Below are 70,204 nucleotides of genomic sequence, written 5' to 3' on the forward strand. Positions count from 1 at the left end.
CAGACCCTCCTCCTCTTCCTCCACCCCCTGTAGCCTGACAGAAGCTGCACCCTCCGCAGACGGTCCTCTACAGACAGAGGGTCTCGGGGGCCCTGCTCACTGCCTCAGTGTCCTCATCTGGGAAGAGGTAAGACTAATGGGAATGAACGGCCCGTGAGGGGTTACTGTGCTTGTCCCCTTCCACAGACAGGGAAACTGAGGCTCAGAGGCGACTTTGAGCTGCAGCTTCTGTTCCCTCCTCTGTAAAATGGGGATACCAAATCCTCCCTTCGAAGGTTACCTGGAGGATTCAATGAGTTAAATAAAGCCTTTAAACACTAAGTGGTGTCTGGCACATATTAGGTGCTCAACAAATGTTGGCTACTATTGTTGTTGTTCAGAGAGGTCACTCACAGCTAGTAAGTGGCTCAAACCAACTCAAACCCAGGTCTGTATGACTCTAAAGCGACTCTCCTCTCACAACCACAACGTAATAATGATATTAATAACAAAAGCAACAAGAGTAACACCACCACCGCCATTGATAGTATTTCACTCTGCAAGCGATGTCTCTAAGGGTTGAGCCGAAGGTTACCAGGTGGCGGCCCCTGCCCAGCGCCCAGGCCCCAAGCGCCGGCGCTGATCGCCCCCGGCCCTCTCCGTCCTCGGCAGGGACAGGTGGGCAGCCGGCAGAGCCTCCCGCTGGGGGCGCCCCCCAATCCGGTCGCCTGGGGGGCCGAGCGGGGACGGGGCGCCCTGGGCGGCCCAGGGAGCCCCTCGGAGGAGGCGAGTGCGGCTCTGGGGCTCTGGCAGGAGCCGCGCGGCCTGGAAGACATTACACGGCTGTCGGAGGGGGGCGTCAGGGGGGCGTCGCCCGCAGTTCCGGAGGGGGTCCCGGCGGCGGACGAGCCGGGCGAGGGGACGGCCCCGCCACAAAGCGCGCTTTGTTCTGCGCTCCCCCCCCCGGGAGCTGGAACCAATGGATTGGCGGCAGCTGAGGTCATCTGTCAGGCAGAGCTGGGGGTCAGGCCCGGGGAAGGGGCCTCGAGGCAGCGCGGGGCGGGTGGGCCCGCGGGGGTGCACGTAGGGGGCCGACTGTAGGCGCGAGCTTGGCAGGTCGCTGCTCCGCTTCGGGCCTGTTAACCCGTCTGTCCAACCAGAAAGATCATTTCTGTCCTGAGAATCAAAGTATGGAAACCATGATGATGATGATGATGATAATGATGATGATGATGATGGCCGCATTCTTGTAATGAGCAACCCCTATTCCCGCTCTGTGCAAGTGCTAAAGCCAGGGGCTGGGGAGGAAACTGGAAGCAAATGTGGTTTGTAACCTACAGTAGGTGTGTGCATGGGAGGTGGGAATGGATGTCGCAGCCAAGGAGAGTCAGGGCCTCTCCTGGTTCCCTGCTTTGAGCCTGGCCGACAGGTGGAGCTGCCCAGAGCCAAGTCCCGGAACCCACTGAGCCTGTCCTTGGTGCCCTCTGGTCCAGGATAGGGCAGGGCTGGAGCGACCCACATAGGTGTTTTTTCTGACTGGGGGGTAGGTCAGGGTCTGAACACTTTACCCCCAACAAAACTAGAGCCCATTCATTCATTCACATGCCCCATCTGCACGTGCCTCAGTGTTCCTATCCATGACAATTGGGCTTCAAAATTTTTGATACAGTGTCCCCTGGGGGAGGAGGCCATCAAGTACAAGGAGCCCCAGAAATTGCCCAAAATATGTGTGTGTTACTGGGGAAAGGGCTCATGGCTTTCTCTGGTTCTCAACCATGTTCATGACCCTAAAAAAGATTAAGAAGCACTGGTTGGAGTGCAGGGAAGGGAAACGGGCCCCCAAACTCTGCTGGAGGGTGTGGCACTTGGAAGTTGCCAGTATCTTATAAGTGGGAAATGGGCGTCTGTATGAGGCAGGCAGTTCCACTCCTAGATGTGCAGTGGAGGGCGCAGAGTGATGGTGCTGGGTGTTCACAGCAGCAAACAACTGCAAACCCCAAGTGTCCATTAACAGGAATGTGACCAGTAAATGGCTACCTTCATGCGCTGGAACACCACGCAGCAATGAAAAGGAATGCTCCAGACCTACATGGAATTTACTCGTTCAACAGATACCTACTGAACACCTAGTAAGTACCAGGCACTGTTCTTAGCACTGGACCTACAGTGATAAACAAGACAGATGAAGTCCTGCCTCAAGAATGTACATTCCAGTGGGCAGGACAGACGTGAACAGACACAGAGGATACTTTCAGACAGTGTGATAAATGCCATGAAGAAAATAAAACTGGGTAAGGGGATAGAAGGATGGAGGAGGGGGCTGTCTTAGGCAGTATGGTTGGGGAAGGCCCCTTGGAAGAAGTGACATTTCAACAGAGACCAGAATGAGGGAGCTCTAGGAAGAGCACTAATGGGGCAGGTGGCTAGGGCACGTTGCCAAGGGAGGAAAGCAATATGCAAAATAATGTCAAAAAGAAAAACAATCTTTACTTAAACACACACACACTACTACCAAGTTAGATAAGGTTCTGGAAGGGTATATGCCAGATGTACGAAGGTAACTGTCCCAGGAGGGCAAAGGGACAACCAGGGCTGGACTCACGGTGGGCTTCAGCTTGCTTCTAACACTTTAATATTTAATTATTTAACATTTTAATATCTTAATGTTTAAAAGGTAAATATATTCACAAAAAACTTGTGAAATGAAAAAAATTGTAAAAATCTACCATGGTGAAGGGAGTCGGTTCCAGGGCATTGAGGGGCCTAAGGGGTCCCTATGTGCTGCCTTTCACCAGATCCAAGTTCCTGGGGGCAGGGGACACACTGGATCATGGGAGCCCAGAAGAGGTACATGGCTCTGCTAGGAGGGGCCTGGAAGCTTCTTGGAGGACGTGCCTTCTTTGCTGAGCCTGAGATTCTCTGTCCCGGTGCCCCCATGTAGACAGGGAGATGGGCCCGGCGAGGCTGTGATGTGTGCAAGGTCACACAGCAAGGGCAGATAAGCAGAACCTGAAACCTCAGACTCCCAGCCAGGTCCCCTTATGCCTGAACCCCCAGCTGCCCGGGTTAGCTGATGGGCCTTTCTCAGCCAGGCCCTTCCCTCCTGCCCCGTCCTACAGCAGCAGGCCCGAGACCCAGCCCTGCCCCGGGGGCAGGAGAGCAGCACCACCTGCTGGCGGAAGAGGGAAACGCAGCGCTCTGACCCCATCCCGCGCCACGTGCGGGTTACACACCCTTCAAAACCCAGCTCCTCTTCCTTAGATGACCAGTCCCTCCCACTGCGAGTCTGTTCTGCAGTTCCTTCCCAGTGCCTAGCGCTGCCTGGTTGGCTCTTCTCTGCAAGCAGGAAAAGTTTCAAGAGGGGGCGACCACCAGCTCTTACTCCAGGCCAGTGGGCGCAGGAGATGTTTACTCACAGCAGACAGTGGCACCTCACAAAAGCACAGCTCGCAAAGCGTGTCCTCAGCTTCCCTGACCCTTGATACAAACCTTAGGGGTACACAAGCCAGCTGACAGCTTGGAAAAAGTCCCCAGGGGAGGGAAAGACTTGCCCAGTGTCACACAATGAGTACACAAGCTGGTCCCAGAACACAGATCTCCTGGGGCCCAGCCTAAGGGGCCTTCCTCTCCACTGGGGGTGGGAGTAGGGGGCGGTCACCTTATCTGAAATTGATGCAGTCTAAATAAGTAGTTCTCGGCTTGTGGTCCCTGAACAGCTGCATTGCCATCACCTGGGAACTTGCTAGAAAAGCAAAATCTCAGGCTTTGCTCCAGATCTACCGAATCAGAAACTCCAGGGTGAAGCCCGAAATCTGGGATTCAGCAACCAAGCTTGAGAACCCAAACCATTGGTCTAAAGCAATTGCACCCCTCCTTTTTTATTAAATAAACTTTTATTTTGTAATGATTTTAGATTTACAGGAAAGTTGCAGAGATAGTACAGAGGTCTTGTATACACTTCACCCACCTACCCCAACGTCGCATCTTACATACCCATGGTACAACTGTCAAAACAAAGAGAATGACATTGCTGTATTATGTTTAACTGAAATTCAGACTTTATTCAGATTTCCAGTTTCCCCACTAATGTCCTGTTTCTGTTCTATGATCCAAGCCAGGATAACACATCACATTTGGGACTATGTCCCTTTTCAGTTCTACTATTGGTCACCTCAGTCATCTTTCCCTGGGACAGAGAATGGGTGAGAAAGCTGCTGTCCTTGTTATCGAGCTGGGGAAACTGAGGCTTGAAAATGACACGTGACCAAGTTCTCTTGGAGGGCAGTGAGAACAAGGCCCGCCGCAGTCTGTACCCTCCCTCTGCCTCTCCCTTTCTCCCAGGACTACTGGTTTTCAGAATCCTCTCTGGAATATTCCCCCAGCTTACCCCCATTTCACCAAGGCAGAAAATGAGATACCTCCACTACGGTGGGTCCAGCCCTTGCAGAGACCCCCTTCCTGCCCTATCGCCTCTTCCCCTAGACCCTGCGGGCCAGGACAATGTCTCAGTGCCTTCAGACTGGGCAGAGTGAGGCCCTACGAGACAGAGGGAAAAATACTGTTATTTGCCCAACCAAAATTATTTGTGACAGATGAGAAACGGCCACAAGTTCTTCATGGCTCCTCCCATCAGGAGGTGTAAAGAGGTACAGTCTGTTTCCATCCCTTGACTCCGGGCAGAGCCTTGTGATTTGCTGTGACCAAAGAACTCAGCAGAAGTGACACAGTCCCAGGGCCAGGCCCACAACTCCAGAAGTCTTGCAGCTTCCACTCTCAGTCTTTTGTAACCCTGCGGCCATGACGCGGATGAGCCTGAGCTGGACTGCTAGAGAGGCCACACGGAAGAGAACCAAGTGACCCCAGTCTGCAGCCTGTTACCTGCCGGACAAATGAGTAAGGCTATCCTGGACCATCGAGGCCCAGCTGGGGTGGCAGCTGACTGTAGCCCAACGAAGGACCCCAGGGCAAGACCAGCAGAACTGCCCAGATGAGCCCAGCCCAAATCGCCAGCCCACAGAATCGTGGGCAAATAAATGATTGGTTTTTAACTCCTACGTTTTGGGATGGTTTGTTACACCGCAAAGGCTACCTGATACACAACTCCTCATTTCTCTCTTGGTGATGGGATCCTGGTTTTATTTTAGGAGGCAGCGTGCCAGTCTCAGTAGATGGAACATGACTGGTCTACTCAACTGTGACAGTTCTGTTTGTCTTAGCTCTCTTTACAGCTAGGGGTGGCAATGGCAGCTGGCTCAGGCCAAGGAGACCTCAGTGAAAGTGTGCAGGGGGAGACAGCAGGAAACAGGCCTTTAACAGAGGTTTTACTTTCTGATAGAAGTTGACAGGTCCAGCTAGCTTGGCCCTACCTCTTCCCCTACTCCTTTCTTCCTTGAACACAGATCAAGGAAGATATAGCAGCTACCTCGTGACCATGAAGTAACAACCAATGAGGGCAAGACAAAAGAATTAGAGATGTGAACCCTACCTTTGCTCAGTTGTTGAACCAACACCATTAGCCACCTGTCTCCAGAATTCATGCTAGGTGGAAAAACCAACATGTTTAAGCCACTGCAACTGAGATTTTCCTTTCCTTGCAGCTGCAGATAGTCCATACAATAGAGTACAGAGAAACAAAAATGCAGAAGGATCCTTGTCCTTGGGAATTTGGAACCAGCAGCACGTGGCTCTGCAAATCCTTTCTCATTTCATCCTCTCAATAATCCATCAAGGGTAAGGCCATGACCCTGTTTTCACAGAGGTGGGAACTGGGGCTCCCACACTGTTCAGCATGAGTCCCAGGCCTTACAGCTAGCCAAGGGGGGTGAGAGTCAGACCCTTTCCCCAGGTGCAAAAAGAATGCACCCCCGAGACCCCTTCTGCATGTCCAGCCTGCTGGAGGCCAGGTGTTTCTTCTGGGCTCCTGGAGGTGGCAGCAGGTGCCAAGGAGGCTGCTACTGCAAGTCTGGCGTGGATGCCCCCAGGTACACCCTTAGGTCCGAGAGCGTGGACTGGACAAGCTTGGCAGGGATGGTCTCTCGCTATAGCTGCTGGTAGGCCGCGTAGCGGTGGCAGCCCCCAAAGGAGTAGAAGTAGTCACCACCCTGGGCCCCTTTGATCCAGAGGACATCAATGGGGGGCACGCTGTCTGGGTCCTCCTGGAAGGAAGGGGCACAGAGTAAGTGGGCGTGGTACGATGCTTGACAGCTGGCAAAGCAGACTTCGTCAGCCTGCATTGGGCTCATGGGTGCTCATGCTGGAAATGTTAAATAGCCAGGAATTCTGTGAGCTGGTTGACATCATGCTGGTAGCTTGAAGGTCAGCCATGGAAAGAGTATTTACACCAGGGAAATGGGCAAATGCTACAAATCAGGGATTCCCCCCCCCTCCCCCCAGGGACCAGGTTGGTAACCATTTCTCAACACACCACATGCACACGGTACATCTGGCCCTGCTCCCCACTCTGGGAAAAAGGTACAAGCAGAATGAGACAGACACAGCCCCTGCCTTCATAGGGCTTCAGTCTAGTGGGGCAGATGGAACAGAGAAGTGAATATTACAGTGATAAATGCTACGAAGACAATAAGACAGGTGGCATGACAGGGATTGGGGTCCACAAGGCCACTCTGAGGTGACACTAAAGCAGAGTACTTGGGAAGATAGAGAAGCAGAATAGATTAAGCGCCCAAGTGCCTGGGTTCAAATTCCAGTTCTGCTATTTAGCAGCTATGTGACCTTAGGCAATTAACCTTTTTGTGCCTTAGTTTCCCCATATATTAAATGGGAATGAAGATAATAGACACACCTCATACTACAGAATATATGTATATTAAATGAGTTACTATATGTAAAGCGTTTCAAACAATGCTTGGCACATGCAAAGCGCTCAATAATGTACGCTATGCATTACCTGAGGGAACAGCATTCTAGTCAGAGGGAACAGCAGATGCCAAGGGCCTGAGGCCAGTACAAGTTCACTGTGTTGGAGGCACAGCAAGGAGGCCAGTGTGACCAGAGCGGACTCAAGGGTCAAGCAGAAAGGTCAGAGGGCAGCAGGAGCCAGGTGATGTGGGGCCGTTTCTAAGAGCAGTGGGTAGGCTCTGAATTGTTTTAAATGGGCAGGGGTGTTGTGATCCGATGCACATTCTAGAAAGTTGTCACTGTTGAAAAGAGGCTTCACGGGGTGGCAAGGGCACAGCAGACAGGACAGAGGCGAGGTCTCTGCAGGTGTTCAGCGAAGATGCTGTCTTGGATGATGGTGTGATGGGGACAGAGAGAAGTAGACAGGTTTGGGACATGTTTAGGGGGCAGATCCGAGGGGGGTTGTGGAGGGGTGGATGTGAGGGCAAGAGAGGAGAATCTACAGCGATTTCCTGTTAGGGCCCAAGCAGCCAGGGGGAGAGCGGGTCATCCTTTCAGTAGGGAAAGCCAGAGGCAGGAGGGGTAGGGGGTAGAGCATGCTGGGGAGACCCCATTAAGTATGAGCTGCCTAAAGACTTCCTGCCCCTGGCCCCGGTCCTCTCTCATGCTGCTTGGATGGAGTCATTGATCCATAAATTCCACAAATGATTTTTAAGAAGTAGGGCTGGAGCTCTAGAACCTGACAAACCTGAATTTGAATCTCAGCTCCTTTACAGAGCAGCTAGGGGACGCTGAATGAGTGGCCTCACCGCTCTGAACATTGTCCTTCATCTGTAAAATGGGCATGAGACTTCCTATGGGGCTGTTTTTGAAGAGTGAGTGAGCTCACGCATGGGAGGCATTGCTGGGGCACCAGCGAGGGGCAGCTGTGCCAGGCAGGTCTCGTGCTGGGGACTGGGGGCACGATGGCCGGTGGGCAGAATAGTGGCTCCCAAAGATGTCCGTGTCCTAATCCTTGGAGCCTGTGAATGTGTCACCTTATATGGCAGAAGAGACTTTGCAGATGGAATTAAGGTAAGGATTTTGAGAGGGGAAGATTATCCTGGGTTATCCAGGTGGGTTAACTGTAATCACCACGGTCCTTAAAAGTGGAAGAGGGAGGCAGCAGAGGCGGTCAGAGCGATGCGATGTGAGAAGGAGTCGACCTGCCATTGCCGGCTTTGCAGATGGAGGAAGAGGCCATGAGTGTGGGTGGCTTCTAGAAGCTGGGAAAGGCAGGAAACGGATTCTCCCCTGGAGCATCCAGAAAACAACACAGCCCTGCTGACACCTTGATTTTAGCCATGAAGACCCATTTTGGGCCTCTGAACCATAGAACTGTAAAATAATAAGTGGGTGCTGTTTTAAGCCACTGCGTTTGTGATAATTTACTACAGTGGTCAATGAAAACTAATGCAGATGGTAAGTAAGCAAAGCAGATCCGGTTCTTGTCCTCCCAGAGCGCATGGTTCTAGCACGAAAGACAGGTGTCTAAACAGGCCACTGAAATCCAGTGGGATCAGAGCTATGCTGGTGAGCACACAGGTGGCTGCGAGGCCACAGGAGCTCCTGACCCAGTAGGGGTGGTCGGGGAAGATGCTGACACTGAGACAGGAAGATGGAGAAGTTAGAAACAATGAGACAGAGGTGGGAGAGTTTCCTGACAGGAGGAAGAGCCTGTGCAAAGGCCCAGTGGTGGGAGAGAGCATGCATGGCTAGGTCCCTTCCCCCACAAACAGCCAGGCACTGTGCCAGTGTTGAAGCCAAGATGTGACAAAGTCCCTGCTCTTGTGGAGTTCACATGAGGTGGAGAAGATGGACAACAAAACACAAATGAACAATATAATTTCTGGTGGACGTAAGTGGTACACAGAGGAACACCTCAGGCTAAGGGGAGAGCTACCAAGGCCAGGGGCCCATTAGCAAGGTGGTCAGGGAGGCAGAGCCCTGCATCTGGCAGGGGAGCAGGCCCTGTGGACATCTGGGGAAGTGGCTCCAGACGGTGAGGACAGGAGTGCAAATCCCAGGGCTGAAAGATACCTGGGTTGTCCAGGGGTTGCTGGGGCTTAGAGATCTCATGTGCTCACCTTCCAAGGGTCCAGGGGAAGGGGACACAATGCCATATAGGCCCAGCATGACACACATGTTCCTGCAGCAGCCCCCTCCTCAGGTTCCTGCCAGGATCACTCCGGCATTCCTGGACACCCTCCCTCAGTGATGGGGCTGACCCCTGTCCTCGCCCACTTCCTGTTCAGACAAGGCCCTCCCAGCAGACATGACGTGCCCAGTCCCATTGCCACTGTCACAGCCATAAGCGACTGCAGATTATCTCTGGAGAGAGTGATGACCATGCAGCTGGGCGCTGCTGCCTGGCCGCCTAAGTGTGAATTCCGGCTGTGCCACTTTCTGAGTGCCTGACCTTGGACAAGTTGCTAAAAAACGCTCTGGTGCTTCAGTTTCTCGTTGGAAAAGAGAGACAGTATCTACCTCGCAGCGTAGGCATAGAACAATAAGGGGCTTAAAACAGCTCCTGGGCCGCTGCAAGCGCTGCGAGTTAGGGATCATTACTTAAATTATGTCGCCCAATCCCGTCCTTGCTGACGTGATGTAACGGGCCCAGAGAGCCCCAGCCACTTGCTCAAGGTCACACAGCAAAGGCTGAACTCCGGCAGAGGCTGGAACCAGTCTGTCTGGCGTCCACCGCGACCTCCCTCCTCCCGATCCCTCCCCCCAGCTGGCCGGCCTCCCTAGGGCCTCACCCGGATCGTGTCCACGAGGCTCTGCACCTTGGCCGGGTCCAGCACAGACGGCAGCGGCCGGATGAGCACGCTCAGCGGCACGTTGTGCACCGCGGCGATGCAGCCCGAGTGGATGCTGCTGTTGTGCGCGCCGCCGCTGGGCCCGGGACCCTCGGACGCCCCCGGGCCAGCGCCCGCCCTGCCCAGCGCTCCGCCCGCGCGCAGCCCCATCGCGCCACCGCCGCCGCCGCGGGACGTACAGCCTCCCCCGGCTTTAACTCGGGCCGGGCCGTACCATTCCGCGCCGCCGGGCGGGGGGGCCGGACCCGGGCAGCGCGCGTTTCTCCCCCAGCCCCGCGGTGGTCCGGCCCCGGCCCGCTGTCCCCAGCGGGACACCCGTCGTGCTCGCTGGGCGTGGCCTGACCGGCGCGGGGCTCCCGCTCTCCGCCTGGGGGCGCCCCGCTGCCTCCCCTCCGCCGCGCCGCGGCCGGGGAATGGAAGCGCCCGGGCGGGCTGACTCAGGGTGAGTTTGCAGGTCGTGGGGCGGGAGGGGCGCTGGTGACGCACGGTCTGGATGACTCAAGGCCGCGGAGGCGGGGGACGCAGGGGGCGGCGGCCGGACCTGCCTAGCAAGGATGAGTCTGCAAAGCAGCGCTTGGCTGCCGTGTTCATCGGAGCCCTGGGGATGACAGCCACAGGAGTGATAGTGCCCACGATGTAGTAATACTCGTAATACTACGAGTCTGCTGCTGCGTCAGGCTCTGATCTAGCACTTTGCACTTAGAGTAACTATTTAAACCTCAAAACAAACCTGCAAGGTAGGTATGATTATTATTCCCATTTTACAGAAGAGGAGACTGAGACACAAAGAGGTGTAAGTGATTTCCCCAAGGTCGTGGAGTCGTAAATGGCTGAATCAGGGATCAAAGTCAGTCTGGCTCCAGAGTTCTCTCTCTACCCCACTGCTGGCTTCCTGGGTTCCTCAACAGTGACTGTCACGAAGAGCCTTCTGGAATCGTGCTGACTGCGTGGACACAGCCCTAAAGTTCCACACTGTCTCATTGTTTCATTGCAGCACCACTAGGAAGTAGGTGTGGTTATCAAACCACTTATCCAAGGTGGGTTGGCTGAAAATGAAAGTCAGGTCATCAGAGTCCAAAGCCTGGGGCCACTTAAGCCCCAGCTCCAATTAGGGAGGTGGACAGCCAGACTCTGTTCTTGTCTGGTCTGGTTATTTTCTCTCTCACCCTGGTTGGCACATGCATGGGCAATGCATACTCGCCCTGTCAGATGGAGAAAACCAAAAGTGGGGGCCTACATGGCCTTCGGCCAGTTGCTGACACTTTCGAACCCTGTCTGTAAAATGAGGTCGTGCTGCCCATCACTCAAAGTTGTGTGACCGAGAGGATGTGTGTAAGTGCTCTGTGAATTGCATAACATCCCATTTTGCTGTTGAAGATCATTCATTTTGGGTTTAGCCTCTCACAAAGCCTTAGAGCCCTGAGGCCACTGTAAATTTGACTTGGGCCTTTCGCTTTCTCTTCTGCAGTTCCAGAATATCATCCCTGTGAGCAACTGAATCTGACTTTGTTTCAGGAAGTAGATCTGACACACATACTCCGGCCCCAGAACGATTGAGAATTAGACAATTTCACCAAGAGAGAAGTTGTCCATTCTAGAACTACTTCCTCCTTATAGGAAGTAAGGATGGCAGAATAACAGTTTCTGGAGTGGAAAAATGGAGATTTGACCTGAATCTCTCAACACGGTTTCCCCGGTGAGGCCCCACACCTGGCATCAAATTCTGTATGTTAAGATACCTATGGCCCAATTCAAAATGGCTTAAACATTAAGAAGATTTTTTCTCACATAATAAGATGTTTGGAGGTAGGTGTATGCAAGGTTGGTAAAGAGGCAGTTAAACAATGTTATCAAAGACCCATGTCTGTCCATCTTTTTGTGCCATCATCTCCAGCATTCTGGCCTTTATCCTCAGGTTTGCCCCTCGTGGTCTTGAGATGGCTATGGTAGCTCAGCCATCACATCACATCACTACATAAGGATGCTCAAAGGTGGCAGTTAGGACATCTCTATCTCTTTGTGGTGGTTTTTTTTTTTTTTTTTTTTTGAGACAGGGTCTCTGTTGCCCCCAAGTGCAGTGGTCTGATCATAGCTCACTGTAACCTCAAACTCCTGAGCTCAAGCCATCCTCCTGCCTCAGCCTCCTGAGTAGCTGGGACTACAGGCATGCACCACCACATCCAGCTTATTTTCTGACTTTTTTAGTGACAGGGTCTTACTGTATTGCCCAGGCTGGTCTCGAACTCCTGGACTCAATTGATCCTCTTGCCTTGGCTTCGCAAAGTGCTGGGATTATAGGTGTGAGCCATGGTGCCCAGCCTGTGCCTCTTTTTAAGAGTGAAGAAACCTTTCTAACCCTCCCCCTCTGACCCTGCCCTGCTAGGGTCCAGACCTCAACCAGCCTCTGACAAGGGGAGTGGAATTACAGTGACTAGTTTGGTTTGGTTGGCACTCATCTCTAGGTTCAAGAGGGTTTACCCTCCCTGAGGTGCATGGCTCCTGATCCCTGAACAGAACTGGGAAGGCGTGATAGCAGCAGCTAGCTTTCCTGTAGGGATCCTCCCCTCCCCACTCTTGGGACTGTGTGCTTGCTGGGGCAGACCCCGTCCCTCAGGGATGGGGGACTGGGAGGACCTGTCCAGCCTGTCCAGTCAGCAGTTCCATTAGACTGGCCCACCTAGCCCCAAACCAGTGAGACCCAGATTTAACCTCCTGTTAGGATGCAGGTGAGCCACCTCCCACCAAGGCTCAGGTAAGCCTGGTACTAGAAGCTGGTGAAATTCTGGGATCTATCCAATATCTTTGTGTCTTAGTTTGGATTCTCTCAAAAGTAGAACCTCAGATAAGGATTTGTGTGCATATCGTTTATTTGGGAGATGTTCTAGTTAGTATTGAATCACTTCAAAATTTAGTGGCACAAAACAATAATGCTATTATCCTCACAGATTCTGTGGGTCAGGAATTCAGACAGGATGCAGTGGGGACTGTTTGTTTCTTCTTTATGATGTCTGGGCCATCAGCTGGGAGGTGACTGGATGGCTAGGGCTGGGATCATCTAGAAGTGTCTTCACTTACATGTCTAGTGGATGATACTGCCTGCTGGCTGGAACCTCATCTTGGACTGTCAGCCAGAACAACCACACATGGCCTCTCCATATGGCTTGGGCTTCCTCACAGCATGGCGGCTGGTTTCCAAGAGCAAGTGTCCCGAGAGAACCTGGCAGAAGCTTCATGACCTTTTGCAATCTAGTCTTGGAAGTCATGCAGCAGGATTTCTGCAACATTTTATTTGCTGGAGCTGTCACAAGCCCTCCCAGGCTCAAGGGAAGGGGACATAGACACCATCTCCTGATGGGGGGGTAGTAAGTTTCTAAGAAAGCCTGTGGGATGAGACAGACTAGTGTGACTATCTGCTAAAGGAGGTGACCCCAGGATGTACTGGGGAAGGGAGAAATGCCAATTAAAGAGTGTATTAATGAGAAGGTTAACTTGGTGGGCAGCTGGGCCTAATTCCTGCTGGGGACTTTCTGAAGAACCATCATGCATCATGCGTCCAAATTGTCCCTCTGAGGAACAAGGGGGCTGGCTCCTGTCCCTCACTGGTTGAGGGTGGTCTGAAGCTGTAAAATTTCTGACATTTCTGAGCTGTCCTGCACTTGAACTGAGCAAGCATTTGTGGACCCAGAATCCTGAAGCTTTCTACTTATGGAGACCTGAGAGGTGGCCCAGGGGGATAAAGAGCAGGACACCAATAAATTCCTTTTCTGTCCAAGCCAGCCAGAGTCCATGTTTGTTGTATGCACCCAAAGGCCCTGCTTGCCTCCCCACCCATCCCACCCCTGGGCTCTCTGCTCTTCCCTCAGCAGGTTGGCCTAGATGCAGTGTTCACCCCTTCACATTCATCTTTGACAAAGCATCTTGCACACGAGTCGTTCAGGTATGCGGAGGACTCTCCTGAGTGTGTGGGAAGACGAAAGGATTTCTGTGCCACAAAAGTAACATTCAATTTTAAATTCCCTTCCTCCTTAAACTGCTCTTGTCCATTTCAACGGTTTGGATTACAGGCTTCCGCCTTGTTGCTTGGTCCCCCTGTCCCTTGCTGTTTTCTTCTCCATCTCCTCTTAGTCCCCTGTACTGACCCTTATGTTCCTGTTCTTATTTCGTGTAGAAAGTTCACCTCTTGCTTCTGCAGCTTTGGTACCTGCTGAACATCTGCATGGGGTCTTGAGACAGTGTCATACTTAAACTGTCTCTCCTCATAGTCACAAGATGACTTCCAGTGCCAACTGGGAGCATCCTCCTTCTATGTTCACATCCAGAAGAAGAGCGAGAGAACCTCTCCCCCAGTGATGATGGAATTAAAGCCTTTAAAGACTGGGTTTTCATTCTCAGGGTCACCTCCTGGTTCAAGATTGCTGCTGAAGTGCCAGCCATCTCATCCAAGTTTCAGCCTAGAAGGCGGTGGAGAAATGGAAATGCAAAAGCATATGACCCTCTCCTTTTTTAGAATGCTGTCTCAACAGTTTCATATAAAACTTCCCCTTGGATGTCATTGACCAGAACTTGGTCACATGGCCACCCCTGGCTGCAAAGACAGCGAGGATATGTAGTCTTCATTCATAGTGGCAGTGTGCTCAGTTAAAATTGGAGTTCTCTTACTAAGGAAGGCGAGAATAGACAGTAATACGTAGATAGCAAACTGAGCCACAGCTCCCAAGTTACAGGTGTTATGGTTCAGAGAAAAGGAAAGAGAGAAAATGTTCAAGTTCTAGTTGGATACTCACATCTGAAAAAATGGGCCATGGCTGTGAGGCATAGAGATTTAAAAAAGCGTAAGCCACCATTATTGATGATGACTTGAATGTATGGAGTTCATTTAAAAATAATTACTGTCACCTGCTCTTGGTTAGGCATTGTGTTAGACTCGGAGCATTTAATGATGGGAAATCCAAGATCCAGGTACATTTGTTCCCCCCCACCCCCACCCCCCACCACAAATTCATATATTGAAATCCTAGCCCCCAATGTAATAGTATTAGGAGGTGGGCCTTTGGGAGGTGATTATATCATGGGGGCAGAGCTCTCATGAATGGGATTAGAGACCCTCGAGGGACCCCTCACCCCTTCCGCCATGTGAGGACACAGAGAGAAGACGGCCATCTATGAACCAAGTAGGCCCTCACCAGGCACGCAATCTGCTGAGCCAGGACTTCCAGGCCTCCAGAACTGTGAGAAATAAATTTCTGTTGTTTATAAGCCACCTCGTCTGTGGTTTGTTGTAGCAGCCCAAGCAGACTAAGAAACTGGCACTGAGGAGCCAGGGTGCTGCTGTAACAAATATCTAAAACTGTAGAAGTGGCTTTGGAACTGGGTAATGCGTTGGACTGGAAGAGTATGGAAGCCCATGCCGGAAAGGCCTCCATGGCTGTGGATGGACTTCTGGTGAGGGCCCAGAAGGAAATGAGAAGAGCTGCAGAGAAAGCCTCCATCTTACAGAATGCCTAAGTGATCCTGAGCAGAATGTTGGCAGAAACGTGGACAAAAAAAGGCCATTCTGATGAGGAAACGAGGAACATGTTATTGGACAGTGGGGAAAAGGCCATGGTTGTTATCAAGTGGCAAAGAATTTGGCTGAATTGTGTTCATGTTAAGCAAAAAGGAAACAAAACTTAAAGGTTTGAAAACTTCTCAGCCTAACTATATTGCAAAAAATGATAAAGGGTGTTTGGGAGAGAACACTAAGGGTGTGGCCAAGCGTCCCTTTGATAAGGAGATTATTGTGGGTGTGAACCATAGACTTAATCAGCCACCCCAGCAGGAAAACTGCCAGGTATGAACCTAAGGGGAAGGAGGTGGGAAGGGATGAAGCAGGCTGTTAGACTTCTTGGATTTTACAGGACAGGACCAGAATGCAAGCTATTCTTCAAGACAAGGGAAGAATGACCCTGAAGGCAATTCAGAGATCATCAGCGCTGCCTCCTAAGTTTCAAAAATAGCCTTGCTTCCAACAGGCTGGACAACTCTGCCCAAAGCCATGGGGGCAGGGCTGCCCAGAACTGTTGGGGTGGGGCCACCTAGAGCCCTGGGCATCCACCCTGCTGGACAGAGCTGTGGGGGCAGGATGACCACCCCAGTGGCTTCAGAGGGTGGGGTCACTGCCCCAGTGGGTCTGGAAGGCCACCCCAGCAGGCCTAGAGGGCAGAACATTGAGCCAAAGAGGATTATTCTTGAGCTTTAAGATCTCATGGAGTTTGCCTCATAGTTTGGACTTAATTGAGATCTGCCACCCCTTTCTTCTTTCGTATTTCTCCCTTGTGGAATGGTTTATCCTATACCTGTCCCACCAGTGTGTTCTGGAAGTATTATAATACATAATTTGTTTGATTTCACAGGCTCACAGCTGGAGAGCAATTTGCCCCAGGATGAATCGTACCTTGAGTCTCACCAACATCTGAATTAGATGATATTTAGAAAAGACTCTGGACTGTAGACTTCAGAGTTGATGCTGGAATGTGTTAAGACTTTTGGGGCTGGTGGGATGTAATGAATGAATGTATTTTGCATGTGAGAAGGACATGAATTTGCGAGGGGCCCACTGGCAGAATGTTATAGGTTGAATATTTGTATCCCTCCAAAATTCATATGTTGAAATCCTACCCCCAATGTGATGGTATTAAGAGGTGGACCTTTGGGAGGTGATTAGGTCATGAATGGAATTAGTGTCCTTATAAAAGAGACCCTGGAGAGTTCCCTCACCCCTTCCCCCACGTGAGGACACAGTGAGAGGAAGGCCGTCTATGAACCAGGAAGCAGGTCTTCACCAGACACTGAATCTGCTGGCTCTTTGATCTAGGACTCCACGCCTCCAGAACTGTGAGAAATAAACTTTAGTTGTTTATAAGCCACCTAGTCTATGGCAGTGTGTTATATTAATAGCGGCCCAAATGGACGAAGACAGACGTGAACAGATCTGCGTTTTGTAAAAGATCCTTGTGGCTGCTGTGGATAGAGGAAGGGGACTGGGGGAGGCAGGATGGACCCAGGGAGACTGGAGAGAAGTCTGGTCCAGTTGTCCAGGTAAGAGATGATGGTGGCTATAGACCAAGGTGGAGACTGGGAAGATGGAGAGGAAAAATCAACAGGAGCTGATGATGGATTGGATGGTCAGGTGGGAAGACAGAGATGCAAGAGATGAGCTCTGGGTTTTATGACTGCAGGACTGGAGGGATGCTGGTGCCATTCATGGAGGTGGAAAACTCTGGAGAGTCATGGCTCCAGACTTGGGCTGGTCTCTTGTGCTTTGGGGATATCCAAGTGGAGGTGGACTGCATGCAAATACGCACTTTCAGTTGAGAGAGGGGATCTCAATTGAAAATGTAAATTTGTTGAGTCATCTGCATGTGAGTAGACATTGAAGCCATGGACATAGTGAACTTGCTTCAGGAGAGTATACAGGAATAGAAAGTGGGTTACTTCCTTGGGTATAGGAAGGTGAATCTGCAAAGTCGCTAGGTGGAGCAGCCAGATAGGTAAGAGGAGAACCAGACAGTCATGTCATGGAGGTCTTGAAAGCCTTTGAGAACACAGGGAAAAGGAAACTGGATTGATACGCCAGTTGAGGTGCTTTGGGCTGCGGTATAGGAACCTGATTCAACTACCTTAAACAATAAACTCGCCTCACATAGCTTGGAGTCCAGAAGCAGCACACTGAGTAGGTTTCAGGGTGTTTTCTTCATTGGCTCCTTGATGTCATCAAGGACATAGACTTTTTCAATGCCCCTGCACTGCCATCCATGCTGTTGGCTTCATGCTATGGCTCGTTCCCTTCAAGGTCACAAGATGACATGCTTCCCTGTGCATGTTCAAGGGGAAGAGAGAAGGGACTTCCTTTCTGTCTCAGCTCATTTCTGTCTCTGTAAAGGAAGTACCTGAGCTGGGTAATTTATAAAGAAAAGAGGTTTATTTGGCTCACGGTTTTGCAGACTGCCCAAGAAGTGTGGCGCCCCCATCTGCTTCTGGTGAGGGCTTCAGGGAGCTTCCAATCAAGGCGGAAGGTGAAGGGGGAGCACGCGTGTCACATGGTGAGAGAAGGAGCAAGAACGAGGAGGTGGTGCCAGCCTCATTTAAATAACCAGCTCTCCTATGAACTAATAGAGTGAGAACTCACGTATTGTCCTAGGGAGGGCACCAAGCCATTCTTGAGGGATCTGACCCTCTGACCCATGACCAAAACGTCTCCCACCAGGCCCCACTTCCAACATTGGAAATCAAATTTCAACATGAGATTTGGAGGGGCCAAACATCCCAACTATATCATTTTCTTTTAAAAGTGATGGAGCAGAAAAGTTTTCCAGAAGCTTCCAGCAACTCTCCTTAAGTCTCATTGGCCAGAATTGGGTCACGTGCCCATTTCTGAACCCGTGGGAGATGGTATTACTCTTACACCAGTCAAGACCCTCCCTTGAGCTGGTGTCCAGTCCCCCAGATTGCATGACTGCTAATCAAGGAAGAGAGGGTGGAATGGATGTTGGATCACCATAACTGGGCTGGATATGGCTGATGGGCAGCCAGCATCCATTCCCACCTCCCTCTAGGATACTTTCTGTATTGCATGGTTGGAGAGTTTAAAACTACATTTCCCAGACTTTTGTAGCAAGCTACTGACAGTGAATTAAGTTTTGCCAGTTATGTGCACTTCTGTGGGATTTGAATGGCAGAAGGGGGCAGGGGCCATCTTCCTACTGCTTTGACTCTTGCTACTGTCACGATGTTTTTGGAGGCACTAAGTTTTTCTGTCATAGTGTTCCAGCGTTGTGCCACCAGCATAGCAGGAGACAGGAGACAGTTACAGAGGCAGTGGCTGGGGCCTCCTGATCCCTGTGTTCTTGAACTCAGTTCCAGTGCAGCCTCCTGATTCCCCCGCTGTGTGATTGTGGGAGAGGCGGTAGCTCTCCTGGTGACAGCGGTTCCGGGTTCTGGGGTCCAGCTGAGGGCTCATTCCTTCAGCCTTTCCACAAATTTTGTGAGTAGCCAATTCCCCATATTAAATACTTTGTCCTTTAAAGGAATTTAATACATGTTTATAAAATCCTAGAGTAGTTTCTATTCCTGGCACCTAAAACAAACATAAGGGATCCCAGCCAATCAGGAGCAGTGTGTAGCCAGAGGACTGCTGGGTGGTTAAGGAATGCAACAGGTGTCTGGGCCCCTCAAAACCCTATTGGAGACTTTGTAGGGCAGTTCCCACAACTGCTGGCATTGTTGGAAACATCTAGCACATTGCTCAGGGTGCAGCCACCTGTCCAGAGGTGAGTGAAGGCAAAGATGGACAGGCAGTAGGGAGAACATCTAAAAATTGTGTAAGCACTGCTCACAAAAGGAGGACATCCACCACGAGGGCCCAGGGAGGTAGCTTCCAGCCTGTCACCACCTCCCTCCCCAGTACCTGGTGAGTCTGTGTTGGGTGTTGAGGGGAAGTGGCAGGGGTTGGTGGTCCCCAGAGAAGTTTTTAGTAAGGCAAGGACAAATTTGTATTTCGAAAGATCACCTAGGCAGCTGACAAGGAGGAAGGATTGGTTCTCCAGCATCTTCCTGAACACTGTCAGTGACTGGGAGCTCACAGGCTGTACGGGCAGCTCATCATCTTTGGACAACTTTGCCTGCGGAGCCAAAGGCAACCTTTATGCATGCTTGCACTTGCTGCGTGCGTGACCGTATCTGACCAGGGCAGAGGGGTAGGGGATGAAGTGGGGAAGAATACAGGGATTGTAAACTGGCTGTCAACAGACAAATCTGGACCACAGTTGTAATTGTTTGGCAGGTGTAGTTAATTTGAATTGAAAGAAATCTTTAAGGTAAGACAGGCTCTTTCCAATTAATCACATGCTCCATCATTCCCTAATGTCTTAAGGCAACTCCCTTCATTTGCTTATATTATTAATCTAGTTCTTGAACCCTTATTTGAGGACTATTTAGGATTGAGGACGCCTGGGACCTTGTGGAGGCTAAGGGACCCCTGGGGCTGTGTGACACCCCCCCTTCACCCCCGTGGCAGCTATAGGATGGTCAGGCTACAGAGAAGGAAATGCAGTGGAAAAATCCCATCTCAGATGCCCTCCCCTTCTTCTCCCCCCAACCCCAGTCACAAGGTCTAGAGGCGCTGGTGAGTGGCCAAAGTCCCTTTAATATCCCTGAATTGCGTTACAAGTAATACTGTTGAAGGTGGGGAAGGAAGGGGGGCCTGGGGGTGAGTTGGGAGAAGAGGAGGGAGGAGGAGCGCCAAGCGCTCATACAAAATATGGCCAAAAGGCTTAGCATGCATGGAAAATTATTGCTGTCAGAAGTTCCTATTTACAGGGTCAACACCCTCCATAATTGCTTCTGCGACCCCTCTCCCCCCCCTACCATCCCTGCAGCCTCCCTTCCCGCTGGGCCTGGAGCTGGGCCTAGGCCCGCCCACCCCTCTGAAGCCCTAGAGAAGTGCCCCTGCCCCAGGGGCCCCTCCAGTCTCCACCCTCTTCTGTGGCTACGGTGAGGAAGAGGAGGAGGGTCCGAGAGTCCGGGACTCCGGCCCACAAGCTGGGCGCAGAGCGATGGGGCAGAGGCGTGTGCTTAAAGCAGAGGGGGCCAGGGCCCTTGCGCGTGGAGGTGTGTGCTTCGGTCCTCGCCCGGGCATGCAAAAGCGCGGCGGAGGAGGTAGTGGCGGCCAATGGGCAGGTGGCTGGCAGCCCCGGCCCCTCTGCCCGGGAGAGTTGCATAGACGTGGCCGGGAGGGAGCGCTCCTCCCGGGGAGCGAGCAGGAGGCCCCAGCGGGTCCGGGGCTCAGTCGGTCCCTGGAACCTGGGGTCTCTCGAGAAGAGGAATAAATAGGAAACAAATCGAGGAGGCTCTTCTCTCCGGGCTCCATGGAGTTAGAGTGGAAGGCTCAGGAGGGCGGGGACCTGCCCCATGACCGGATCTCCTGATGCTTCCTTACGCCCCCACCCTCCAAGTTGAGGGTCAGCAGGCTGCCCCTCCCATTCTCGAGTCCCCTTTCTTAACCAGTTCAGGCTCTGATGAGGGTGGGGCTTCTCCCGAGACAGCTGTGTGTGTGTGGTGGGGGCAGCCTGCCATGGCCTTTGCTGTCCCTCTCCTTGCCTGGCTCCCTGACCTCCCAGTCCAGCTGGGGAAGCCAAACTGTCCCTGGGTGAGGCCAAGAGATTAAATAGAATAATAAATAGATAAATAAATAAATACACAAATAAATAACTGGAGGGCCCAGCCGGACAAGGGGAAGGGCATTGGCGAGGTGCTCCAGACCTTCCCCCAACAAGTAAAGAGGGGTACCTGTAGTCCTGGGGGTGGGGGAAAGTGCTCAGAGATTCTGGGAGGAGAGTGGCTGGGAGGAGGAGACAGGAAGCCCAGGGGAAGGCTGTCCTGGGGTAGGAGAGGGGTTACATTAGGGGGCAAGGTCCTAAACTCCCCCTCAAGTTTGCTCCAGGTTAGGTAAACTCAGAGTGGTGAGACCTACTAGAGGATGAGGGGATCTGGAGAGAGAAGGGGCTGGGAGTGGGTGATGAGGCCCCCAAAGACTGAAGAGAGTGAAAAATGTGTGGGTGGGGGGGGGGTGGTGGTGGTGGGGGTGTATGTCCCAGGCATGCAGGGGATCTAGGACAGACCAGAGACTCCAAGAAAGGGGAAGATTAGATCCCCAGACGGACACACATAGGGAGACTCAGCAGAGGCCAGAGGGATGGTCTGGGGTTGGATTGTGGTCTGAGGGCTACAGGGCCTGCATCCAGATTTGCATAGGGAAACTGAGGCAGGCATGGGAGTCAAGGGTAGTTTTGGGGTTTAGATTGGGGGGCTCCAACAGGGGAATGGTCAGAGAGACTCAGCTGAGAAGCGAGAGAAAAGGTCTGAAAGTTAGGAGAGCGGCGCAGGGTTTGGGCAGGGGAAATTTCTGGCTCTGGGGCCCGGGAGAGGTGCGGACCTGGTGCCTGAGTTGGGAGCCCTGAAGGCGCGGACAGGGGGTCAAGGTCCGAGTGGGGGCCGGAAAAGATGATGTGGGTCGGCGCGCTGGGGGAGAGCGCCCGAAGTGAATTGTGGGTTTCGGGGCTGGAGAGAAAAGTTCCGGGGTGGGATGGGGGGTCTCCTCGAGGAGGGTGGGCAGGGAAACGCAGCTGGGGATTGGAGAGGGCGCTGCGGGCGCAGGTCGGGGGCCCGGGGCGCGTGGAGAGCGAGTTCCGGGCGGGAGGCTCAGCTGGCCGGGCCGGCGGGAGGCGGCGGGGGCGGCTCGGCGCCCTTGACGCAGGCGGCCTCGCAGTGCTTGTGGAGGTAGGACTTGAGCGCGAAGCTCTTGTCGCACTGGCGGCAGCGGTAGTGCTTGAAGGCCGAGTGCGTCTGCATGTGCGCGCGTAGGTTGGAGCGGTCGGCGAAGGCCTTGCCGCAGTGCGCGCAGCCGAAGGGCTTCTCGCCCGTGTGCGAGCGCATGTGGCCCTGCAGCAGCCAGGGCCGCGAGAAGGCCTTGCCGCACACGCCGCACTTGTGGCGCAGGTTGTGCGTGAGCACGTGCATGGCGAGCGCGGGCATGGACACGTACGCCTTGCCGCACGTCGGGCACTTGCGGGCCAGCTGGCTGTCCAGGCTGCGGTGCGTCTGCTTGTGGCGGCTCAGGTTCGACGACGTGGCGTACGTCTTGCCGCACTCGGCGCACGCGTGCCGGTGCCCGCCGCCCGCCGGCGCCCCCGCGCGCCCCGCGCGCCCCCCGGCGCTGCCGGCGTCCCCCGCGCCCGCCCCGTCCCCGCTGCCCGCGCCCCGTCGCCGTCGCGAGCGCCCGTCCGAGATGAAGAAGGCGTCCATGGAGTAGCTGTCGGTGACGGCCGCCTCCCCGCGGAAGTAGCGCGCCGACAGGCTGGACTGCGGGCTCTCGGGGTCGCTGTACTCCTCCGGCGCCGCCGGCGGGTACGCGGGCTCGGCCGGGGCCAGCTCCAGGCCCGGCTTCTGGTCCGCATCGTAGCTGCTCGGGGGCAGGCAGTGCGGGGCGTAGCCTGGAGGGGTGAGAAGTGGGGTAAGTTGAGGGCGAGGCGGGTAGGAGGGCTTCCCTCTCTGGGCAAGTCACCCCCTGCGCCGTCCAGCTAGGAGGCCTCCTTGTGGCAGGTCTTGGAACATGATGGCTGCTCGTAAGACAATGATCGCTGACATGGACCTCAGCTCCTCAGGCCTGGGTTCAAATCCTTCTTCCACGGGCCGGGTACAAATCACCGCCACCCCACCCTGTGGAGCACGGGGCTGGCACGGTTCTACTGACTTTGCGTCCACTGTCTTAAGTATTCACAACCATGCAGTGAAGGTCTTAGACCCACTTTGCAGGTAGAGAAACTGAGTCACGGAGAGATACAGCAGTCAGTCTAAGCTTACAGCTAGTAAATGGAAGAGCCAAGATTCAGACCTTGGCAGTGTGACGACACAGTCCATGCTCTTTATTCCAACAACACTCTGCCATTCCAGTCTGACAACTTCTCTGAATCTCGGCTTTCTTGTCTAGGAAATGGAGCTTGTGATTGGACACCTCCTTCCAGGAGGGTCGTTGGAAGGACTGAGTAAAGTGATGATAATAAACGTGTATTAAGCTCTTACTGTATGCCAGACTCTGCCCCAGCGCTTTACACGTGTTAACGCATTTAATGGGCACAGACCCAAGAAGTAGGTACTATTATAATCCCCATTTTACGCGTAAGGAAATTGAGAAAGAGAGGGAGCACACAGTAATTGCTGTATAAATGTTAGCAATTACAATTATGCTTTTTACTTGCGTGAAGATTATTTGTCTGCCACCCCCACTACACTATGAGCTCCCCAGGGCTGGATCTGTGTGCCCAGCACGTGTCTGGCTCAAAGGAGGTGTGCGATGCATAGATGTGGCATAAACGAACACCCGCCCAATCCAGTTAGACCCACCTCCCAGGGTTGCTGGAGGACTTAAAAGTGGTGGTGTGTGTGGCATGTTATAGGTGCTTCAGAAAGGGAACTGCCTTGTACTTGCTCCCAAGCCTGCTTTGCTCTGAGCTCCTCTAGAAGTCTTCCTGAGGCTGCAGTGAGAATTCACCTCCCCCTCCTCCTCCCACTTTGCTGGAGTTGGACCAGAAATCCTGTCTGCCCAGGGTTTGAGTGATTGGTGGGTGGATAGGCAGGGGCTCTCCCAGGGGATTCCATAGGGGCTTCTCATGGGCAGGGTCCACCCTGATTTGCCTCTGCCTCCCATGGCCGAGGCTGGCCCTAGCACCTTCCCTGTGGATCCTGGGGGCTGGGCTCCCCAGAGAGTTTCTGGCAGACATAGAACAAACTTATCATCCTGGCACTTAATTACCAAATGTTTCCATTGTCTTTTGATTCTGGGGAACAATGGAGGTTAGGCCCCTATCTGAGGTTTCGCAGCTGGGGAGTGACAAATCTCAGGATGTGACTCTCTCCTCTGACCTCCCCCCACCCCCCAGATCTGTAACCACCCTTCTTCCCTGCACCCTCCCTCACTGAAACGAGCAGGTGGAGGAGGGCTTTATAAGCTGGAAACAGGATCCCAAGACGTTCAGACTTATGGCTGGTACCCTGGTCAGCTTTCATTCTCAAACAGCCTGGCTGCTGTAGCCTCCAGACCTTCGCCTCCCATCTGGCATTTGGGATGGTCACAGGGTCAGGTCTGTGCAGACTGTCCCCTGACCCTGAATGCAAAGGAAGATGTGCTCTTTTTTCCTCTGTCCCTTTAGCAACTAGCACAGGGCCCTCTGCGCACTGAAGTGATTGAGGATCGTGGGGAAGGATGACTCAGTAGGGAAGGGCTCTGTGGTCAGATGCAAGGGGGGGCCAGTGGTGGTGGCAGTTTTTTAATCTAGGGGGAGGCAGTCCCTAGCCTCTCAGCACCCCCTTCCTCCCCTCCCATCTGCTTTTGGTCTGGAGGTTCCCCTACCTCCCACCCCAGGAAACAGGCCTAGTACTCTCGGGTTCTAGAACGTTCAGGGAATATTGTTTCAGACTGAGTTAAATACCAGCTGGGCACTCCCAGACCCTCTCCTTCTGTATTTCATTGCATTGTAATTACTGATGATAACACTAGCTAATATTTATTGAGCACTTACTGCGTGCCAGGCTCTGTGCTAAGTGCTTCACTCCCGTCATCTTACTGAGTCACCACAAAAATACTCTCATTACAAAGGAAACTTAGGTACAGACAGGCGATGGTACTTGCTCAAAGGGGGAAGCAAGGATCAGAAACCACTGCGCTGCCCCCTCGTTTCCCACACTGGGGGGTCCTTGAGGAAGGGGTTGTGGCTGGGTTCTTTGCCTCCAGCCCCAGGGCCCTAGCACTCAGTAAGTATTTGTGGAACGAGCGATAGAGATGTGCCAGGCCAGCATCACCCCCCAGCCCAGCAGGGTCTGCTGTAGACAGTCCTGCCCACCCGGTCTCAGGACAGGTCTGTGTCTCACGGTGCCTGGGCCATGGAGTGGGGAGGGCGATTGGTTCCCCGACACAGATTCTAGCTGGGTGACCTTGGGCAAGCCGTGCACCTTTCTGAGCCTTGGGTCATTTTTCTGGGAATGGGGATTGTATGGGATTTATTTGGAGGGGGTGACTGATCATTTGACTAATGTCTCGTATGTTCTGTTATTTAAGAAGGATGACATATTGGTTAAGAACACAACTTGGGTGCCAGACTGCCCATACTGCGTTCTGGCTTTACCATTCCCAGCTGTGTGATATTGGACAAACTACTTGACCTTTGTTTGCCACTACAGTTTCAGTAAGGAGCCCAGTAGTGAACAAACAATGTGTAAACAAGTAATAACCCAGACTCCTAGAGCACTGTGTCAGACACTGTTATAGGGCTTTGCACACATGAGTGCATACAAACCCTCATGACTCTAAGGTAGGTACCATTTTACAGACGAGGAAACCAAGGCACGAGGAAGTTAAATAACATGCCTAGGGTCATGCAGCTAGTAAGTTAGAGCCAGGATTCCGGCCCGGTGCCTGGCACTTGGTAAATCCACAGTACGTGTTGGCTGTTATTGTGAATAACAGTAACAGTCTCCCCAGATGAGTTTCTGTGCCGCAGCTTCCTTGGCGCCCACCCCAACACATCTTGCTGCTCCTCTCTGGGCCTCTGGTTCCTCACCCAGGATGTGTAATTTCTACCTGATGTGATGAGAAAGTTTCTGGTGCATAGTAGGAGCTCAAGGAACCAGGCAGTTCTCAACTGGGTGCTCTTTGCTTGGCGCCCTCTGCTGGCGGCCTTCAGCACTGTACCACCTTATTCCTGTTAAGGTCTCTTTATACAGAAACAGGGTTGCCTCAAACAAAGGCTGCTTATTTGCCGAGGGACCGATGTGGAATTATCTTCAGGACAGGAATTGTGGGCCCGGACCAGGTCCCCATTCTGTGGAGTTTGGCATGGGTTGGGAGCATCATATGAGTTTATGTGGTCGTGTAAGGCACAGGTGGTTCTAACTTGCTTTGTGACCGTGGCCAGATTGCTTAACCTCTCTGGGCTGGGTCTGTACACGAAGAAGGTTGACTGGGGTGCTCTGAAGACCCCTTGTGCATCATGGCTAAATCAGTCCCTCCATGATGCTCTTTGTGGATGAAGGGGGTGTCCCTCCTCCAACTTCACCCCATTCTCACTGATCCACAGACCTCTCCATATGTGGCCTTGGGCAAGTTACTTACTTAACCTCTTTTTGCCACATCTATATATAAGGGAGTTCCAAGGATTGAATAAATTAATGCATGTACAGTTCTGAGTACAATACCTGGCACATAATAGCTGGTCTCTCAAACTGTTATTATTATTGTTATTATTGTTATTCTTGCATTTCCTAGCGATAGCTTTCTAATCTGCCAGAGGGTAGAAGAAGATACACATTGGTGTCTCAGGCTGCTGTGTGACTTTGGGCAAACCATCTCACCTCTTTGGGCCTCAGCCCTGGAGAATCCTTTAGGATACTATAAGCCATGCTCAAATCTTACAGATGGAACCCAGACAGGTTTTGGGTGTCTCCCTCTGCCCGTGGTGACTCTAGAAGGCTGAGTTGCCTGCTCTCCAGGGTGACACAGCTGTTTGGGTCCCGATAGAGATAGGGAGGAGCTGAGATCCAGAGAGAAGAGACCTGGCTCTTACCTGGCCCTTGTACTCAGACCCTAGCTGTGTGACCTTGGACAAGTCACACAGCCTCTCTGGGCTTGAATCCTCCCTTTGAGGGGTGGGGACCAGAGCCACCCCTGCCATGTATGGATATAAGTTGGGCCCAGGAGCACTTTGGATATATGCACATGTCACCTGAGAATGACTTTGGTTTTTCCTGTCCAAGAGTCTTGATATTTTAGACTTAAAGTCCAGAATCCATTAAAAAAAATTCTGTACCCAAAGGAGTGGTGGGAAGGGACATTCATGAGAATTGAGGTGTGGGCCCGCTGTAGATACTGCCTCATCCAACTGCCTGATCCCCTGGGGCGGCGGGGGCTCTGTAACAAGTGCTACTACTGTTACTACTAGAGTTTCCAACTAACACTACCCCTCCCTGGGAGCCAGCTACCGCACTGTGCCTCACACCCGGAGAGGGGAAAGGATTTGCCCAAGGTCACCGGAAGGGGAGTCAGGTTTGAAACCCTCCAAAGCCAGTGTTTTTTCCAGAACACCAGGGAGGGCATGGAGACCAGTTGGGGGAGAGAAGATTTTCAACTGGCTGGGGAAGGGGTGGTAGGTTTCCTCAAATAACATCTTGCATCTGGCTTGTGTCATATGGGAGTGTTTGGGGTATGAAGCAACTGTTGTAGAGAATGCGCCAGCCCCTTGTGCATATTTGTAAATAGTACTTAATAACAGTAGTGACTAACACTTATTGAGCACTTAGTGTGCGCAGGGCACTGCTAAGTGCTTTATGCACATTAGCTCACGTTCAAGTTCACTTCCTCCCATGCCCTTGTACTGCAGAAGCTGAAGCCCAAAGAGGGGCCTTGACCCACCTCAGGTCACCACACAGGTTCTCCTCAGGGCTGGGCTGGCCTCCTTTCTTTATTTAATAGAGCCAGTCCGGGTCTCCTTGCCCCGTCTCTGCTGACTCTCAGGGTGCCAAACTTTCTCCAGGGCGCTTCTAGTCCCAAACCCACCTCCCTGTCCTGAGATGGGCAGGAAAGGAGAGGGCCCTGGTGGTGGGCCAGCTTCCCAGGCGGCCCACTTTCCCGAGGAGGGCCGGGCCTGCGGGCGGTGGGGCTGGAGGGCTGCTGCTCGGGTATATTTAGAGCTGCCTCTTGCTGTGCCAGGGCCTCGGGCCTGGAGAATCAGCTCCAGCCAGCTGAGCAGAAAGCCAGGTCTGTCAGCAGCAAAGCGGGATAAAAATAGTTTCTCCTGTCTGCTCACAGAGCTGGGCAAAGGGGCTGGGTACCTCCCCCTCCCCTTATTATAGCATCTTTGTTAGCGGTTCCCTGGGCACTGGACCAGAAATGACACCCACCTCCTCCAAACGCCTGGCAGCTGGTACATCTGCCCATGGGGGAGGAGGTCCCTGAGTCCAAATGAGCAGGGCACAGAGTGGAGTCTGGCCCAGCATGACCAGGGCTGAAGGGCATGGGGCTGATAACCACTGACCCGGCCTCAGGGAGTTTCTAGAGAATTCCAGGGTCCTTCTCCGCCACCCCCACCTCTTAGAATTCCCCCGATTCTGGTCTTTCCTGACTGTGACCCAATTCCTGTGGCCCACAGGGAGGTCCAGGGCTCTGCAGGAATCAATAGGAAAGATTTTTCAAGGGGCTGTGGAGATGGCAGTGAGTGGCTCAGGGTCTTGAATTGCCCAGCCCTGGTTGGCGGAACAGCTTCCTGCTCCCTCAAGGGGGATCTCTGGAGGCAGGATGTGTCACACAATGCCCCCCTCGTCCCTCCAGTTCTGCTTTCTGCTCTACCTTCTCTCTGCCCGAGAAGGTGCAATCGGAGGGCCCGTTTCAAAGCCGTCACTACCCGTAGGTTGGCGGGGGACACTTCACTCTAGTGGTGTCCACAGCTGGGAAGGAGACTGAGGGGTCTGGTGGCCTCACCTCTTTTGGCAGAGGGCCTCCAGGCTGTGGGGGTCCCTGGAACCTGTGGGGGTAGCACCCAGCAGGGAGGTGTGACAGGGCCCCCCATTTATGCTCCTGTGACTTTGGGCAAGTCACGGGCCCTCCATGACCGCCGTGTTGCCTCTGTAGGTTGCAGCTAATCATTCCCTGCCCTCTCTGCCCTTTGCCCACTGTGTGAGTGCTGCCTGAGAGCCTTTGGGGTGTGTAGATTGCTACCCTGACATAAGGGACTTGGTGTACTCTCCTTCCCTCCCTCAGCAATCACAGACTGATCCTGTCCAACGCATGGAAGCTCGGCCGGGGCCCCACATGTCCTCCTGGTGACCGCAGACTTTAGGGGCAATCGTGGGCCCCCAGATTCCGTATCTCACATGGGCCCTGTCATTCCACTCCCACTGAGCCCTGCTAATTCCTAGGAAAATTGGATTTCTGGATCACCAAGGTCAGAGCTGAAAGAGATTGTGTTCAACTATTTGATCTCATGAGAGGGAAACTGAGGCTAGGGGAAGGGGGAGAGACTAAGCCAAGGCCACACAGAAAGCTAATAGTGGGTCTAAGACTCGAACGCAGCCAGCCTTGAGAATGAATCTGGACATGACCTTGGACTGGAAACTGGACCTGGATCTCATTCCTGGACCCAGAACGTTTACCTGGACCTGTTCCTAGACATTGAAACTTGAACTTGTATGTGGATTTGTCCTGGAAATCGGACCTGGACCTATAACCTCAGACATTGACCTTGGGCCTGGTCCTAGACCTGAGGTTTGACATAGATATAGGAACTGGACCTCAGATCTGTACCTGGATGCTGGACTGGATGTGGGCCTGGACCTAGACTTTGAACCTGGACCTCTGACATATCTTTAACCTGGACCTTGGACTTGGACTAAGACCAAGACGCCAGGGGAAGAGGTGGTTATAGTAGACTCAGAAGGGCCTGCTGTGTGTCCTTGAGCACTTCCCTAGCCTTCTCTGGGCTCCCTCTTCCAAGGGATTGGGGAAGCCCTTTTGCATCCCTGCTCCCCAGATGGACTTTCTGAGGTGTGGGGTGGATGTGTGGCAGCTGGGGACATTCGGCTGGGCTCCCAGGCCTGGCCTGGGGCGACTACCCGGCGCCATCAGAGGGAGTGAGAGGAAGTGGGCACTGGTATAATGTGGTCAACTAGATAAGCCCATGGGTAGAAGTAGGAGAGCTTCCTCAGCCTGCTGGGTGAGGCTTAATGTAGCTGCAGAGGGCAGACAACTGCGTTATTGGATTGGCATTGATCCCTCCTCTGCCTGGGTCGGATGCACTCTGGGAGGGGATGGGGGTGGGACAGCGGCTGGGGGCGAGGAAGGGGGGCCTGGCTCCCAGCTGGAGCTCAGAGTTACAGTGTGAGGGGAGGTGGCCTCTCCAGAAGACATCCTTGGCAGGGGCCCACGGAGACCACTGCCATGCAGATGGATGAGCCGCCTGGGGTGGCTGAGAGTCCAGCGTCCCTCAGGATGGGGCCCAGGTCTGTGAGGGGTGGGCTTGGTGGAGCTGGAGGGTGAGGTCCCGAGAGGGTTAGGAGGATGAGAGTCGGCAGCACCTCACGGAAAGGCTGAGTCTGTGCTCAGGATCACCTCGCCAGGGAGAAGGGAGGGATACCAGTGGAGGAGCAAGAGAGGCAGAGGCGAGAAAGGAAGCATTTTATTGGAGGGGACAATGCAATTAGATCTTATTTCCCCTCGTCGGGGGTGGGGAGGCTCTGCAGAGAGACTTAGAGCTTTCTCCACTTGGGGAGCTTCCCTTCTCTATGTAGGGGTTCTGTGGGTTTGAGGGAGCCTGGAGCACAGACACACCTGCTGCACCCTTTTCCCTGCCTGACGGCAGAGGCTGAAGAGGAAGGGAGCAGGGAGGCAAAGTGTGTGTGTGTGTGTGTGTGTGTGTGTACGCGTGTGTGTAGGAATCCTCCAGCATTTCCAGAGCTAGGGGTAAACCTCTTTCATTTGGGGTCCTGCATCCTTATCAGTCAGGAGCCTGTAGTTCCTCTAAGCTCCATATTTACAAGCTCTCCCCACTCCTTCTTGAGCCCCCCAGGGTCCCCTCCCATCAGCTTCATCCTGACCCTGCAGCCAGAGCTGCAGGAATGGCTTGTAAGAAGATCTTTCTAATAACTGGAACTATCTCCAGCCCCGGGCCCTCCCCCTTCCTCCCTCCCTCCCTGGCTCCCTCCCTTCCTTCTCCTCCCTCCCTCTCCTCATCTTCCCCCCTCCTCTCTTTCTCCTTGTTTACCCAGCACACTTACACACGCTGGGAGAGAAAAACGTCGGCTCAGCAATTTTTCACACTTCCCTCAAATGCTCAGCAAGGTTATTTCCGGCAGAGCGGAGACAACGGGCCACCAGGAGCTGGCAGGCTCTCTGAGGACCCCCAGTCCCCTCCACCCACCCACGGAATGAGGGATCCCTCACTGCCCAGTGTGGCCACACCCCAGGGAGGGGAGAGACTCCTGAAAACGACACGGCAGACCGTGTATTTCCTAGTCATACCCAGGCTTGAAGGGTTACCCCCCTCCACCATCTCTGGCACTGACCATCCACTGCAGACACTGCCAAGGTGGCCAGGCCAGGGTGCCTGTCCTCACCATGGGGCAGCCTGCAGAGACTGAAGCCAAGAAAATTGCCTAATCCCAGAAACTCCACCACCCTCAGCCAGGTGGCGTATGCTCAATGGAGCCCTAAGGAAACCCTGACAATGGCCTCCCCGCATTCTGTTAGACCCTCAGCCAATACCTCCCACCCCATAATTGACCTTCACAGAAGCTGAGCTTGTCAAAGTTGGAAGGATGCTTAGTTCATGCCATCTAAACTCTTTCACTGCTGGGAAGGCTGAGGACCAGAGAAGGGAAAGCGCTTGCCCAAGGTCACACAGCAAATCAGAGATGTTAGAGCCCAGGCTTCCCAAGTTCCACGCCAGGCGTCTGCCTATCAGGACAGCCTCAGGATCCCCTAGGGGCCAGGAAGTTGGTCTGGAGCCCCTTGGGGAAAGGGACAAAGACAGAGGTGGTTCTAGGACATTAAACCTAGTGGAATCTCTACAGAAACACCCTGCTGGTGGCTCTGCCCCCACCCTGCTTCCCACCATTCACTCAGGGGCTCCTTTCAAAGCTTTTTTGGACTGAATTCAAGGCAAGGCGTTCTCTTGCCTCTTTCCTGAGGAACAGCCTGCAGTTTTGGCTGTGCATGGGAAATTCTCTGGGCTTCTCTGGGTTTCCTCTGCTGGCCTAGGGACAGGACCAAGGGCTGGTGGGGGGGGGGGGTGTTCAACGGGTGGGAGCCCAGAGCTTTTTGTCAGTCCCCTAAGGGATCCATATCCCAGTTTTGCAGATATTTCAGTTTCTACCGGCTCCTAGCACACACTCCCTAGCCTTGGCATGGCCCCAGGTCCACCCTCTGTCCTGCCAGCCCTCAGCCCAGCCCAGCCATATCCGGAGGGCTTCTGTTCTCGACCTCAAGAGGCCCTGGGGTCAAGAAGAGAGGACGGTAGAATAAGGGACATAGGGCAGAGAAGGGGGTTCTGCTGGAGATCTGGGGAGGCCAGGGACTGAGGGGCTGTAGCTGTGTCACTGATCACTCCCTAACTTCTTTGACCTTGATGAGGTCACAGAGCCCTTTGCCCAGCACCCCCTCTCTACCTGGCGTGGCAGAGCGATGGAATGTGGGCGAAGTGCTTGGAAATCCCTGAGTTGGGAACCCCCACCCTCCCAGGCTCCTGCCTTTGCCATCTCAGCTCCCCCCCAATCTTAAGCCCTTTCTTTCCTCCTTTTCCTCTTTTTTTCTCTCTCTCTCCTCCTTTCTCTCCCTCTCCCTCTCTCCCCCTCTTCACAACACACACACACCCCCCCAAAGCTGATGCCACATGTGATGTCAGAACTCTCACTACCAAGGGACACCTCCTCTCCAGACACCTGCCCTGGTGGGGGCCCTCAGAGGAGAACATTTCTGTAATCGCCTCCATGGAGGATGGGGTCCACAGAAGCAGTCTGTACTTCTTCTCCCTACCCTCCAGAGATCACCCCCTTCTGGGCCAGAATGACCTCTCTTGTCCCCCAAACCCTTTTCCCTGCAGGAACTTGTTCTGAGAAGAGATGGAGTGTGTGTGGGGGGGGGCGGGTTGCAGGGAGCAGCAGGGTTGGCTGGGGTGGTGGTGAGAAGATGGGGATGGTGAAGGAGTGCAGCCCAGGGGAGCAGGAGCCACTTTGGGGGAGCCCCTCCCAGATATCTCCTCTTCCTTGCAGTCCCCAGGACAGGCACAGCCTTTGGCAGGCATGTGGCTGAGGGTAACAAAAGAGTTGTTGAGAGAGGGGTTCTGAGAGCACTTGTATGGCATTGCCAGCGGGAACAGGTTTGCAGGGAGGGAGGGCGCCCCCAGCTACCCCCAGGGAGCCAACCCCAACTCCCCAGGGACTGATAGTCCAGGCCCCTTTCCGTTCCCCACCGGGAGGGCACACTCAGGCAGCCAGCCTCTCTTTCTCAGCGGGGAGAGGAGACCCTCGAACTGCCTTGTGCATTGGCCCCTCAGCACTGGCCCTTCCCGAGCAGTCCTGTCTTTCTGTTTGCTCATCACCCCCTCACTCCAGCCCTGTTCTAGGGCCACAACTTTGAAAGTCCCGGCTGGCGCGTGGCTGCGGGATGGGCCGACCCTGCGACTTTCCCTTTGTACGTCCTAGCCCCTGCCCCGCCCGCCTGGCCCTCGGGAAGCCTGGGAGGCGCACACGGCCAGAGAAATTTTCTCCCGGGGTTTCCTGCCGCGCGCGCGCCCCTCCTCGTGGCCCAAGTTAGGGAAGGCCCCGGCTCCCCTCGCCTCCCCCGCTCCCGCCCCCGCGGGGTCCCACTCACCGTTGTCCCCGGGAGGCCCCCGGGCACCAGGCAGCACGTAGGCGGTCTCCAAGGGGTGGTAGGTGGGGGCCGGCACCCCGCTGCACTGGAAGCCGTCCCCTTTGATCTTCTTCACCAGGAAGGAGCGCGGCATGGTGCAACCGGCTGGGGCTCGGCGGGGGCAGTTGCGTGGGGCCCCTGTGGGGGGAGGCGCCGGCCGGGCGCGATTGGCTGTCCGCGCGGGGTTTCAGCACTGGACAGCTCCCAGCGGGCTGGCGGGCCGGCGGGCGGCTGCTCGGAGCCGGCACCGGTAGCGGCGGCCGGGCTCGGGCTCGGGCTCCCGCTCGGGCTTGGCGGCGGCGGCGCACAGACAGGCGATCGCTGGAGCTGTGCTCAGCACTCCGGCTGCCGGCTTTATATGGGACGCAGGCTGGAGGAGATCAGGTGGTCCCCTAGCAATGGAACTGTTCAGCGCTCTAATCCATCAAATGTCCCCCAGGACAATCGCTCCGCACACGTTCCCCTGAACCGGCGGCGGTGGGGGCAGGCCAGGCGCAGGGAGCAGCGGGCAGGCAGGAGGGGAGAAAGTGAGGGCGAGAAAGGCGCAGAGAGACAGAGAGACAGAGAAAGGGGAGTGGGGGGAGAGACGGGGAAGAGAGACACGGAGAAAGACGGAGAGACATACAGGGAAAGAAAGACGCACACGCTGAAAGAGGTAGAAATAGAAGCAGAGACCAAGATAAGGACAAAAAGACACAAGAGAGAAACAGACAGAGAAGAAAGACAGAGATGGAGAGAAGTAGCAACACACACACACACACACACACACACACACGGAAAAGAGAGATCCAGGCACACAAAAAGGAAGCCCCCCAGGGATGCAAAGAAAGGAAAAGAAAAGTGCAAAATAGAGGGAGAAGCTGAGGGCAGCGGAGGGAGAGCGTCCGAGCACATGGGGACCCAGCGAAGGTGTCGCGAAGGAAAGAGGTGCGCTCGCCGGCGCAGCCCTCCCGCCTCCAGTCCTCTCCCGCCCCCCCTCGTCCCGAAGTGGCCGGTGTGGACACTCAGCTTTAACTAGAGGAAGTCTCCCCCCACCCCTCACTGCTTGGGCTTGCGCTGGAGCCCCCTGTTGGGTTTGGGGTTCAACTTTCTTCTCCCAGAACTGGTGGGGGAATGAGTCCCCCACGCCGACGCCTGGCCTCGCTCAGCCGGTCCTGTTCCGGTGCCTAGCTCAGGCCGGCGCTGCAAGAGGAAGTGAAAATCGTCCAGTAATTAATTTTCCTGCTGCCGGGGGGTGGTGGTTTTGACACATCCGAGGCTGTGTCTTTCCCTGAAGCGGGGAGCAGACAATAGAGACACGTGGACCGGGAAGGGAGAGGGGGGAAGGGAGGGGGAGCGGGGCTCCTGCTGGAACTCTTTGCAGGTCAGCTCCTTTGTCTCTGGAAGGATCTGAGCAGACCCCCTCCAATTGCACCCAAACCTGGGGGAGCCCCCATATCTTGGCAGGACCAAAGAGCAGGAGAACTCAGCCTTGCTGGGCGAAGCTCCATGGTGGGGGGCCGGCCTCAGCAAGTGTGGGGTGGCCAGTGCACAAGAGTTCCCGAATGCCACTCTAGGAATGCCAGGCTCTCACTGATCAATGGCATTTCATTTATGGGCTGCAAGGCTGGTGGAGTGAGGATATCCCTTTGGGACTGGGTCATCCAATACCAATTGGGAGGTTAAGACCTAAGGAGGGCATGGAGGTGCCTGAGTTCACACAGTGAGTCAGCAGCAATTGCCAGAGAGCTCAGTGGCCGCTGGGTACCACCGAGTCAGCCTACCATGCTCCCTGAGTTGTGGCTTAGAAGCCTCAGGATGAAATTTGGGCCCTTGATCTTGCCAAGGCCCTGCCTTATCTGGAGGTCCCTGACCATCTTTCCAGTAGTGTTGCCTCATATTTTGTCCCCAGGACTTTTTTAACCTCAGTCACTGAGAGTTGAGGTGACCACACCCCTGCCTCAGGGCACACCCTGTATCTCTATTCCAGCCACAGGAGCGGACTTCTAGCTCTTCAGTCTTTGTGTTCTCTTGGTCTGCCACCATTTCTGCTGCCCAGAATGTCCTTGCCTCCATTTCATCCTAGCAAACCCCTACTTGTCCTGAAGACGTAGCTGAGGCATCACTTCCTCCAGGAAGTGTCCCTGACTGCCGTCACTATGGACGGGACCAGCCCACCCATTAGTCCCTGAGCTTCATGAGGACAAGGACTGTGTTTCATATATAGCTCAGCCCTCTCTTAACAGTGTGCACTGGGGTCTTCCAGCTCCCCTACTTACTAGCCATGGGATCTTGGGCAAGTTACTCAACCTGTGTGTGCCTCAGTTTCCCCAGCTATAAAATGGGAATAATAATTATGGCTACCTCGGGGTTGTTGGGAGCATTACAAGAGTTGCTACATAGAAAGGGCTTGGAATGGTGACTGGCATATAGTAGGTACTCAGTGCATGAGGGTTCTATGTATACAGTTGTGCCTGTAGCATCCAGCACTCATTTATCATGTTTGTGGCATTCTGGGGAATAAGTAGTGAACTAGACATCCCTTGTCTCTGCTCTCTTGGAGCTGATGTTCAAGGGAAAGTGGATGGACATAAACAAGGAAACCCTTAAATCAATAATATCCTTTCAAATATTTGTCCAGGGCTGCGAGGAATACAAAACAGGGTGAGATGATGGAGAATGATAATGCCTTAAAACAGGGTGGCCAGCAAGGGTCTCCTGGGAGGGATGACATTCAAGCTGAGACTTGAGCCAGCCGTGGGAGGATCCAAGGAAAGAGTGCTCCAAGCAGGGGCTTCACAAGTTCAAAGGCGCCAAGGCAGGAATGAAATTGGGCCAGTTGAGGAACAGCAAGAAGTGGAAGAAGATGAGTTCAAGAAGTTGGCATGGCCCGAACCTAGAGGGATCTCAGTAAATCCTGAATAAATGAATGAATGAATATGATGGTGAGATTCAGCCTGTATCTATAGACTATAACTTTAATTAGGTAGACTTACTGGTTGGAGAACAACTTTTTGCTGCTTGCACAGAGGAATTGGTTTATTTGTTCAGTCATTGGGGGTTATTCATGGTGGAGCCCTATTTTTGAGTTTGTGCTGGGTACTGGGATCTCTGTCCTCTGGGGATACCTAGTCCGGTGGGGGTAGATAAGGCAAGTGGATACCAGTGAGCTCATCTCTTCCTACCTGATGGTCCTACCACTTCAACCTCCTGCATAAGAGTGGCAAAACTGAGCCAAAGTGCTAAACAGGGAACTTAGGTTCCCAGCAACTTAGGGACAGAGCTGGGACTGGACTCTCTCATTAGGTCTTCTCATTGAAGGGGTGATCCATCCCTTAACTGATCAGAAGAGTCCTCACAGAAGTGACATATTAAGGTCCTGCAACTCATTAGTGTCAGGATGAGGATAAGATCTCAGCTCTCTGACCTCAAAGTGGCAGGGGCACCTTTAGCAGATAAGAAGAAACCTTCAGCCCAGAAGCTGGGGTTCCAAAATACTTTGAAGGGAGGAGGCCTTAAGCATGGGTGAAATACATAATGGTCAACGTAGTATCATCACTAGGACACCAACAAGGGCCTTTTGTCCCACGAACCTCCCCCAATCCCAGCTTACTGGTTTCAGAATGTCTGCTATTAGGAATTCATCTCTCCAAGTCACATCAAATAAGGAGAGAACATTTATTCCCAAGGATGTTTTCCGCAGCATCAGAGACTGGAATAAAAACCCCAAGCTGGAGAAAGTGAGGAGGGGGTTGCGAGGAAGACATCCGCTTGACAGAATATTCTGTAGCCATTCAACATTCTCATGGGGAAAAGCTCATAGAATTATGTTGAGTGGAGGACACAGAATCCAAAAATCTCTCACAGCCTGCTCACAACTGTGAACCAAAATAAAAATAAACATGCATAGAAAAGTGAAAGAAGGGTGTGGGACTAAGGGGGCTCCCCCACCCCTTTTTGTATTTTCCAAAAAGATCACAAAATATTTCAGTACAACAAACATTTATCTTTAGCACTTGTTGATTATCCCCTTACTTCTAAACAGAAGGAATGATAGAGTTTAGTAAAACACATCAGGGTGTTCATTATTCATTCTTCTGACTTTTGGGAAGACAGCATTGCCAGGGGCAAATTTCCCCAGTGACGATGGTTATTTTTACCTCGACAGTCACATCACTGAGCAGCCCCATGTGCCTGGCGCGGTGCGAAGCACTTCCTCTTTGGAGAAGCCGGCCTTGCCTGGGCTTTAGGTTGAGGGCTTTGGAGGCAGCCTGTTTTCAGTTCAGATTCCTGTCCTGCCATTTTCCAGCTCTGTGATTCTCTGTGTCTTTGTTTCCTCATCTGTAAAATGGGGATATGAATAGGATCCATCTCATAGGGTTGCAGTGAGGATTAAATGATAATGTACCTGTAAAGTGCTTAGAGCAGTACCTGGCACACAGGAACTTGGTAAGTGTTGACTATTGTTATATATCAATATGTATCTTCACTCAGCTCTATTCCTGGCCTGTTCTACAGGTAGGGGTGAAATGACCGGCTCAAGGTATGTGGCCACTGTGTGGAGGAGCTGGGGAGGGTCCCATGTCTCTGTGGCCCACCACCCGCCTCCCCAGGAGCCCCAGGCTTGGCATAATGGGTCTAGCTGATGGGGGCCACAGGTCTGGCCCTTCCTGCCCTACTGAGCCTGCTATGGTGTCCTTCATATTTCACCTGTGCCCTGCCCACGATGTAGGAGGGCGGCCACCAGGGTCTGGGTGTGGGTCTCTGGGCTGTGTGACCCTGGATAGCTGGCAGAGCTGCCATGAGCCTCACCCTGCACATCTGTAAAGAGGGCATCATACAGTTTGTAGGCTTCTCCCTGCGGTGCCAGGAGGGAGCACTGACCCTGAAGTCAGGAGCCCCATTCCAGCCCCAGCTCTGCTCCCTCTGCTCTCCCTTCTGGGCCCCAGCTTTCTTGTCTGTCAGATGGGAATGGGACAAAATGGTCCCCGAGCTGCTGTCCAGAGCTGATAATGGAATTCTGTATGGATTCCAAGGAGGAGAGTAGCCACAAATGCATTTGCTCTGCGCTGATGGGGCTCTTTCTCCGGTAAGCTTCACTTACTCTGCCGTTTCTCCAGTGTGTTTTAGCAGACCTGCCTCCTCCGAGCCAAAGAAAAGCGGGTAGGAGAAGGATGAAACTGGAACTATTTCACAGCTCCTGCACCCAGGCTCACAGAGATGACTTGGCCAAGGGCAGGTGGTGGGTCCTCTGAAATTTGATCGATGCTGTGTTCTCTCTTGTGTTACTTTGGTCCTCTGGGAAGCAGATGTGAAAATGGAGGTGGGAGTGCAGGAGACCTGTGAAAGGAGGAGCCCCCTCAGCCCGGGTGCAGGTCTGACACTGAGCAAGGGGAGGTGGAAGAAAGGAGTGGTGGGGAAGAGGAGCCTCAGGCTATGCTGTGGCTCTAAGGAAGTCTTGGCCAACCCAACAGGGAGCGCCAGTGCAAAGATTTCCTGTAGAGGAGTCCCATGCTGGACTCGCTGTGCTCAGTCACCAGCTGGGACTGTCCTGGTAGAAACACTGGCTGATTGCGAAGGTGCTGCCGCTGGAGGCTCTCAGTGACAGCAGACCAGAGGAGATCCGAGTGGCACCTCCCCGTGGCTGCCACATACTTTTCTTTATTCATTTAATGAACACTTAGGGAGCTCTGGGCTGTGTGCCAGCTACCGATCTGTGCACTTTACAAACATTACCTGAGTTAATCCTCACACCCACCTTTTGAGGCAGACAGTATTGTTAGCCCCATTTTACAGAGGGGGAAATGGAGCACAGAGAGGTTAAGTAACTTGCCCAAGATTTCATAGCCAGTAGGTGGTGAGCCGTGAATCCAACCCAAGCAGTCTGCTCTAGAGGCTGTGCTCTGACCATTCTGCCATGCTGCCTCCTCTCTAGCTGCAAAGGCCCTGGAGGCAATTTCTCGGGTCCATTTTCATTCCTCATTGACCTCAGAGCCTCAGCAGACTTCAGAAAGGGGACTACTAGGGTGGTTGGGGGTATGGCAGAGTCCCAGCCCCTTCTGCTCCGTTGGAGACTCCAACCTCGAGGCCTTTGCGTATGCTGTTCCCACTGCCCACAGCATGCCTCCCTCCCCTCCTTGCCTATTAACCCCTCCTCCCATTGCTCCCTTGCCTGGACCCTGGATCTAGCCCAGGACAGGGGTGGTATGTGGTGGGAAGGAGCATATTTCAAAGTCCCAGAGGATAATAACGCTAGCTAACACTTACTGAGCACCTATTATGTGCTAGGAGCCAAGTCCAACCCTTTACATAGATGACCTCACTTATCCATCATAACAACCTGTGAGATGTGGCCTTCTGCCATCTGCATTTCGCAGATGAGAAAACTAAGGCTCATATAGGCAAGATGACTTGCCCAAGGAGACCCAGCTAGGAGCCAGTGGTATCAGGATTCAAACAGGCTGTCTGGCTGCAAAGCCCTGATCTTAAACCACGAGTTCCTCTAAGAGGGCCAAAGGTGCCAGTGCTAGGGCAGGGAGGGGAGAGTCCTCCAAGGGAGTGTCCCTACCCTTCTCCCCTGCCAGGGCTGACAACTCCTGGAGTGGGGGCCTGGCTCTGCTCCATTCATTTTCACACTTGTGAAATGTGCTAGGCAAACAGTAAGTGCTTAGTAAATATATCTCTTGAATGAATGAATAAACTTGTGACCCCCTCCCCCGCCACCTTGGTTCCCTTTGGCCAGGGCCATGTTGATTTGTCAACCTCAAGATTTCCCTCTGCTTTGGGGGATAGTTGGGTTCCTATCTTGACTATCGCAGACACTGATATTCCCCCATTAAGATGCCTTTCTTTCAAAGTTGGAGACATTCCTGAACATGCTAACTCCTGTCCCTGACAAGGTCACATCTTAAGCAGCTCTCTGAAACCTCTAGAAGGGACTGGATGGCAGGGATTGGATAACTAGGCTTCCTGCAGGGTCAGGGGATTTGGGACAGGCCCCTGGCGTGGGTTGGGAATGGGGTGGCTAAAGGTCCCTACGCAAGAGCCCCACATTAGAGCAAGTGAGATGGCTCAGAGTTTGGGTCATACTGAGCCTAGTTTTAATCCTGGCTCTGCTGCTTCAAGCTGGATGACTTTGGGCAAGTCACTTTACCTCTTTGTGCCTCTATTTCCCCTCTATTAACAGAGGCCAATGCTAGTGCCTGCTAAATAGGGCTCTGTGAGGCTTGGAGTAAGGCAGACTTCAATGAATGGGAGTTCTACTTGAACGGCCTTCGAGATATCAGCATCATTTGTTCCCCACCCTCATTTGACAATTGGGGAAACTGAGGCATGGGACAGGGAAGTCCCTTCCCTGGAACACTCAGGCTTCCTGCCAGGTGCATGCTGGCTCCCTTACCCCACGGTGGCCTCTTCTGCCTCCCTCTCTTCCCTACCAGCCAAGCTCAGAACCAGCCCTGGCAGATGCTGAGGCAGCTGTCGGAGCTGCAGAGTGGGCACTTCCGGGCCCCCAGGACTCCTGGCACAGAGGAATCAACCCCTCTCAGCACCCCCAGCTCTGCCTCCTGCGCCCTGCCTCTGCTCGTACACCAGCTGGGACCCATCAGCTAGTGCAGAAAGCCAGGAGGTGGCCCAGGTGCGCGGAGGCAGGGGGCTGTCAATATTGACCTGTGCTTGACCCCAGGCTTTGCACTCACCTTCGCAGCCTCCATCTTGCCCCAGCTGCAGAGGGGCAGGGGGGCACAGGGGTTAAAAGCATGGATGGCCTGGGTACAAATCCAGCCTCGACTACTTACTAACAAGTTATCTGTGCTGGGAAGGCAAGTTACCTATCCCTTGTCCTTGGTTTCTTCGACTGTTAGACGGGGATGCTGACACTAATGGCACCTACCTCACAGGGCAGACGGGGGATGCGTGAGGTGTTTGCGTGCAATCAGTGCTCAGTGACGTCGGTCATTGTTAATTCCGAGTCCATCCCCTCAGTGTCGACCTCTTGGACCTTTCAACTCGGAGAAGCCTCTCTTCTTTCCAACTCCTGTAGTTCTAAGGGTCAAGATCCTGAAATGAAATTTCACTGAAACCTTGTCTAGGCTGTGAACTATTTTTTTTTTAATTTTTTTTTTTTTTTTTCAGAGATAGGGTCTTGCTCTGTTGCCCAGGCTGGAGTGCAGTGGCATTGTCATAGCTCACTGCAGCCTCGAACTGTCAGCTAAATTTTTCAATTTTTTTGTAGAGACAGAGTCTTGCTATGTTGCCCAGGTCTCAAACTCCTGGCTTTAAGTGATCCTCCAGCCTTGGGCTCCCAAAGTGCTGGGATTACAAGCATGAACCATCATGCACAGAGCAGGTGCTCGTTAAAAGGTCTGCATGGCTGTAATACCACATTCACTTATGGAATCCTCACAACTACGTTTGGAGGTGTATAGCATGATTATACTTTTTTATAGAGGAGGACACATGGTACAGAGAGATTAAGAATTGTCCAAGGTGGACAGGCGCGGTGGCTCACGCCTGTAATCCTAGCACTCTGGGAGGCTGAGGCGGGAGGATCGCTTGAGATCATGAGTTCAAGACCAGCCTGAGCAAGAGTGAGACCCTATCTCTACTAAAAATAGAAAGAAAAAAATTAGCTGGGCAACTAAAAATAGAAAAAATTAGCTGGGCGTGCTGGTACGTGCATATAGTCCCAACTACTGGAGAGGCTGAGGTAGGAGGGTCACTTGAGCCCAGGAGTTTGAGGTTGCTGTGAGCTAGGCTGACACCACGGCACTCTAGTCTGGGCAACAGAGCAAGACTCTGTCTCAAAAAAAAAAAAAAAAAAAAAAAAAAAGAATTGTCCGAGGGCTCACAACTGTTAGGCTGCAAATATTTACTGAGCACTTACTGTGTGACAGACACTGTGCTAAGGGCTCGGGACACAGCAACAAACAAGACAAAGACCTGTTGTCATGTAGTTTATATCCTACTGAGCCGACAGTAGGTAGATAGCTAAGGTCCTATTGTAAAAAGCACTAGGAAGACAGGTGACCTGGGCAAAGAAAGAGAAGAAAGAGAGAGGTGGAGTGAGAGCCATTTCGGATGGGGTAGTCAAGGAAGACCTCTCTGAGGAGGTGACTTTTGTGTCCAGAATGCAGCAAGTGCTTGGTTTAGACTCAGGGAATCTGATTTAACTTTGCTGTGGCAGGTTCAATCTGGAATCCTAGAGATCCCAGGCCTGGCGGTGCCTAAAGCTCCATTGCCTGGGTCAGCTTTAAAGTGGATAATTGACTCCCCTGCCCCAGTTGACCCACCTCTCTGGAGCAGTTAAAAGAACAGGACAAATTAGATTCCCTGAGCCTCACTTTTCTCATCTGTAAAATGGGGATTGATGAACACAGGATGCAGTCAGGAGAGCTGAGTCGATCAACAGAGACAATCCATGTAAAATACGGGCCATGGAACGGGGCAGACCAGAAACCCCTGGTTCTTGGTGGCTGCAGTGGGCAGGTGGCCTTCCTTTTGGCTGCCCAGCACCCTCTGACATCCTTGCCACATGAGCCCCAGCCTCTCACTAATGGAGTCAGCACTGGCCTTCTCAGCCTCCTCTGCAGCTGGGGGCCATCACATGACCCAGGCTAACCTCCTGCCATTCTGGCTAGAGTGGTGGTTGCCACATGGAGTGTCCAGAGGTAACTGGGACAAAAGTCCTGGTGTCAACGTCCAGCATTGGTATTATGAGCTACGGTCTTTCGGCCCCATGATGTTAGCAGTGACATCTTCCCTAGGCCATGGCTTTGGTCTGATTTGGAGCTTTTTCTTTTCTGGATATGAAGCCTTCAAGCCTGGTTTCTGACCCTCTTGGAGATTCTTCAAGTGTATCTGCAGCTGTGGATCCTAGATGGTTTGGCAGCCCATGCCGTGGTCTGGAAACTCCAGTGGTATGATAACATTTGCCTCCTGCTGACCTAGAACCTCCCTGTCCACGGACTCCATCCTTCTGGCCCCCATGGCCCCTTGGGGATAGGCAGATACCCAGTTCTTCCCGCTGCCCTCACCTCAAGGGCAGGGGCCTGGGGTTGTTCACTTTTGTGTCCCCAGCTCCTAGCACAGAGTGACTCAGAGGAAAGTCTTCATACATGTTCATGGCATGAACAAATAAGTGGCCCAGGATGTGGTTTCCACACCTCTGCCTGTCCCGTTGCTTGCCTGAGCCCTGTTCCAGTCTGTCAAAGTTCTGAAAGTACAGGACCCACAGGTGAACACAAAACTCCCAGAAATAGATGAGCGGAGCTGAGCAGAATAAAACTGTCACCTCCCTCCCTCTAGATACTGGACTTTTAATTACATGGCCAGACGTCTCTTAAGCTTTTTGTTTCCCGAGATGACATACATCAAGCTACTACCGAATGTTTTGTTTTTATGCGTCCCCTTACATAGTGTTGCGAAATCTCATTTTACTACCCCTCTTCCTTAATCTGTTTCTCAAAATGGCCTTGCCCCCTCCCTCAGCCCCCAAGGAATGGCAAATTGATTACAGCCCAAGAGCCCAATCTTGATTGGTCGATAGTGGTTGCCTGGAACATGGGTGTTGCGATAGATTCTGTCGCTGAGTTTGGGTTCAGTGAAGAAGAGTGCTGCAGTTGATTAACAATGTCTGCCAAGCACAGGAAGGGAAGTAACGGTTGGTGGTGTACTTGTCATTCCCTGTCACAGGTCCTGCTAACTTGGGGTCCAGAGAACAAATTCAGGAGGTCTGTCATTAACTTGGATAGGAAAAGTATTATGTCTTTAATTTCATTACCCTCTATCTGAAACTTATCATTCCTTCAATGATGACTGCAGGAAACAGACCACAGTGGTATTGGCAGGACCTGTGACACTGTCACGGATAGAAATCCCAGATATTTTCTTATCACATTACAGATGTTCCAGATATCTTGAAATATCGACTTGGAAATTACAACAGTTACTTGCTAAGCATTCATTTACTCACTCACATTGACCTAGCACCTAGTCAATGGCCTGGTAGCATGCCAGGACCCGGGCTGGGCACCAGGCAAAGGGAGGTATGCGAGACTCAGTCCTTCCCTAAAAAGAGACAAACAGTGACAATGACAATAGAAAGGCCTGATGCTTTGATGGGGGGAGGTACATGAGCCCCCTAACCCAGCCTGGAGGGATCAGGAAGGCTCCCCGGAGGAGGCTGTCTCTCAAATGAGGAATGAATCAGGTCCCTGAGTGCTAAGGAAGGATGTTCAGCAAGCAGAAATGGCCAGCTGGGAGAGAAAGAGGACTCAGGGCTTGCAAAGTGCTCCATGGGGGATGGTGGAGGAGGGGGTGGGAGACGGCTGGAGGGGGTGTCACTCAGGCCCCTGGATGTCATGCTTGGATGGTGCCCTGGCTGTAGTGAGGAAAGGATGCCGGCCCCTGCTGCCCCATCTGTCTCAGTGGCACTGAGCTGTGACTTCAGTGGCCTGGGGAAGTTCAAGGTCACTGTCTAGGGTTGGGGGAGGTGAAGACCATCTCACCAGGGCTGGCAAAGGCCAACTGGGAAGCTGGGGCCAATGCCTCCCCTCACGGCAGCCGCCACGAGGGTCCTTCTGCTCGGAGGCCTGAGCGGGCCCTGTTCCTTTATTTATGGGCTGTGTGAGCAATTTACTCCTTGCCGGCCGGCTGGCTGGGTGTGCGATGTGGGGATTACTCACGCCCCAGTTGTGGTCCGGCCTCTGCAGGCTGCAGGGTAGTGAGTGAGGTAATTAAGTGTAAAAGACGGACCAGGCAGGGGGGGCGCCGAGGGGGCCGAGCAGTCGCTGGTTCTTTTCAGGAGCAGGGGAGTGAGATAATGTAGGATAATAGCCTAGCCGGGCCCTGCCCAGGCAGCCCGGCCTGTGCCGAGAGGTGCCCCCCAAACGGCCAAGACAATTCAGCCTTTTCAGGGAAAATGGGGGGGCTCGGGCAGGGCTGGCTCCCAGGGACAGCTGTATGGAAATGACAGCTCCTCTCCTTGGTCCTGTCCTGTGCTGGCTGAGGGTGGGGGGCAGGCGCTTTGGCTGGGGGCGAGGCTGGGGAGCAGTAGACGGGACCAGGGAAACAGGTGAGGCCAGATGAGGGGTCCACGTGGGGCTGGAAGACTAAGCTGCGTGTACACAGCCGGCTCACCTGGGTGGAGATGGTGGCTTGGCCCTGGTTAGTTGTGTGACATCAGCCTAGTTGTGGCCCTTCTCTGAGCCTCAGGACTCTTACCTGTAAAATGGGCCTGTCGAACAGTTCCCTCTTCCCAGGGGTGTTTGGAGGAGTATCAAGATGACTCATAGCACCTGGCACCCAGTGGGTGCTCCAGAAATGCTTCAGATAGTCACATCCGGAATCAGAGCACAGCGATCATTTGTCCATTTAGTGAATAAATGTTTCAGTGCCTGCCATGCTCTTACGGTTCCTTGTGCCGGGAAAATCTCAGGGAATAGAAAAGGTTACATCAGCAACCCCACGTCTGGAAATTTATTCCATGGAGTGTGTGTACACATGTGAAATGAGTACATTCAATAATATACATTTCTTGCAATTTTGTTTGGCATTGCAGTCTTAGTGACAATCTAAATGTCTACTCTCTATGGACTGACTAAATATTCTATACCTTATTTAAGATATAGAACATCCAAACAATGAAATACTACACAGCTATTAAAAAGGGCAAGATCATTTTTTTATGTACTAATATAGAAAGATCTCTAAGATGTATTGACAAATAAGAAATGGAACAATTTGTGTAAAAGGGGGAAGATAAAAATATATCTATATTAGCTTGTACATATAACTAACTAAAAGTGGTTGTTACCTGTGGAGAGTAGAGTTGGAATGAGGGACGACAGGGAGGGAGACATTTCACTGTATACTTTTCTATAGCTTTTACTTTCACACCAGTGAATGGATTACTAGTTCAAAAAAGTAAAATAAAATAAAAATATTCAGCTTCTTCTTTCCTCCTTCTTCCTTCCCTTCCCCCGTATTTGTTGGCAGTGGCTGGCGAGGTTGGGGACCAGGCAGGGAAGCCAGCTGAGTGAGGCAGTGGCTCAGCGTGCTGGGGGATTGAACAAACACACACATGTGTCAGGGATAACGAGAGCCAGGTCACTCACCATTGGAGAAGGGAATTACAAATGTGGAAACAGAAAAGGCTAGAGTGAACCCTGTGGTGTTAGATTGGAGTCGGAGGAATCAGTGTAGACGTGTGGCTTTTGACATATACAGTTACATAAGCATGCATGCAGTATGTGTGTGTGTGTATGTGTGTTTGTGTGTGGGGGGTGGGGGAAGAGGTGCCTACATGCATCTCCCAGTTCCATCCACAAAGATAGCCTAGGAGCAGTAATGAGCACACCATGTAGCAACGAGTACACCTGGCACCCAGATCTTCATTTTTCAATCCCACCCTCCACTGAAAGGAACCAGGGCTTGGGAGAATGGCTAATTTGAGGGCTGGGGCAGGGAAAGTCCACACTGCTTGATACCTTGGTACATGACACATCTCGTTGTGCCATAAATTAAGGAAGTTCTCAAGTAATGGTGAGGACATGTCAAAAAAGCAGAGGAGCCAACTCCAGGGACTCCTAGGGTCAAATCCGGGACAATGTGAGTTATCAAAATAATGACAGTAACAGATTATAACCCATTAAATAAAAATAGAACTGCCATACATACATACACACATATGCAGGAAGAGAAAGCTCTTCTCACGTTAGAATGCCCAATAATCAGTGTAGAAGGAAGGATGCAAATGTTATCGTCATAACTGATTCAAGCAAGAATCATTCATTACTGGAGGCTAAAACTAAAGCCATCATGCGAGAATTCATTGAGGATAGGATATGTACATAGTCTGACAGTATCTTCCCATGAGATATAACCATTGGAAAGGGAAGGAGAGTGACTTTATAGTAGAGAAACATGGCAGAGACTACCTTAACCAAGTGATCAAAGGTCATATCACTTGTTTTGGGACAAACCAACATGGGCCTCCTGATGTTGTACACAGAAAAGGGCAAAAAATCACTTCTGTGGTGTTCCTGCCTAGGACACCAAACCTAAATCCAGCCATGAGGAGCCATCGGATAAACCCAAATTGAGGAACCTTCTACAAAGTAACTGGCCTGTGATCTGGGCAAGTGTCAAGGTAAGGAAAGGCAGAGAAAAACTGAGGGACCCTCACAGATAAGAGGAGACTAAGGAGATACGACAACGAAACACAATGAGTATTTCTGGATGGATATTTTTGCTTATTATAAAGGACATTATTATTGGGAGAATGGACGATGTTTGACTGGGCTCTGCAGATTGAATGATAGTAATACATCACTGTCAACTTCCTGAGTTTGACGGTTTTATTGTGGTTATGTAGGAGAATATCCTTGTTTGTAGGAAATATACACTAAAATATTCCAGGGTAACAGGGAATCAAGTTGGCAGTTTACTCTTGATGCTTCAGAAAAAAATAATCTCTCTCTCTCTAAAGAGAGAATGATAAAGCAAATACATTTAAATGTCAACATTTGGAGATTCTGGGTGAAGGATCTATGAGAATTATTTGTACAATGTTTGCAACTCTTCTGTACATTTAACATTATTTCAAAATAAGAAATTTTTCAGATGAAACTGAAACCATATGTCAGGTAGTAATAGAAAAATCAAGTGGGCAGGGGAATAGAAAATGAAGAGGTGGTATTGTTCTAGATGGTGTGGTCAGGGCAGGCCTCGCTGGGGGGAGGATGTTTCAGCAGAGGCCTGGGGGAAGGAAGGGAGTAGGCCTGGCAGGGGGAGCCTTTCAGGCTGAGGGACCCATCCCAGAAAAGGCCCAGAGTGGAGCCAGCTTGGCATGTGTATTAGTGTCTATTACTGTGTAACAAATCATCACAAGCTTAGTGGCTTAAATCAACAGCCAGTTAGCTCGCAGTTCTGTAGGTTACAGTTTGGCACACAGTGGCTGGGTTCTTTGCTCAGGGTATCTCGAGGTAGAAATCAAAGTGTAGGCTGGGCTTAGTTCTTGTCTGAAGACTCTATGGAAAGATCCACTTCCACGTTCATTCTTGTCATTGGCAACAATTCAGTTCCTTGTGGTTGTAGGACTGAGATCCTTGTTTTCTTGCCAGCTGTCAGCTGTAAGAGGCCACCCACATTCCTCAATAGGTGGCCCCTCCATCTATACAAGTGAGCAATGGTGGGTTGAATCTTTCTCATGCTTCAAATCTTTGACTTCCTCTTCTGTGACCAGCCAGAGAAAACCCACTGCTTTGTAAAGGGCTCATGTGATTAGGTTAGGCACACCAAGAGAATTTCCATATCTTAAGATCACCTGTGCCAAATAAGATAACCTAATCATGGGAGTAAATGCCACCACTTTCACAGCTCAGGGGATTTTGCAAGACATGTACATCTGGAGCAGGGAGGACTGGAAATCTTGGGGACCGTCTTAGAATCTGCCTTCCATAGCAGGGGGTTGGAGGAATAAGGAAGCCAGTGTGGCTAGAGCAGAGTGAATGAGAGGGTGCAGGGTAGGAGAGAGGAGCATGCATAGGTGAAGAGACACACCATATGACCCAACAAGACTGATGACCCCAAAGTGTCCTTGTGCCATTTTGGCTCCTGAGAAAGGGAGGGTCATGACAGTTCCTCCATGGAATCACTTGCCCTAAAGAACCCTGGGGTAGGACCCAATAGACAGTTAAGTGAAAGGAATGCATATGGCGGAGTAGCCCGAGGGACAGCAGTGGGCCACTGAGCATGGGTCATGAGTGGATCTGCTTCACACAACTGGCCCGGCAGGCACAATGCCAAGAAGCCCCAGGCTCATCAAAGATCTACAGAAAAATCTAAAACCTACAAAAGTTGTCTGGGAAAAGATTTTAAAACTTTCCAAACTTGAAAGCAATAAGATTTAATGACGCACCTACCAAGCAGCATCATATCAACCGGTGATGAACAACTCAATTCTTGTAATAGTTACATATGTGTTAATATTATATTGAATGTGATGGCATTTTGTTTCCATTTTTAAGTTACTGTGTTTATCTATTTTTCCACAGTATCATGTGCAGTGTACAAATAGAAAGGTACAGAGGAGATGCATCCAAAAGGAAGTCTCTCTCCCACTCCTCACCCCAGCCGCCCACCTCCTCCCCCTGTGGCCTGTGTCCTGTGCTCAGGGGTATTTTGTGCACGTACAAGTGAACATGCACTTATACACTGTACCCCTCTGTTTTCACAATGCTAGCCACTCCGCCTGCTTTTCCTCCCTGGGCAGTATATCTTAGAGATATTTCCTGTTGGCTCACATGGAGCCGCCCGTCCTTTCGTGCGGCCGCAGAGCAGTCTGTTATTTGGATGAATGTCATTTATTAACCAGCCTTGTCCATAACCCTGCCACCTCTTTTCCCAACACCCCAGGCAGTCTTGGCCTCTCCCTGGCCCTGGGGAGGGTCACTACGTCCACACAGATGATGTCCCAGATGCCCGGCTCTGTGCGTGGAACCTGGCTTGGCCAGTGGCTGCCGGACAGAGCACCCAGAAGTGTAGGAGAGCTAAAGCCGCACCCCTGGGGTAAATGTTGTCCCAAGAAAGCCAGAGGGCAGTCGGGAAGGAAGAGGAATTTCTCAGGAACCAAGGGCAGGGGACTGCCGGAAGGGCTCAGTTCTACCAATCTGAACATCGTTGCCTACACGTCCTGAAGCACACATACGAGCATTGCTCTAGAATGTCTCCAAGAATAGATTGCTGGGTCATTGAACAAGTGCAAAATAATGCCAAATTGTTCTCCAAAGTGGTGTACAACTGACTCCCCCATCACCAGTGTCGAGGCGTCCTTGTTCCACAGAATCGATCACATTTGGATTTCTCTAACTTTTAAATTTTGTCAATTTAGTGGACATGAAATGAGCTTTTAATTTGGATTTCTCTGATTACTCAGAGGTTGAGCATCTTTTGAAATGTTTATTGGCTGTTCATGTTTTCTATTCTCTATGTCTGTTCAAATCTTTAGTCTATTTATTTTTTTGTTTTATTTTATTTTATTTTATTTTATTTTATTGAGACAGAGTCTCATTCTGTCACCTGGGCTAGAGTGCCGTGGCATCAGCCTAGCTCACAGCAACCTCAAACTCCTGGGCTCAAGCGATCCTCCTGTCTCAGCCTCCCGAGTAGCTGGGACTACAGGCACATGCCACCATGCCTGGCTACTTTTTTCTATTTTTTAATAGAGACGGGGTCTTGCTTTTGCTCAGGCTGGTCTCAAACTTCTGAGCTCAAACAATCCTCATGCCTCGGCCTTCCAGAGTGTTGGGATTACAGGTGTGAGCCACCGCGCCCAGCCTGTACATTGTTTTATAGCTACTTTTCCACTTAATATAGCATGCACATTTTTCCATGGCTAAGTATTCTACAGCATCACTGGCAAATGGTTGCATAGTTTTCCATTGTATGTAACCAATGCCCTATGAGGAACATTTAGGTTGTTTTCAACTTTTCACTATGATCAATAATGCTGCCAAGAACATCCTGCAGCAGTTGTGGTCCACATTCATGATTATTTCTCTTAGACAAAGTCATAGGAGTGAAATTGCCCATTGAATTTAAAGTTTCTGATACATTTTACCAAATTTGCCGGAGGTTCCACTTTTGATTCCTTTTTAAGCAGCAATATGCCATTGTGTTAAATCGTCCTTCCCAAGAGTCTGGAATCAGCAGAGTCCGGGTCCTGGAGACGGTGTTGGAGCTGGAGCAGTTAGCAGGCATGATCTGCTGTGTGCATGGAAACAGTCGCCCTGGCAGGTAAAGATTTTCCCCCTCCCCCTCCTTCCCACCCACACTCCCCACCCCCCCCAGGTAAGATGCCATTATTAGGTAGCGTTGAGAGAAAAGAGCCAGGCAATCCCCAGTTCGGCCTGCTTGGGTAATGATTCTCGGCTAATTAATTATGTTTCCAGTGGTGTAAGCTGCAGCCTCAACTAGCGCCGCTGTATGTTGAGGGTGGGAAACGGGATCCCCTACAGCTGCTGCCTCCTGGGCTGGGCACAAAACGTTCTCGTGAAATGTTTGTCCGGTGAACAAAGGAATTTTTTAAAAAGTCCCCCAGAGAACTCTCAGCTTGAGAAAATCAAAACCCTTAGATCAGGAGGACTCTCTTCTTGTGGGGGTTGGGGGGGGGGGTGGGTACCAAGCTTTTAATACTTAAGCATTTATTTTATTTTTTTGTTTTTATTATTTATTTTTTCACCTGGTTTTTGTTGTGCAAAGCATTTATTTTAGTGAATATCAATGTAGACCTTCTTTTTATAGCAATTGATACTCGTGTTCATTTATGGAAGTAGTATAAGATTTCCCACTAGCATGAGTTGGCTTTATTTTTTTAAAAAATGAGGCAGTTTAAAGAGAAATATTAAGTAGATTGGTGAAAGACAGACTGCAGATGGGGGCGGGGGAGGAGGTGGTGTGACTATGTCCAGACTTTGAGGGACATCGCTTCAACGGGGACCGCTTCCTTGGACAAAGGCCTAAGACATGGCTGGTTGGATCAGGGGGAAAGTAGGGCCTTGGGACTCCAGGCTGGGGGTGCTGGGAGGCTCCGGAGGGTGAGGCTGTCACCGTCAGAGGCCAGACAGTTGGGAGAGGCTCATGGAGTTCCTGGTATCGAGATTATACTTAGGGATTACTAAGTGGGCTTCCCTAGTTATGTCATTTGACACAGCGACCTTGTGAAGTTTCAGGCAATGAGGAGATCACCTCATCAGTTTACAGAGGGAAACTGAGGCACAGAGGAAGAAGCAATTTGCCTACAGTCTCCAGCAAGTAAATGGGGGAGAGGGACTTGGCCCCAGCGGTGGGTGTGCGCAGCATGGCGGGAAGATGCAGAATTTGGTGTGGAATTTGTGGAGATGCGTCAGGAGTTGCACCTCTGGGACCAGGACACTCACAGCCCTCTCCTACTAACGATAACTGTAACCATTAGCATTTATTGAGTGCTTACTGTGTGCCAAGCAACTATGGCTATCTCACTGAACACGCCTCACTAACCCGATGGGAGGGGATATGTCATTGTCCCCCAGAAAGTGTCAAGGGCAGGAGTTATTGATTCATGGTGTCTGCTCTTGTAGAAACTTGAATTCCAGTAGGGAGAGGGGAGCCAGAAAGTAACCATGGGAAGACATAAATGAATGAGATGATTTCACAGAACGATAAATGCCATGGAGAAAAACCAACCGGGCAATATAATATGGTCTCTGAAGGCAGAGAAGGAATGTCGGGGAAGGCTTCTCTGAGGAGGTGACTTTAGAGTTAGAGCCAGTGATGTGCTAGATTTGACCCTGGCCTGTGACATGCTGGTGTCCTGCTCCTGACCCCAGACCTCCCCTCCCTCTGTCTCATGTGGATGCCTCCACCAGAGACTCAGTCCCTTGTTAAGAATCCTGCAGCCATGGCTTATGGCACAGGGCATCAGGGACATAGGACCGGAAGGATGATAAGGAATCCAGGTGGGAAGAGGCCTCACCAGAGGTGCTGCCCTGCCCGACTCCAGGGGGCTCCTTGCATTCAGCCTGCAGTGGAGTTGTGCCACCCTGAGGGTCTTTCCAGGTGATCTCCCTGGCCAAAGGGGAAACCAAGTCCCAAAGACAAGATGGGCCCTGCCAAGGGCTATAGCTTACAGCTGTGCAAGCTGTGCTGGGCTCCAGGGACCCAGCAGGGGAGTAAGGGGATGCCTTGCACCCCACGGGGGGGCTGCCACCCCAGGAATAAAGGGTACCTGTTTCTAATTCACACAAAGGAGTGCTATGAGCTAATGGTGACCCTAAGCCTTGTGGAGGATGGTGACAGAGATGAGACCTCACCTTGTGTAGTCCTTCCTCTCTCGTCTCCTGCGTGCCTGCTTTGTTTCTGCCAGGTGGGTGGAGCATCGTCACCGACTGAGGGTTGCCTTCCTCCTTAATTGTGGCAAGGGGCCTTTGCAAGCCCTTGGCAGGCCTTATGGGACCGTGAAGAGGAAGGGAAGCTAGCTGCCTGGGACTCCCTGGGGTCTTTGTGGAGCTGACAGACTGAGGGGTGGGCAGGGCCGAGGGCGGGGGTGGCCCAGAAGCGCCTTATCTCCTCTGGGCCAGTGTCAGCTCTTGTCCTCAGCCTGCAGCACAGGCTGTAGCTGCCACCCGAGACTGGGGACCGCAGCGAATTTGCATTTATATTGGAGACTTCTGTTTCCAGGGCCTGGGGGGAGGAGGGGTGGCCACCACGGTCAGCTGAGCTGAGATGCGGAGAGGAGGGGCCTGTAGCCCTGTCCTGCCAGGGGCACAGGAAGTGGCCGGTGGGCTGGGCCTGCCTGGCTGAGGGAACCATGGCACAGAAGGTTCTCTGGGCACATGGCCGGCCCTGACAGCCTGCCTGTCCACCCTCCCAGCCGCTCGCCAACATCAGCTGGGAGTTGGCTCCGCCCCACAGGCTTGGGAGAAAGGTCAGAGGCTTGTGCCAGCAGGGGACCGGGCAAGGCTGGTGACAGAGTGCAACTGTGTGTCTCCAGTCTTACCCACCTCTGAACCTCGTGAAATTGTTTTAACCAAAAACCTGGGGCTGGGTGGGGCTCAGCCGTTAGTCCAAGGTGACACAGCTCATAATCCATACCCCAGGAACACCCAGGACACTCACGTGTGCTGGGAGACACTTTGTACTTTGGGGGTAGAGAGGCGTTGACACCCCTTTTACACATGATTTCTGGAGTATCATGACACTGTTAGTACTGGTTTTGTGACAGCTTAGGAGTCGTGTTTCATTTTATGGTGACATTCCATGGCCATGGCCAGGCTCAGGCCAGCTTTCCCCTTGCCGGTGGGGAATGCAACCCCTCCCATCTGTGGGGTTCCCTATGGGGAGGGACTGGAGGGAAGCAGAGAGGAAAGGAAGAAGGGAAGGAGGGAGGAATAGGGAGGGAAGTATAGAAGAAAGAAGTGCAGGAGAGGATAGAAGGAAGGAATGGAAGGAGGGATGGATGGAAGGAAGGAGGGATGGAAAAGGAGGGAGGTAGGTGAGAATGAAAGGCAGAGTCATCCTGTCCCCTGCAGGTGTGTCGGTTGTCCCAGTGCTGTCAGGGGCACGATCTCTGTGGCCTTTTCCTGACTGTTGCATGGAATGGTGCTCCCTCCCATCCTCCTCCCCGTCCCCCTGCAGCTGAGGCCTCCTGACCTCCAGGATCAGGCTGAGCCCTGCTCCAGGTGGGACACCAGGGACAGCCTGGTTGGGGCTCCAGGGAGCAGAAGTCAGGGCCCCACTGTGACCCTCGGGCTCAGCTCTGGGCGCCAGGGCTTTATCTCCCTTTCTTTGTGCTTTGCAGCCTCTGGAGGGGGCTCTGCTTTGCTCTCTGAGTTCTCTCCACTCCCTCCCTCCCCCACCCCTCCAGACGGAGGTCTTGGCCCCATTCCCCCAGCCTGTGGCTGTGGGCTTGCAGCTGACAAACCTCCTGGTCCTGGCTCTCCGTCCAGCAGAAACAAGCCCTCCCTGTCTGTCACCAAACAGTCAGGACGGCCTGTTCCACCTGGCAGGCTGGCCTATTGCCCAGCTCAGTCTCGGGAAGTGAGGACCCACTCTGACAACCCACTGCCTGGGTTCAAATCTTGGCCGTGCCTCTTCCTAGCTGTGTGGCCTTGGGCAAGACCCTTTGCCTCTCTGAGCCTCTGTCTTCTCATCAATAAGTGGGCACAATGATAGGAGCTACCTCTTGGATTGCTGTATGGATTACATGGGGTCATTCGTGCAAGGTGCTTGGCTTGGTGCCTGGCATAATATCAAGATATAGTAGCTCGTGTTATCCTAGCCCTATCCTTTAGTGCCTGTCCTGGCCTAGGGGGGATGTCAGGTTCCAGGGACCTGTCCCCATGCTTCCTCCATAACCCCTTTATGCCGAGTGTCACCCAATATGACTGTTTCAAAGCACATAGGATTGAACCTAGTAGTATACACTGTACCACCTCTCCTTCTCCTAGCTGCCATTTAGTGGGAGCTCCTGAGGAGCCAGGCACTGTTCAAGCCATTTTAAAATATGTCTCCAGGCAGGGCGCGGTGGCTCACGCCTGTAATCCCAGCACTCTGGAAGCCCGAGGCAGGAGGATCGTTTGAGCTCAGGAGTTTGAGACCAGCCTGAGCAAGAGCAAGATCCTGTCTCTTCTAAAAATAGAAAGAAATTAACTGGACAACTAAAAATATATAGAAAAAATTAGCTGGGCATGGTGGCACATGCCTGTAGTCCCAGCTACTCGGGAGGCTGAGGCAGGAGGATCTCTTGAGCCCAGGAGTTTGAGGTTGCTGTGAGCTAGGCTGACGTCACAGCACTCTAGCCCGGGCAACAGAGCGAGACTCTGTCTCAAAATAAAATCAAATCAAATAATTAAAATATGTCTCCAAATGCCTTGAAATTCTTCCCCTCAAGGAGTGGGGGCTACGTCCCTTCCCTTTATTGCTTCCAGGAATAAAATGTGGCAGAAATGACACTATGCAAACTTCCAAGGGTGGTTTAGAAATGGCCGTGCCACTTGTGCTTGCGTCTCAGGGGACACTCATCCTTGGAACCTGGGCTTCGTGCTGTGAGGAAGCCCAGGACCCACAGAGAGGCCACATGTGGGAATTCTGGCCTTTAGATGGTTCTAGCCTTCAGCCTTCAGTGCTTCCCAGCTGAGGCCCCAGATATGGTTGAGTAGAAGGAAGCCACCCCCAGCAGGCTCTGTCTGAATTCCTGACCTGGGAGAATCTATGAGCGTAAGACAGTGGTTAACAGCCCTGTGTTCTGAGGTTGCTGTGCAGCAGCAATTCACCACAACCCTGTGCTGACTCGTGTAAGCCTCACCACGACAATAGGGAATGGTCATTATTATCATGTCTATTTCACAGATGAAGAAATTAAGACTCCAAATGCTTTAGCAAGTTGCCCAAGTTCACAGAGCTCATGAGACAAGAGCTGGGATTTGTGCCGTGAGTTTGACTTGAGGCTGAGCACTGAAGAATCACCAGGGACCATGTCCCGTGGGGCCCAGTGTGCTAGATCAGTGAGTGGACGTCATCTCAGGGCCTTGGCGGACTGTGGAAGGACACTGAGGTGGAATTTGTGAGGTCAGGACAGGGCGCTAATAAGCCTGCTTGGGTGCAGTGTGGAGGGTGGATAAGAAGGGGCTGAAAGTGGCCCAAAAGGATGGACAATGTCACCTGCCATTGTCCACCATCCTCTTTCTGTCCTGCTCATCAAAGCTATGAGGGCAGCACCGGGAGGCCTGGTCTCAGGCCCCAGTGAGCTCTGCACCTGTCAGAGCTTGGCCCAACCAGAGTCGTCAGCCCATTCCACGGTTCTGACCTGGACTGTGCTCTCAGACGGGCAGAGCTGGGCAGTCAGGGCCAGGAGCCTCACGGCCAGTATGGACAGGAAGTCGAAGGCCCAGGAGCATCCTCCGCCCTGTACACCTCAAGGTGGCCACAGCTCCAAGATCTTCTGTGCCAACTTCATCTGTCTGGTTTGGAGTTGGCTGTGAGTAACAGTGAACCCACAGGAAGAGTGACTTGAGGGAGACAAACACTGATTTCTCTTTCTTATAACCAGTCTGGAGGCAGGCAGTCCCAGGCTGGTATAATGGCTCTTTGATCCTCAAGGGACCCAGGCTCCTTCTATCTTGTTCCATACTAATACTTCATGGTCCAAAATGGCTGCTCTTCTCCAGCCATCATGTCCACATTCCAGCCAGAGGCAAAAAATGCTACACTTTCTTTAAGGACTCTTCCCAGAAATTGCACTTGGTACTCTACTTAATTTCTCTTGTCCAGAATGTAGACACACGGCCACACCTAACTGTAAGAGAGGCTAGGAAGTGAGCTCTCTGTTCCGGGTGTCCATGTGCCCGGCTACATCTGGGAGCTGGAATACTGAGGGAGACGGAGGTAATGGATGTGGAGAACTACTAGCAATGCCAGCCTGGCACTGGGAAGCCAGAGTGAGTGTTTTGAAACTTGAATCAGATCATTGTACTTCCCTTCTTAAAACAGCCTGCAGCTTCCACTGCTGAGGGCTGAATTCGCACCCAAGTCTCTGAGCTGCCTGGTCTCCCCCTGGCCCACCTCTCCAGCCTCACCCCCTGGGACCCACAGCCTCGTGCCCTGAACCCACCCCCAACACTGACCTCAAACCATGCCCACTCCATCTGCACCCATGTCTCCCTTTGTCCTCTGATTGTCTGGAGAATCCAAATAATCAGACACAGAGAATCACAGAGGCACTTGATGACAGTGGTTATAAAGCCCCTATTGGGTGCCAGGCCCTGTACCAAGGGCTTGGCATCATTTTCTCATTTTAATCCTCACAGCAGCCCCTTGAGGTTGGTACTGTGGGGAGCCCCGTTTAGAGACAAGGAAACAGAGCGGGTGCTGGGTGAGGCATGGCGCAACAGCCCTGTGCACTGGCTTGCCGGTGAGAAAAGACACTCAGGGGCACAGTGCTGTATATTCTGCGTGACACTGTGCCTTCCATTGTTTTATGTAGTCCTCACAGTCTCTGTGCCCCTTTTGCAAATGAAGAAATGTAGGCTCAGAGAGGAGCAGTGCTTTCCCTAAGGTCACACAGCCAGGTGGTAGCCATGTCTCCACTGGAACCCAGGTTTGCCTGCCCATGGCTTCCTGGCAGTCATACCATCTGCCTTTCCTGGGGAGTGAGTGAGGACAGGACATACTTGACCCTCCAGGGAGTTGGTGAAGGGGCAGGATTCCAAAGTCCAGATTTTAGAGAAGAAACCGAAGGACCCAGGGGCGAAGGAACTTGCCCTCGGCCCTACCCTCCAACAGAGGCAATGCTGGGAACGGACTCAGGTCTCCCGACTGCCTGCCCAGAGCTCTTGCACACTTTGCTCATGCATGCAGCAAACATTCATTGAGCACCTACTGTGTACAAGGCACAGTCCTAGCCCCTGGGAACACAGCGGTAAGCACAGCAGACACAAATCCTTGCCTCTGTGGAGCTGACGACATCCTAGGGCAGGGCGGGGAGAGGGAGACACACCAACCAAGGCAGTCAGCTGCAGCGACTGTCTTCCCTCTTTATTTCTTTCCTGCAACAAATATTTATTGGGAACTTTATTGCTGCAAGACAGATACAGTCCTGACTCTCCTGCAGTGAGACTCTAGTGGTACAGACGGGCACTAAATGAGGAGGTACAGAAATAAACAAGAGAAGTTCAGATTGTGATCCTAGCTGCTAAGAAAATGAGGTAGAAGAGGCAGGGAGTCGTGGGAGGAGGCAGTGGTAGCTGCCTTTGGATGGGGTGGTCAGGGAAGGCCTCTCCGGGAAGTGACCCTTGAGTCAAGACCCAAAGGGTGCGAAGGGGCCAGGCAGGGTATTCGAGGTGTGGGGAACAGCCCGTGCAAAGATGCAGAGGTGGGACTGAGCTTGGGGTGTGGGAGGAACTGAAAGAAGGCCAAGATGGCTGGGGCAGGGTGAGGGGGGCAGTTCAGAGGGGGAGGTGGGCCGAAGGGAGGGGCTGGAGAAAGTGCAGGGTGCCATGGAGAGGCACTGAATAGGGAGAAGGGATGAGTAGCTCCCAGCAGTGGGGCTAGTCCTCTCTGCGTCTGAGGGTTTCCCAGCCAGACCACCAAGGGGTAGGGGCTGAGCACCTGCGGGCCTGGCACTGCCCGCCTCTGCTGTGATAAAGCTCCCTGCCCCCCTTCACCAGGGCCCCCCTCGGTGGTGCCTCCACCTGCACAGCCGGGCAGGGCATTGTGTGTCGGCTCTGGAGGGCACACCTGGTGCTCTCACCAGCCTGCTGGCTGCTCTGATTTAGAGGCTCATCCTGCCTGGCTCAGGGGCCTGTTCCCTGAAGTCTACCAGCTGGGACTAGGCTGGTTGGGGAGGAGGAAGGAGGCTTGGGTAGTGGCCCGAAGAAGGTACCCCTCACCCTCAAAGGCGCATTGGATCACATTTGAAACCTCAGGCCTCTCTTCTCCAGCCATCCTTCCCCTTCTGGGGACTTGGGCAGAAAGCAAGTTTCAAGCGGCAGTTTAGCTGCTGTGCTTAGAAATTTTCTCTGCCTCCTTGGGCCTCAATTTCCTCATCTGTACAATGGAAGGGTTGACCTGGATAAACTCATGGTGTAGGCTCTAGAGCCAGACTGCCTGGGTTTGAATCTTTACCATGTAGTGGCTGTTTGACCTGAGCTAAGTTACTTGACCTTTCATTCTCAGTTGATGCATCTATAAAATGGGGGTTTAATAATAGCACCTATTTCAAGGGCTGAGAATTCAGTGAATTATGTATGTCTGGTGCTTAGAACAGTGGCTGCCCCACGGAAGTGCTATATATTTAACTCTGATTGTTGTTATAATATTATTCAAGTCTTTAGAGAATGTTGCCCTGGAACAACTCAGTGGAGAAATCTGAGTCCATTTGTTTGCAAACTTTTTGGTCTTTGTTTTTAACAGAGGAGCCCTGCATTGCTCAAGAGAAATTTTACTCAGAGCCCCAGCTGTTAGCAGGGGATGGAAGGGGGGCGCCTGCCCCACCTGCTCCCCCCGTCTCTGTGTCTGCAGCCCCCAAGGGGACTACTGGAGCACAATTTGAAAACCCCTGCTCAGTTTGTCCCCTTCACCTCACAGTCAGGAAAACTGGAACTCAGAGAAGGGCAGGGGCCTGCCCAGAGAGAGTGGCCCAGCTTAGCCTAGAACCCAGATCTTCTGGTTCTCTCAATGCAAGACAAGGGCAGGGGCTGGGGAAAAAGCTAGGACCAAAACCCTCTCTTAGGGGACTGGGTGCATTGTGGCGTCAAGTCATTAGTATGCAAATTACATGTAAATGAATGCAAAACAGCATGTTTTATGCTAATTTGCAGAGTTGAGAGCGACGACATTTTTGGTAATAGGGCAGCAGTCCTGGTCCCTGGGCATTGCCGAACACGCCACGCGTCCTTTTTTTTTTCTTTTCTTTTCTTCTTTTTTTCTTTCATTATTACGATCAGGCCCATAAATCTTGGTTAGGCTGTGACCCCCGCCCCTTCTCCCCTCAAAGCCTATCTCCTGTCTCCCTCAGGGGCTCTCTTGCCAGTCCCCTGGTCATGCCTGGGTCCAGGGACAGGCCTGGGCAGTGGCTCAGGGAACCAGGACTCAGGAGCCATCAGTCAGAGCCAGGGAGTGAGCCTGGCCAGTCTGGCCTGGAAACCACTTCTAGAGGAGGGGGCCTTGGCACTTCCTCTGAGCTCCCACAACTGCGGTGCATGCAGTGCCATTGTCTGTTTGGGGCTGGCTGGCCTCGCTGGGTGAGCCACTCAGGGAGGTCAGGCCTGCTCTTTTTCTTGTAGGGTGACACAGGTTTGAGATATGTTTGGTGTTCGAAGACTGAATGCATATATGGTGAGCTGGCCGTGCACCTGGTGGTAAGCCTGTGGTCTCTGAAACCACGCAGACTGAATTCAAATCCTGACACCACCACTCTTGGAGAAAATAGTAGTATATAATCATAGCTCACATTAAGTGAGCACTTATGTTCCAGGTGCTCTGCTTTGGGCTTGCTATTTATACCCTCACTGATAATAGTATTCTAGAAGGTGAGTATCCTTACCATCACTCCCATTTTATGGAGGAGAGGTTAAACAACTTGCCCAAGGTCACATTCCCCAGGGGAATGGCCAAAGGGGCATTTATATTTACCGAGGATGGGGTTCCTCACCAGGCAGTGGCTTTAAGCCACTCAGCAGAGCTGCCATTGCAGGGACCCAGCGCTTCTGCCTGTGCTATCAGCCCATCTTTTGACAAAGTTAAACTTTACCTGAGCCCTGTGCTCCTGGAAAACAGCGATTGTTATGAAATCCCCCTATCTTTTGTTTTCTGAAATCCCCCTGCCCTTTTCTGTTCAGGCAAATGGCTTACCAAAATAAGCCACCCTGCCCACTTGACTCAGATAGGATACACTGTCCACTCTTCCTCCGGATCCCATTTGGAGGGGGGGGGCGGGGGGGTGACTCCCTTGTTTGCTTGGGATCTTTCCCCTGAACCTGCTGACAAGGCCAGACAAAGACCCTCCCACTTCCCATTCTTTGTCTCATGGTTGATTAGCTGAGATTAGAACCTTGTGTCCCCTCTGAAACCAGCTAGACACAGAGATAAACATTTCCTCTTCAGCTGACTGATGGAGACATACCGCGACTGCAAGACAGTCCTCTACCTGTAACCTGTCTGCTCCGCCCTATAAAAGCCTAAGGCAAACCCACCCTGCCCAGACGCTCTGATCTTGGGATCCGGGGTGCTCTCCCTATTGCAGTAGCTTGAATAATATCATCTCCCCAGTTGTCCCGTGTATGTTTTATCTTTGACACTTTCCACCGTGCTGTTTTCCACCTAAGGCGCTGGACCGGATAAGAGCCCGGTGACCTTGGAGCAGTTCCCGAGTATCTGCGCCTTGGTTCCTCCTCAGCAAAGCGGATGCTCGCAAGCGCTACCTCCTCAGGTTGTGAGATAAAAGGAGACCACGCCAGGGAAACGCTTGGCCGCTTGGCGCAGTGCCCGGCACGGAGTGAGCGCTCCAGAAATGTCAACCGTCGTCAGTTCGGGAGAGGAGAGCGGCGCTCAGAGAGCCGACAGGACCTGCCCGAGACTCACAGCGGGCAGAAGTGGGGGTAGGACGCGCGTTTGGAGACCTCTGCCCCCAGCACTGGGGGTGCCTCGTGTCCCCCCATCCCAGCTCCGGATCGCAAGCCTCTCAGCTTCCCGCCGCCCGCCTTTGATTGCGGTGAGCAGCGAATCGCGGAGCAAATTAACTTTTTGCACACTTCATTATGCGTCGCCTCGCGTCCCCCGGGGCCGCGGCCCCCGCCCCCGCCCCGCGCCGACAACTTGATTGGGCAATTAATCTTCGCGCCCCCCACCCCCACGCCCGGCCCCCCGGCCTTTGTGCGCCCGAGCGCGGGCCGTGGGCGCCCGCCCGGCCGCCCGGTCTGCTCGCGCAGATAAGGCGCCCGGCGCCCCGGCCCCGCCTTTGTCAGGGCGCCGCGAGGCCGGGCCGCTGCCGTCTCGCACCCCGTCAGCGCGCCCCCGCCCCCTTGGCTCGGTCCATCTGTTTGAGCTTCACAATCCTCCGGCGGCCGGGGGCTGGGGGAGGGGTCTCGCTCTTGGGCAGGGAGCCAGCACCCCCCTCCACCTGGCCACCCCATGTGTGAGAAGTGACCCCCCCCCCCGGCCCCAGACACGCGCGCGCACACACACATATGCGGGGCTACCCAATTAGGCAGTACGGTATTAATTAACAAGGGGGGTGCGAAGCCCAGCAGCAGTTTGAGGAATTGGAGGGGGGGTTCCCAGCAGTGTCCATAAAAGAGGGAGACCTTGCCACCCAATCTGTACCCCAGGTGTGTAACGCCTGGTTATTGGCCTGGGGAGTCTACAGGCTCCAATGGCTGGGAGTTAGGGGGGGAAGAGGGGAGGGAGCGTCCCTGGGAATTTGCTCACGGCTGATAAATAGTGCCTCTTTGTGCGTTTTTCTGGGGTTTTGCCAGCAGTTGACCCAGCCTCAAAGAGGCAGCCTGTGATTCAGGTGATGTTGCGAACCAAGGGCCTAAAGGAAGGGTAAATCCGGCCTGTTTTAGAGGGCAATAGCGCGGAGGTTCGGAAAGGGCTCCCTGCCCACCCTGTAGGGTTGGGTCAAGGAACCTCTCCGTGCCCAGGATGGTGGAGGTGAGAGGCGGAGGCATGTCGGCACAGTGTGCGCAAGAGTGAGCGCTTGCTCACAAGTGTTGGTTCTTGGTATTTTCTGTGATTTTCCCTGGACGGGCACAGGGAAAACCAAAACCTGATGTTGCTGGAAAGAGTCCCTTTAGTTCCATCTCACACCTGGGCCAGCGGGTAGAGTGGTCTCTGGCTCCAACCCTGTGGTCTGTGCAGAACTCGAGCCTGGGGGCGGGGGTGTCTGTCGTCCTAAGGAAGTGTCTCCACCAGCGTGTGAGGGGTGTGAGTTTTGGGGTAGAGAATTCACAGCCTCCACTAGTTCCCACAAGAGGGGTGTGACCGGTGTGTGAAGGATCCCTGTGTCCCGGCCCGGGAAAGAGAGCAGGATCATTTGAATACTTGTGTGCCAGGTCCACAGCAGTGCCACTAGGTGCTAGGGACAACCCCAAGCAAAGCAGAAGCTGTTGTTCCCTTCACAGACTCACAGTCAAGTTTGGGAGGTGGATGAGAAATAAACACGTAAGACATGAGTTAGGTCAGTGGGTGGTAAGAGCTATTCGTAAAACAAAGCAGAATAACCGGTTAGGTGAGTGGGACCCACTAGAATGGGCCCCACTAGCGTGTACCATTGCCAGGGCAGTGAAGACCACTCTCCCGGGCCTAGAGACCCAGGGCCACCTGACCCCATGTAGCCTCATTTCCCCACCCCCCAGGACCCAGGCTTCAGCCAGTTCTGCAGCCATGGGGCAGGGGCTCTGGGATGATGGACAGTCCTCTGGCTGCTGCAGCTTCTCCCCCTTCGCCCTGAGGTGGTGGTGGTGGCAGTGGTTCTCTCTGATAATGACAGACTCCAGTCTTGCATGACCGCAATGCCTCATGAGCCCATAGTCCAGAAGGGGCCCAGTGAGCAGGAGCTGAATTAAAATGGAGAAATACAGCTTCCCTTCCCCCTTCCCCCCTTCCCCCCCCCTTCCCCCTTACTCCTCTCATTCCTTTGGCGCCTCAAGCCACCGGTGAATACTTCTCAGTCCTTTGCCTTGCTGCTCTGGGGTGGCTGGATGGGCACCTCTTTATGGGTAGCAAGGTTAGGGGCCGCCCAGAACCAGAAGGTGGGACTACAAAAAGTGCTGTTTGGCTCTGAGCCTCCCCTCTACCCATGCACAGAGTTCTGTCATCGACTCTGGTCCCTGGTCCCTGGTTCTGATGTTCTGCCTCTAAACATCTTACCATTAGAATATTATAGTCTTTTGACTTTCTAGAATTTTGGTATCCCATGCATCTTACACAGACACTCTGGAGTTCTATAATTTCTGCCCTTGTGAACGTTCTAGAATTCTGAGGCTCCACTATTGATTTTGTTGGTGTCTACCCATTAGAATAACAATAGAGAAAGACTATATACACAGTCACATAATACTGGTCTTAATAATAGCAGCTAATATTCTTTCAATCTTGTTTTTATTCAACAAGTACTTTTTGAGAATCTTCTAAATAAAAGACTTTGTTCCAGATATTATACAACTAAATAAAAATTAATTAGTTAATAAGTAAATATTATGTTAAAAGGTGATGTGTGCAGAAGACAGGTAGAGGGAGTTGGGGGTGCAATTAAAGTTGATGGTCAAGGCAGGACTCACTAAGAAGGTGACATTTTATTTTCTTCCTACTTGTTCTCTCAATTATTGAGATTTGAAATCTCAATCAGTAATTGTGGATTTATTTCTCCTGCAGGTCTTTCAGTTTTTGCTTCATGTATTTCAAATCTCTGCTATTAGGGGCATAAACATTTGGAGTTGTTATATGCTCTTGATTAGTTGACCTCCTTATCATTATGAAATGACCTTCTCTATCTCGAGCAATATTCTTTGTTCTGAAATCAACTTTGTCTGGTATTGACCTGGCCATTCCAGTTTTATTTTGATTAGTGTTAGTTTTATCCTTATACTTTTAACTTGTGTCTTTATATTTAAGGTGTGTTTTTTTGAAGGTGGCACATATTTGGGTCTTACTTTTTTCCTTTAATCCAATCTGACAATCTCTGTTTTTCAATTGGGGGTGTTTAGACCATTTACGTTTAATGTGACCATTAATGTGGTTAGATTTAAGGCTATCATCTTACTATTTGTTTTCTATTTGTCCCGTCTGTTCTTTCTTTTCTTTTTTTTTTTTTTTTTGAGACAGAGTCTCACTCTGTTGCCCAGGCTAGAGTGAGTGCCGTGGTGTCAGTCTAGCTCACAGCAACCTCAAACTCCTGGGCTCAAGCGATCCTACTGCCTCAGCCTCCCGAGTAGCTGGGACTACAGGCATGTGCCACCATGCCCGGCTAATTTTTTCTATATATATTTTAGTTGTCCATATAGTTTCTTTCTATTTTTAGTAGAGACGGGGTCTCACTCTTGCTCAGGCTGGTCTTGAACTCCTGACCTCGAGCGATCCACCCGCCTCGGCCTCCCAGAGTGCTAGGATTACAGGCGTGAGCCACCGAGCCCGGCCCCGTCTGTTCTTTCTTTCCTTTTTCATCTCTTTCTGCTTCCTTGTGTGTTAACTATTTTAAAAATTATTCCATTTTACCCCCTTTGTTGATTTATTAGCTACAATTCTTTGTTTTGTTATTTTAGTGGTTGCGTTAGGATTTGTAGTATATATCTCTAACTTATCACAGTCTATCTTTAAGTGATGTTATAACACTTTGTGTGTCATATAGAGAACTTTATAATAGTATACTTTCATTTCTCTCCTCTGGGCTGTTGTTGTCATACATTTTACTTACGTATATGTTATAAACTTCAGAAAATATTATTTTTGTTTAAATGGTAAGTTATCTTTTAAATGATCAGAAAAAAATATTATGTATTTACTAATGTAGTTAACATTTCTGGTGATCTTCATTCCCTTATGAAGATCCAGATTTCTATCTGGTATCATTTTCCTTCTGTCTAAAGGATTTCTTGTATTATTTCTTGTAGTGCAGGTCTGTTGATGACAAATTTGCTCAGCTTTTGTATATCTGAAAACATCTTTATTTCACCTTACTTTTTGAAAGATATTGTAACACATTGACGGCCACCCTAGAAAAAAAATTTTTCCTTGGGGCCACGGTTTTTTATTATGAAAATAGAATAAAAACTTTGAAAACAAAATGATCCTTTCAAATTTAACGAAAAATTTATTTTTTATTGTTTTCTGTGTTTTTTCAATAACAGATAACATAAAAACTTGAAAATTAGTAATGTAAAAAGCAATGTGAAAACTTGAAAAAATAGTTCATAAGGGTAGAGTGTTTTTTTGACTTGTCAGGCTTAAGTGTAATTTAAAGGTAAACATAAATGGAAAAATGATATTTATTGAATTCTAGTCATTTAATCCATGTCTTTAGAATTAAATTATCAATATTAATTGTAACCATAAGAACATCAACAAGTAAGATTTTCATGAACCACCTGCAGGGTTTTGCCCAGGGGGCCACCCATCATGGAACATGTATGTTACAGCAGGGCAGTGTGAGTTGCCTGTGCACCACTTGGCTCCCAAGGTAAAGAGATATGTGACTTACATATGCTTCACAAGGCTCCAAACTCAAAACTAACTGAGTTAAATACAACTCACATGGCAGTTAATGTGTTAACCGGGCATAGAATTCTAGGTTGGCAGGTTTTTTTCTTTCAGTGTCTTAAAAGATGTTGCTCACATCTTTTCTCCTTTACATTGTATCCAACAAGAAATCTGTCATCATCCTTATCTTTGTTTCTCTATACTTTTCAAGCCTTTTTTCCTCTGTTTTAAATATTTTTCTTTTTTACTGGTTATGAGCAATTTGATCATGATGGGCAATTTTCTTTCTGTTTCTCGTGCTTGAGGTTTGTTAAGCTTCTTCAATCTGTGAGTTTATAATTTGTATCAGATATGGAACATTTTCAGCCATTGTTTTTCAAATATTTCCTCTCTTTGGGGGACTTCAATTACATGTTTACTAGGCTTCTTGAAGTTGTTCCACAGCTCCTGAAGCTCTTTTTTTTTTTTTTTTAATTCTTTTTTTTTTTTTCCTCTGTGTGCTCAATTTTGGATAGTTTCTATTTACTATGTCTTCAAATTCACTATTTTTTTTCTTCTGCCATGTCAGCATATTCTTCATTTCAGACATTGTAGTTTTCATCTCTAGAAGTTCAGTTTGGTTCTTTTTATATCTTGCATGTCTCTCCTTAACTTTCAAATATGCAGACCTATGGAATACAGTTTTAATATTTGTTTTAATGCTCTTGTCTGCTATGTCTGTGTCAGTTCTGGGTCAGTTTCTATTGATTTATTATTCTCCTCATTATAGGCCACGTTTTCTTGCTTCTTTGCATGGCTGGTAAACTTTGGATGCCAGACATTGTGAATTTTACCCTTGTTGGGTGCTGTATACTTTTATATTTCTATAAATCTTCCTGAGTTTTGTTCTAAGATGAAACGAAGTTACTTGGAAACAGTTTTATCTTTTCTAGTTTTGCTTTTATGATTTGTTGGGTGGGTCCAGAGCTGTGCTCTGTTGAGGACTAATTATTTCCCACCACTGGGAAAAGACCTTCCTGAGAAAAGACCCTATATGGCTTAGGAACCATTAAGTTTTTTCTGTTTGGCACTATTTCTGGTCCTGTGTTAGTGCTGAGCACTGTTCTCTAATCTTTTCGGATGATTTTTCCCAGCCCAAAATAGTTTCAACACACAAAAGCACCCACCAGTGCCCAGCCTCATACTCAAGGGGTTCTTTCTTCAGATGTCAGGAATTGTCTCTCCGTGCGACTCTCTCCTCCTAATACTCTGTCCTGCAAACTCTGCCTCCGTTGTCCTTCCTGGACTCTCAGCTCTATTTCCTTAACTCGGGAAGCCTGCTGGGCTCTGCCTGCACTAGGATCTGAAAACTCTCTCCAGGCAGTAAACTGGGGCAATTGTAGGGCTCATCTTGTTTGTTTCCCATCTCTCAGGGATCACGATCCTTCGTTGCCTGTTGCCCAATGTCTTGAAAACTGTCGTCTCATATTATTTTACTTGGCTTTCTTTTTTTCCTTCTGCAGTTGTTTCAAGCAAGAGGGTAAATCCAGCCTCTGTTACTCCATCTTGGGTGGAAGCAGATGTGAGAAGATGACATTTCAACACAAACTTGAAGGAGGTGATGGCGTGAACTATGAAGTTACAGGGTGGGGAGAGGACGAGGATTCCGGGCAGTGGGAACCGCCAGTGCCGTGGCCCTGTGTGTGTGTGCCTGAGAGTGTGCCCAGTGCGTCTGGGGAAAGAAGGAAGCCAGTGCGGAGAGGGAGGGTGAGGTGCCAGCTTGCCTAGCACCTTGCTGGCCATGGTAAGGATTTTGGCTTTTACACCGAATGAAATGGAAGCCATGGGAGGGTTTTGGGCCGAGGAAGGGCATGTTTTGACTTACATTTTACAGGATGTAGGAATTGACCGAAGTAACTGAATTAACCGAAAGAAAGGGGCAATAGAGAAAGTAGAAGACCTGCTGGGAACCGGTGCACGAAACCGGCGAGAGATGGTGGTGACTCAGACACATAAGAGGACACACTCTTAGGGGGGTTATTAACTAGGAACAGGGGGTGAGGGAGGCTTCCGGGGCACCGTCAGTGTTCTGTGTCTTCATCTGAGGGAGGTTACATCATGTGCCCACTGTGTGAGGATTCATTGAGCTGGATGTACACGTCTGACTATAGTACTATATACATATACTATATGAATATAATACTTCAAAAAAAATAAAATAGAGAGATGAGGGTGGCTCGGATCAGGCTATTATCAGCGGAGGTGGGGAGAAATGGGTGGATTCTGGATCTCTTTCGTATGTGGATCCAACAAGGTTTGCAAATAGATCTAATGTCAGCTGTGAGGGAAAGCGAACAGTCTAGGAAAATGTCAAGGTTTTTGGCCGAGCTACAGCGAAGACTGAGTGCCTCCTGTGTACCAGGCCTTGGATTCTGGAGCCGGTGGTGGCCACCTTTGCCTCCAGGAGGTTAGAGCCTGCCTGAGGGTGAAACCAACAATGAAGATACCAAGGCCCAGGTGGAGGGAGAGACAGCATCCTCACGTAACGTGTCTGCACCTGGGTTCAGCCACGCCTACAGCCAGTACCTGGGCTTCTCAGTTATACAAGTCAATAATTCCTTTTTTCTTTTCTTTCTTTCGCTTGTAACTGAAGAGTCCAGATTGATTGAACTTCTTCACATGCCTTCCTCTGTCTGCACCGTCCTGTGGCCCCTCTACAGCGGCCACGTCCTCTCCTTTCCATCTCTAACACCTGCTCTGCACTTTCCTCCCCTGGGCCTTTGCTCCTGTGGGGCCCCTTTCCAGAATGCCTTTCCCCCTTGCCTCCTGCCCTCGTGTCAAAACTGTCCTGTCCAAAGCTATCCTGACTCCACCAGTTGAAAGTCGGAGCTGGCAGAACCCTTAGACACCAACTATTCCATTTTACAGATGGCAATACTGAGGTCACTGTGTGAGACAGGGGCAGATTTATGGTCAAAATCCCACTGTCTTGACTCCCTTAGGGGCCTTCCATGAGCCTCCCTGGTCAACCTCTTCTGTCCCGCCCCCTTGCGGCTGAGGCTGAATGTCACTATTCACAAGTTACATTCTTTCTCACACCTGAGGCCTTTGCACACGCTGTTTCTTCAGTCTGGGATGCCATGTTCCACGCTGTCCTTCTAGAAAGGGTCCCACTTGAACTTGGAGATTCAACTCAGAGATCAGACTTCCAGAAGCCTTCCCTTATTCCCAGGGTGGGTCAGTGTCCTGCCTGGTGCTCCCACGGCTGCCGCTGGTACCTCCACGAACCCACGCATCGCTCTGTATCTCGGGTGTCTGTTTCCTGTTTGCCTCG

General features: G+C 51.7%; 2 protein-coding genes across 2 annotated transcripts; both read right to left on the bottom strand.

The window, feature by feature from the left end:
• Positions 1–5,691: 5,691 nt before the first annotated feature.
• On the bottom strand, positions 5,692–9,852 carry SRXN1 (sulfiredoxin 1). The gene is made up of 2 exons (XM_069495620.1): positions 9,636–9,852; positions 5,692–6,134 (listed from the first exon to the last, which is right to left on the bottom strand). Exons 1-2 carry the CDS (start codon positions 9,843–9,845, stop codon positions 6,018–6,020), a joined length of 327 nt encoding a protein of 108 aa, XP_069351721.1. The 5' UTR covers positions 9,846–9,852; the 3' UTR covers positions 5,692–6,017.
• A 10,006-nt stretch (positions 9,853–19,858) lies between these two features.
• Positions 19,859–34,011, bottom strand: SCRT2 (scratch family transcriptional repressor 2). The gene is made up of 2 exons (XM_069496327.1): positions 33,643–34,011; positions 19,859–22,723 (listed from the first exon to the last, which is right to left on the bottom strand). The coding sequence occupies exons 1-2, from the start codon at positions 33,773–33,775 to the stop codon at positions 21,933–21,935; spliced, it is 924 nt and encodes a 307-aa protein (XP_069352428.1). The 5' UTR covers positions 33,776–34,011; the 3' UTR covers positions 19,859–21,932.
• Between the last annotated feature and the right edge of the window lie 36,193 nt (positions 34,012–70,204).

This window comes from Eulemur rufifrons, chromosome 20 (genome assembly GCF_041146395.1).
Source record: "Eulemur rufifrons isolate Redbay chromosome 20, OSU_ERuf_1, whole genome shotgun sequence".
In the NCBI taxonomy this organism is placed as follows: domain Eukaryota; kingdom Metazoa; phylum Chordata; class Mammalia; order Primates; family Lemuridae; genus Eulemur; species Eulemur rufifrons.

Bases quoted from the DNA above. Each gene is read 5' to 3' on its own strand.
- SRXN1 (XM_069495620.1), bottom strand. From the start codon at position 9,845: ATGGGGCTGCGCGCGGGCGGAGCGCTGGGCAGGGCGGGCGCTGGCCCG. The intron at 6,135-9,635 runs GTGAGGCCCTAG...CCTTCCTTCCAG, and splicing joins GCCTCGTGGACACGATCCGG to GAGGACCCAGACAGCGTGCC.
- SCRT2 (XM_069496327.1), bottom strand. From the start codon at position 33,775: ATGCCGCGCTCCTTCCTGGTGAAGAAGATCAAAGGGGACGGCTTCCAG. The intron at 22,724-33,642 runs GTGAGTGGGACC...TCACCCCTCCAG, and splicing joins GGGGCCTCCCGGGGACAACG to GCTACGCCCCGCACTGCCTG.